Consider the following 60,948-nt stretch of genomic DNA (forward strand, 5'->3'; position numbering starts at 1 on the left):
GTTCCTTTCTCTTCACAAATAGCTCAAGAACACAAGGGTCACTCACTGAGGGTTGGGTGAGCACAAATGACGGCCATAAGGCCCTTTAAATAGGCCTCAAACCCGGAGATTTAGGGTTTCATTACACAGCGCAGACTCGCCGAGTCCATATCCTGGACTCGCCGAGTCCAGGCGCGCACCAATGATCAATTCCGCGTCTCTACTCGGCGAGTCTGAGCTCCAACTCGCCGAGTCCCTCTCACAATATGACAAAATTAGATTTACAAGATACCTGGTAAAATCCGGATGTTACAACTCTCCCCCACTAGAACTAGACTTCACCCTCGAAGTCTCGCTCTAAAATAGCTCCGGATGCTGCTCCCGCATCATACCCTCCGGCTCCCAGGTCATTTCTGATCCCTTCCGATGTTCCCACTGTACCAATACCAGAGTTACCTCCTTGTTCCTCAAAATCTTGATCTTCTGATCCCTAATAGCCACTGGTCTCTCAGCATAATTCAGGCTTGCATCTACCTGAATATCCTCTAATGGAACCACTGCCGACTCGTCGGCTATACATTTCCTCAACTGCGATACATGAAAAGTGTTGTGAATCTGCCCCAACTCTGCTGGTAACTCCAGCCGATAGGCTACCCGGCCTACCCTTTCGATCACACGAAACGGACCTATAAACCGGGGCCCCAATTTGCCCCTCTTCCTGAACCGGATCACTCCTTTCCAAGGAGAAACCTTCAGGAGAACAAAGTCACCGACCTGAAATTCCAGCTCGGACCGGCGTCTATCCGCGTAACTCTTTTGTCGGCTTTGAGCGGTCAATAACCTCTGTCTGACCAGCTGTATCTGCTCTGTCGTCTGATTCACGATCTCTGTACTGCCCATTACCCTTTGCCCAACCTCTCCCCAACATATGGGAGTCCGACACCTCCTACCATACAACAGCTCAAAGGGCGGCATACCGATGCTCGAATGATGGCTGTTATTGTAGGAAAACTCCGCCAAAGGCAAATACGTATCCCAACTACCCCCAAAGTCCAATACACATGCCCGAAGCATGTCCTCAAGTGTCTGAATCGTCCGCTCACTCTGGCCGTCGGTCTGGGGGTGGTATGCGGTACTAAAATGCAGCTTAGTACCCAACTCCTCATGAAATTTCTTCCAGAAGCGGGAAGTGAAACGCACATCGCGGTCTGAAACGATCGAGATCGGCACCCCATGCCGAGATACAACCTCCCTCACATAAATCTTCGCCAACTTCTCTGCCGAAGAACTCTCACTGATGGCAAGAAAGTGAGCGCTCTTCGTCAACCTATCCACAATCACCCAAATTGCATCGACTCCTCTGGCAGTCCTCGGCAATTTGGTGATGAAATCCATAGTGATCTGTTCCCACTTCCATTCGGGAACCTCCAATGGCTGCAACTTGCCATGCGGTATCTGGTGTTCAGCCTTTACCCTTCGACAGGTCAAACACCTCTCGACAAACCATGCGACATCCCTCTTCATACAAGGCCACCAATACTCCTTCCTTAGGTCCAAATACATCTTTGTAGCCCCGAGATGGATCGAAAATTTCGATCTATGAGCCTCCTCCATCAATGTAGTACGTGTACCGCCTACAAACGGTACCCAGATCCGGCCCTGATAAGTCATAAGGCCTCGACTATCCAATACGAACTCCGAAACCAACCCAACGACCCGCTCTCTCTTCTGCATCTCCGGACGCACAGCCTCGGCCTGTGCCCCACGAATGGCGTCCAGAACTGGAGCTATCACAGTCAGTCACAAACATACATTTCGCAGTGGAGCACTCTCCGCCCTGCGACTCAATGCGTCGGCTACCACATTAGCCTTGCCCGGGTGGTACAAAATCTCGCAATCATAATCCTTGACCACATCTAACCACCTTCTTTGCCGCATGTTTAGGTTAGGCTGATCCATCAGGTACTTCAAGCTCTTATGGTCCGTGTAAATCGTACAACGAACCCCATACAAGTAGTGCCGCCAAATCTTGAGGGCGAACACCACTACCCCCAACTCCAGATCATGTGTGGGGTACCTCGTCTCGTGAGGCTTCAACTGCCTCGATGCATATGCTATCACATGTCCCTTCTGCATCAGTACCGCTCCCAGTCCTAAAATCGATGCATCACAGAATACCACAAAACCCTCCATCCCTTCCGGAAGAGCTAATACCGGAGCTTCACACAACCTCTGGCGAAGCGTCTCAAAGGAGGTCTGCTGCTCGGGACCCCATAGAAATGTAACACCCTTCCGGGTCAATCTGGTGAGTGGAACCGTAATCTTGGAGAAATCCTTAATAAACCTCCGATAATACCCTGCCAACCCAAGGAAACTCCGGATCTCAGAAGGTGACCTTGGCACCTCCCACCTCATCACTGCGTCAACCTTGGCCGGATCGACCAATATCCCTTTCTGGTTAACGAGATGTCCCAGAAATTGGACCTCCCGCAACCAAAAATCGCACTTGGAAAACTTTGCATAAAGTTTCTCCAATCTCAAAACTCCAAGAACCTCCCTCAAATGCTCCTCGTGCTGCTCTCTAGATCTCGAATATACCAGAATATCATCAATGAACACAATCACCGACCGATCCAACATCGGCCGACATATCCTGTTCATGAGGTCCATGAACACAGCCGGGGCATTGGTGAGCCCAAAAGGCATCACCACAAACTCATAATTCCCATAACGCGTCCTGAATGCTGTCTTCTGGACGTCCTCGTCCCGTACTCTCACCTGATGATAGCCCGACATCAAATCAATCTTGGAGAACCAAGATGCTCCCTGTAACTGATCGAATAAATCGTCGATCCTCGGCAACGGGTAACGGTTCTTGACCGTCAACTTGTTCAGTTCCCAATAATCAATACACATGCGATGCGAGCCATCTTTCTTCTTCACAAACAGGATGGGTGCTCCCCACGGCGAGCTACTCGGCCGAATAAATCCCTTCCCCAGCAACTCCTGAAGTTACGAGGATAACTCTTGCATTTCTGGAGGCGCAAGGCGATACGGCACCTTAGCGATAGGCGCGGCTCCCGGGACCAAATCGATACCAAACTCCACTTGCCTCACGGGAGGCACACCTGATAATTCTTCGGGAAAGACATCTGGAAACTCACGCACCACCGGAACTTCATCCACCGAACTCGGTCTCTCGGAGATCACTCGCGTATCCATCACATACGCCACAAAACCCTTACAGCCCTGCTGTAAACACTGCCTCGCCCTAGCAGCCGAACAAAAGGCTGATCCAGAACGTGTACCCTCGCCGTAAACCGAAAGAACTCCCCCACTAGGATCTCGTATAGTCACCAGCTGACGCTCGCAATCGATAACCGCGCCGAATTGGCTCAACCAGTCCATGCCCACTATAACACAGACATCACCCATCGCAATAGGAATCAGGTCGATCGGGAACTCAACCCCAAAAATCTCCAATACACATCCCCGGAGGACCTCTGTGGCACAAATCACTCTGTCGGTGGCTATGGAAACCCGCAGGGGCCGACTCAGTGCCCCACGACTAACACTGATATGCTGACTAAATGTCAAAGATACAAAAGATTGACTCGCACCCGAGTCAAATAACACTAAAGCAGGTACAGAATTCACAAGGAAGGTACCTATGCATAGCATAATATAAGCATAATATCTCGACACCATAAATAAATAATAAAAAGAAAGCGTACCAGCCACAACGTCGGGTGCAGCGCGGACCTCTTCCGCAGTCAGCTGAAAGGCTCTCCCCCGAGCCCTCGGTGCCTCGGCCTTCACGGGCCGACTCTCTGTAGCAGTAGCTCTGATGGCGGCGGGAGCAGAACCCTGAGATGCTCCGCGCAGCAGCGGACACTCTGTCTTCCGGTGTCCGGTCTGGTTACAGTGGAAGCACACTGTAAACCCCTTGGGGCAGTCCTTGGCCATATGCCCCTCCTTCCCACATTTGTAGCAAGACCCCGCTCGACAGACTCCATCGTGACCCTTGCCGCACTTTCCACAAGTGCGGCCCTTCTGGCTCCCGGGTCGGGGATCAGCGGGCTTGGCCCGCTTGGCTGCCGGCTGGGACTGTGCCGGCCGCCGATCCCTCCCCAGAGACTCCGCCTCCTCCCTGGCCTGAGTCTCAAGCTCAATCTCCCTCTTCCGAGCATTTGCCTGAAGCTCGGCAAATGTCCGATACGAGGAGTTCGCAGCGAACTCCCGAATATCCCGTCTCAGAATGCTCAGGTAACGGCTCATACGTGCCTGCTCGGTGGACACGTGCTCAGGGCAGAACATCGCCCTCTCATGAAACATCCTCGTAATAGCTGTGACTGACTCGGTACCCTGCTTGAGGGTCAGAAACTCCTGTGTCAGACGTTCCCTCTCCACCTGAGGAACGTACTCATCTCGGAACATGGTAGTGAACCTCTCCCAGGTCACTGCCGAAAGCTCAGTCGGTGTGAAGTGTGCCGTCACAAACTTCCACCAGTCCTGCGCTCCCAAGCGAAGCTGGTTCAGCGCGAACCGAACCTTCAAATGCTCAGGGGACGAGCAAGTGAAGAAGCATCCCTCCATATCAGATATCCACCTCATAGCTGCCACCGGATCCTGCGTACCATCAAACTCTGGTGGCTTGGTGTTGCTGAACTCCCTAAACAATGTCGCATCACCTCCCTGGGGTCTTGCCGCAGCAATCGCTGCGGTAGCCGCTGCAACCGCAGCCTCAGAAAGAGCGGCATAGCGCTCGTCAAATGTCTCAATCAACGCGGTCTTAATGGACCTGAACATCTCTGGTAACTCAACTCTGATGACCGCAGCCACCTCCTCATGAATGATCTGTCGAATCTCCTCATCGCTAGTTCCGGCATCCTCCGGCATGTGACGTGTCCTCACCATGATCAACCTCTGAAATACAACATGCGATAATTAGAATTTACTCGAACACTCTTACATTCGACAATCCACCCCTCCTTAATTCTTGGTATCCCAAGATTCTTATTTGGACTGCGTACCGCACCGGTGCTTTCAGTAGTACGGGCCCAATACTACTGTCCGCACCGTCTCAGTACACACCCCAAATCTTCCTCTTCGGATCCCAATCCCCAAATACTCTATTATACTTAAATCACTCTGTAACAGGTCTCACACAAAGTCCTAGCTGCTACCTAATTACTCTCAGCATCTCATAGCAGCTCACCCCTCCCTAGGCTGAGGCATCACAAAACAGGCCACTCTAGTCCTATTAGCAATACCTAGCCTACTCTAGCATGCAAATACATCACATTAATAATAATTATCACATAATATAAAGGTATTTTGGGAATTCACCGTTCGGGCGCTGGCTGATCGTACACACGTTTCTTCCTGGAAAATCTTTTACTCTTAGAAAACTTTGGTTTTATTTTGAAATATCTCTTCGATTCCTCAGTTTGAGTTCAAATACCCCCGAAGGTGTACCCGAATCCCTCAAACCAAGGCTCTGATACCAATTTGTAACACCGAAAATTTTCAAAACAAATCTTTCAATTTTTATAAAACATAATTCCATTGATATTCATTAAACAACCATTTTAATTATCCAAACAAGACAATACAAAATCCCAAGATCATGATATCAAGCTCCGAATGTGTGTGTGTACGGATCAAGCCGGCGCCTTCCCGCGGTCGTCACTAGTACCTGAAACAATAACATCAACACTGTAAGCACAAGGCTTAGTGAGTTCCCTAAAATACTACCTATAACACATATTAGCCACTCGAGGCTATAACTCTGTGGGTCCGTGCACCCAAACTCTGTGAACCCTCAGGTTCTAACTCTGTGAACCTTCCGGTTCTAACTCTGTAAACATGCACAGCATCAAACACATAGAAGTAATGCAGTACAACACATAACATACATAACATACAAATACTCTATCACATAACTCTGGTTACCTACTCAAGGTAAAGTATAGTGAGAAGACTCACCTCGCGTGTCTCGGTAAATCGTAAACCTGAAATCGCTAATCACTCGACCTGTCGAGCTATCGTCCCCCTATAACACAATACACCTCTAATTAACACTTTCCCAAATAGGGTTGACCACACTATAACAAGTCAATCTAGGTCAACGTTGGTCAACGGTCAACTTTGACCGGACTCGGCGAGTACCCAGGCGACTCGGCGAGTCTGGGCGTGTACACCAATTTCCCTGGAATCCTCCCTTGACACGTCGAGCATTCCCTCAACTTGACGAGTTCCACCTGACACGAGTTGTGGGGCCACCACGACTCAACTCGCCGAGTCTCAAGAACAACTCGGCGAGTCCAGTTAGACTCAGTCCACCTGTCCATTCTGACTCCCCCTTGACTCACTGAGTCCACTTTTCCCAACTCGGCGAGGCCACTCATAGTGTGGTCGGGCAACATTCATGCTACTCGCCGAGTCTGTTCTTCGGACTCGGCGAGTCCATGCCATGCACTGACTCAATCTTGCTCTAAAGGTCAGATCCAGTTCATTAATCCATAGATCCAGTCCCTCCAAGCTCATTTAGCACGTAAAGTTACAATCTTGATGCACATACAACCTCTATATGACCATATATGATGTTTATGACTCAAATACTACAACACAAGGTCAAAGACTCTATTGCCACTCATAAAGCTTGATGAGTGAGGCTCTCTGGACCTCTATGGATCCAGATCCATGGCCTCAACTCAAAGAGGGAACCAATGGGCATCAAATCATCCCATAAATGACCACCACAAGCCCTAAATTGCATCATGCTTCACTAAACAGAAAATGGTCCGAGATAATACCTCTAGAGTGATGATCTAAGCTCCAAATCCACGAAATAGCAACCTCCTTTGCTTCCTCTTGCCTAGGGTCTCCTTCTTCTTGCTAAATAACACACACACAAGATCAAGAATGGCTCCTTTCTCTTCACAAATAGCTCAAGAACACAAGGGTCACTCACTGAGGGTTGGGTGAGCACAAATGACGGCCATAAGGCCCTTTAAATAGGCCTCAAACCCGAAGATTTAGGGTTTCATTACACAGCGCAGACTCGCCGAGTCCAGGCGCGCACCAATGATCAATTCCGCGTCTCTACTCGGCGAGTCTGAGCTCCAACTCGCCGAGTCCCTCTCACAATATGACAAAATTAGATTTACAAGATACCTGGTAAAATCCGGATGTTACACTCCACCAGGTCCTTTTCACTACCGCTGATCACTGCTACTCTTATCCTAGGATTTCCCTAGGAAACCTCTGACTCCACCCAACCCAGTCCTCAGCTGCTGAAGGTCTCTTTGTGATGCCAATTAGCTATTACCTGAATACAATCACATACGACGAGGCTCGGATAATCCTTCGAGTAAGGGACTTATCCCTACAACGGTTAGGACTCAAACAAGAGCTATACAATAGGGTCAAATCCAACACTATGAGATTATTCAACCCTGATCACATGTGACTTAACATATTCACCTAACAGCTAAATCTCATCACTCCAAGTCCACAGAGCACAAAGCAAACATCATTTGGACAAAAAGGAAACAATCTTAAGCAACTCTATCCTCGTAGAGAAGAACTGAACTAGCATACAATGATAAACTCGTAATATCAGCCATAACCTAAACAGGCTATCCTACTGTTGTCTACTCAATTCTAGCATGGAACTTTTCATACACTAAAGCACATATAGCAGGCACATAAGGCATCACTCCTAGATCCTTAGTCCTATTCTAGCATGTTGTTCTACTGAAACTGATAAGCATATATAAGCTTGTATGGGTACTTTGGGGAATACTTACTTGAGCATGGTCGGTCGCGCACATCACACACTTTGTTCTTCCTTAAAACCCTTTACTTAGCCTTTTAGAAAACATTTTCTTTTTCCAAAATCCTTAAATCCCTCGATTTGAGTTCAAACACCCCCGAAGGTGTGTCTGAATCCCTCAAACCAGGGCTCTGATACCAACTTGTAACGTCCCAAAAATACAAGCCAAAAATTTCATTTTTGAAAACATATAATTAGCAAAACATTAGTAGTAAAACATACACCGATCATATCATTCATAAAAGTGTGCGTGTCTAGAATTCAGTTTAAAAAAAGAACATAACAACGTCAGAGGACAATCCCCATGAAATCTCATAGTGCGGAATACAAGGCGTGTGTGTGATGTGCCAGCTCTTTCCCCTTCGAAGAAGAGGTACCTGAAACCAAAACTGAAAACTGTAAGCACGAAGCTTAGTGAGTTCCCACACTATACCGCATACCATAAAATCACATAACATACATATACTGTTGGGCATATCTGGGTGGTTGACCTACCCCTTCGGTCCTTGCGAGCGAATACTACCGGGCATATCTGGGTGCCCGACCTACCCCTTCGGCCCTTACGACCGAATACTGCCGGTCATATCTGGGTGCCCGACCTACCCTTCGGTCCTTGCGACTAAATACTGGGGACTATTTCACCCCCTACTACTACCACCTAACACATATCACATAGCATCATATCATAATAGCACATAACCATAACACAGGTAGTAGCAACCCTAGATGAATATCACGGAGACAACCATCTATCATACAACTCCTACTGGTGGGCCGACATTGTGGTCGTAGACCCACCGCTACTGGAAGGTAACTCACCTCGTAGTTGCTGCTCTGCGTGGGAACTGTTTGACTACTGCTGCTGCTCCGGAAATCCTCCGGCTGCAATTCCCACCAAAGACTTAGTCACATACTACTAACCGACCTCATGGTAAACTGACCATTTACCCTTAACAAAACCATGAGTCAAAGTCAAAGTCAACTTCCAGTTGACCCGACTCGTCGAGTTGGCTTGCCAACTCGCCGAGTCCCTATCCCTTTCTCTGACCACTATCTTGTCTCTACTCGTCGAGTTTGGCAATGACTCGACAAGTTTTCCTTTTAAGGTGATGACCCAACGTTTTTCATCCTACTCACCGAGTTGTATGAACAACTCGTCGAGTTCATCTTCATCTAAAGAACACTCTATGCTGAGACTCGCCGAGTTGTATGAACAACTCGTCAAGTCCGTTCTTGAGGCAAGAAGATTGCCTTGAACTCGCCGAGTCATGGCATTGACTCGCCGAGTTACTACATGAGTGAGTCTGGCTTCCAACCCACTGAGTCACACCCTATGACTCACTACTCAAACCCGCAAACACGCAAAGGGGGAAAACTCGAGGACTCGCGACTCGACTCGCCGAGTCTGCCACATGCAAATACTATACACGCGATTCTGCTTGAATCTAACCCATGCCATTCATAGATCTGGGTTTCTAGGGCCTGGTTTACACGTAAAGTTTCCAAATTTACGTGTAAATAAACACCCATGAGGGTTTTAGGGCTCAAAATGCACCAAAATAGTAGATCTAGGGCTTTCATGCACTATGGCTCCATAAAGGCAATAGATCCAAGCTCCTGGAGCTCAATCATGCCTAGATCTAGAGGCTAACAACTTATTACAACCCACAATGCACAAACAAGCATGGGGAATGGCTCAAGAAGGACTTTCATGTGGCTAATAGAGACTACAAGCATGAAGACAGAGGGGAAACGAGTTACACCTCAAGGAAAACGCTGAGATGACACAAAGATGCCTGGCCTCCTTCTCCTCTTCTTGATCTACTCTTCTTTCTCCTCAAAATCTTCAAGAACACACCAAAACACTTCAATCTCACAAGGAATAAGGGTATAAACGATGTTGGGAGCTCTGAGGGTGAAGGGGGCAAGCTTAGGGGCGGATAAGAGGGTTTAAATAGGGTGCAAACCCTTGAAACTTAGGGTTTCATCAAACAGCAGGGACTCGCCGAGTCCAGAATATGGACTCGCCGAGTCACCAACATAAACGCGTTCTGGACCCCGTCCGTACTCGGCGAGTCAGACCTACAACTCGCCGAGTCCAAGGCTAAAAATGACAAATACTTCGATAAATTTTACGTACCAGGAACCAGGTGCTACAGCAACGGAAGTTCATTGCATCATGATAGCCACTATGAACCAAGAATTCCAAAAGTGCTATGAGGACATGTATCCGTATGAAATGCAACAAGACTTGATAGAGAGGTACCACCAAAGCGCGAGGCAAGAGCGCTACGAGATCATCACTAACATGATCACCGCTAAGATGGGAAATGGAGAATCGTTGACCGTGCACTTGCAAAAGATGCAACGATATGTTGATCATATTCGCAAGTTAAATGTTAACTTTGGGGAGGATTTGGCTATCGACATTGTTCTTCATTCCTTGCCCTCATGCTACAACCAATTTAGGATGACCTACCACGTGAACAAAGAAGAGGTCACCCTAAGCAAACTCCAAGGACTCCTAAGGACTGCTGAGAGCAACCTAAAGGACAAGTCTGTTGCACCAACTCCTGCACCAACCGTTGCTCCTGTCTTGGCCATAGGGCACGGAAGGGGCAAGAAGAGGAAGGATCCATCCAAGAACCACCGCAAGGGAAAGTCCCAAGATGGTTCCTCTTCTAGTGCGACCAAAGTTGATCCCACTAAGCCCAACCCTAACCCGAAGGAGGCAAAGTGCAATCATTGCCACAAGATAGGGCATTAGAAGAGAAGTTGCCCGGAATATTTGCAAGCCATCAAGGATGGAAAGATCAAGCCATCTTTTGCAGGTATATACACAATTAAATCTAGTAATTCATCTCACACTATTTCTTGGGTTCTTGACACAGGATGTGGTTACCACATTTGTTTTGACTTGCAGGGGCTAAGAAGAAATATAGATGTGGAGCAAGGAAGAATAAATCTAATCATGGGAAACAAAAGAATGTCGCCTGTCACCAAGATTGGAGTGTATTCTTTAGTGCTTAGTAATGGATTAGGTCTAGATTTAAATAATTGTTGCTACTCGCCAGATATGACAAGAAACATCCTTTCATTCCATGGTTTGTTTAGACAAGGATTAGATATTCGTTTAATAATATGAATGGTTCTATTTATGATTATCTAAATGGTATTTTATACTTTGAAGCTATGCCTTGTAATGGAATTTATGAAACTGTTATGGTTGTAGATAACCTAGGAAATGATGTGTTGTGTATATATTCTTCCAATAGTATGGATAAAACATCTTTGTGGCATTGTCGTCTTGGACATGTCAATAAGAAGCGCATAGCCCAACTCCAAAAGGATGGAGTGTTGGAGTCATTCGACCTTAGGGAAGATGACACATGCGAATCTTGTTTACTTGGAAAGATGACCAAGTCACCCTTCACTGGAACATGTGAGAGGGGTGAGGGTTTAATGGATCTCATACATACAGATGTATGTGGACCCTTTAGATCCACCACAAAGGATGGAAACCGCTTCTACGTGACTTTAACCGATGATTATAGTAGATATGGTTATATTTACTTAATCAAGCACAAGTCGGAAACGTTTGAAAAGTTCAAAGAGTTCAAGAATGAAGTGGATAATCAATTGGGCAGGAAAATCAAGATGCTTCGATCCGATCGAGGAGGAGAGTACCTAAGTCTTGAATTCCACGACTATCTCAAGGAATGTGGAATAGTTTCACAATTGACGCCACCTAGGACACCGCAGTTGAATGGTGTGGCAGAAAGGCGCAATCGAACCCTGTTGGACATGGTCCGTTCTATTATGAGTTGTGCTTCACTACCTATCTCATTTTGGGGGTATGCCTTAGAGACTGTTGCCCATATCCTTAACCGAGTCCCTACAAAGAAGGTTGCCAAAACACCTCACGAGATGTGGACAGGGAAAGCTCCCTCGTTGGCACATATCAAGGTTTGGGGTTGTGAAGTTTTCGTAAGACGAGAAACTCATGACAAGCTCGAACCTCGTAGTGAGCGATGTATTTTCATCGGCTACCCGCATAAATCCTTTGGATATCTCTTTTATAGACCGAGTGACAATGTTGTCTTCATTGCGAGGAGAGGGGTTTTCCGAGAGAGGGAGAGAGAGAGAGAGAGAGAGAGAGAGAACTCATAAGCCAAGGAGATAGTGGGAGGCAAATCGATCTTGAAGAGATTCAAGAGTCGAGCGATGAAGGAACCTCTACCGTTGGCGCTCAACCAGAGGAGGAAGCTCCGGTTGAACCGATTGACCAATCCTTACCTCTTAGACGTTCCGAAAGAGTTAGAGTTCAACCCCAGTTATATGGTTTTCATATTACTACCGAAGGGGACACGTATACTAGTGATAGTACACTAATGAATCTAGATGAACCTAATTGCTATAAGGAAGCCATGGCAGGCCCGGAGTCTGTAAAATAGAAAGAGGCAATGGACAGCGAGATTCAGTCCATGTATGACAACCAAGTTTGGAATTTGGTTGACAATGTGCCCGGACATAAGACAGTTGGGTGCAAATGGATCTTCAAGAAGAAGACCAACATGGATGGAAACGTGCACACGTACAAGGCGCGATTGGTTGCGAAGGGCTTTACTCAAACTCCTGGAGTTGACTATGATGAGACCTTCTCACCAGTTGCGAAGATAAAATCTATTAGGGTGATGCTAGCCATTGCTGCATTTCATGCTTATGAGATATGGAAAAATGGATGTCAAAACCGCTTTCCTTAACGGGAAGTTGGCTGAGGATGTTTACATGGCTCGGCCAGAGGGTTTTGTTGATCCGAAGCATCCAAATAGAGTGTGAAAGCTTGAGAAGTCCATTTATGGACTTAAGCAAGCATCTCGCAGATGGAATCTTTGCTTTGATGAGAAAGTCAAAGAGTTTGGATTTGTACGAAGCGAAGATGAATCATGTGTATATGTCAAAGCCAGTGGGAGCATAGTTAGCTTTCTCGTTTTGTATGTCGATGACATACTGCTCATAGGAAACGACATCCCGACTCTGCAGGAGGTAAAGTCCTGGCTCTAGAAGTGCTTCGCTATGAAGGACCTCGGAGAGGCTTCCTATATTTTGGGAATAAGGATAGTGAGAGAAAGAAGTAAGAGACTAATAGGACTTAGTCATAATACTTACTTAGATAAGGTACTAAAACGTTTTAGTATGGAAAACTCGAAGAAGGGAGAACTAACGATACAGAGTAATACCAAGTTGAGTAAGACTCAAAGTCTGAGTACCGAAGCTGAGATAGCCGAGATAAGCCGAGTACCTTACGCTTCTGCAGTTGGCTCGATCATGTATGCTATGACTTGTACTCGACCCGATGTGGCCTTCGCTTTGAGCATGGTTAGTAGATATCAAGGGAATCCTAATAGAGCGCATTGGATTGCAGTCAAGAACATCCTCAAGTACCTTCGGAGAACCAATGAATGGTTTCTAGTCCTCGGAGGGAGTGGTGACTTGAGGGTGCGAGGGTATAGTGACGCTAGTTTCCAGACCGACAGGGACAACTACCGTTCGCAGTCGAGATGGGTCTTTACCCTTAATAAAGGAGCAGTAACTTGGAAAAGTTCCAAGTAGGAAAAAGTAGTTGATTCAACGTGCAAATCATAGTACATTGCAGCGAGCGAAGCATCAAAGGAAGCAATATGGTTGAAGAACTTCATTGGTGATCTTGGAGTTGTGTCTGACATAAAGGAGCCCATGGCGATTTTCTGTGATAATGAAGGAGCGGTTGCCTTGACCAAGGAACCGAGGGATCATGGTAGATCTCGGCATATCGAAAGAAAATATCACTTTATTAGGCATCAAGTAGAAGAAGGACATCTCGTGGTTAAGAGGATATCATCAGAAGATAACCCAACAGATCTGCTTACGAAGGGACTGAGCAGGGTTAAGCACTTGCAGCATGCTAGGAGTATTGGGCTGAAGGATGATATTAATTTAGATTAGATAGTATTAGAAACATGTAATAGATAAATGTAATTGACATTTGATGATTAAATAAAGGAGTATTATTTATAAGTATTGTTAATGTCTTATGTTAATGGTTTAGCTATTGTTTCACTTTGCATGTTTTGACTTCCAGAATAATTGAGTTTATTAAGAATAATCGAATTATTCAAAATTGTCCACAATCGTTCATATGTTGGAAGTAGGTATGAATGAAGATTGTCATGAATTGGTGTGTAGATTGTCTAAATGGTATTAGACATAGCAAAGGTTTGCTGCAACATTCATGAGTGCTTATGAAAAGGTTTTGAGCATTAGAATAAACCCGCGCTTGCTGGAATCACTTTGGAGTGATCTCAAGACGATAATATCATATGGTCTTAAAACCTAGATATATGGTTTATTATTTATTAATTGGTTGTACATTGATAATGCGAAACCACATCAGTAAATTGATGTCATAAAACGCATTGTTGTGTATAGTTGGTTAGTCGATAAGTAAATGCATATAAGTCAAAGTTTATCTGTTACTTTTATTCTAAGAGGGTAAAAGCGATATCACGGCTGCTCGATGATTTGATTTGACTTATGTTTCAGGCCCGGTCAGGACTGAATTGATGTGTTCAATTAAGTTCTATGTCAAATAAATCTGAGATCGAGAAAATAGTTGCTAGACAATGAGTATGACAATGTCTCATGAAATCGTCTACACGATATCAAAACAGAGGACTGTATGATCCCTTATCTAAAGGACAGGTTACTGATAAGATCAGAGTTGACAGCGTCTTTGAGAGCTATGATTTCTAATCGGATTCTGTTTGCATTTATAGTTACTAGACTTATCCAAATGGGAGACTGTTGGATTAGTGTCTAAGATTGTAACTATATTTGGTAAGTACTTGACCTGGTTGTGCATGGTCCTTTTGGGTTGCCTTCACCATAGCAACTTGATAGGGTGATTTAGAGAGAAGAGATATTATTATTAATGTATTATAGGAATAATATGTTAAAAGAATAATAATATTATTTGATTAATATAAGTCATAAATTAATTAGGAATTAATTTGGTGACTTAAAGAGATTAATTGAATAAAGGGGTATAAACTATCAAATGTATGAAAGTTGTATTTGAGCTGATAACCCTTATGGATATATGGTTGGACAATTTTAAGGATATGGATCACCTAGAAATCGTCCAAGGCCTTATCTAGGAAGGGATTTGGATTGTTTTGAGGCTAAGTTATCCAATTAGGGTTTAAGGGTGAAACCCTAGGAGCTCACGGTATAAATAGACCCATAGGGTTGAGGAAATCAACCACCTTGTGATTGGAGAAACCCTAGAGCCGATTTTCCTCTTCCCCATCTCTCTCAAATCATCTTCTTGCTAGTTTGTGTTTGTAAGCCATTAGAGGAGTGACATTTGTGACTCTAAGCTCCAAGAAGAAGAAGGTTTTCAAGCAAGTAACTCAAGGTATCATTCTAGATCTATTTTCATATGTTTTGATTATTAGTTTACATTAGATCTAGCCATGAAAGTCTTGGATATGTTGCATGTTCAATTAGTGAAACCTAGATCCAAGCTATAGGGTTGTATGTGCAAATAGGTAAAGTTCTTATGTCCAAAACCCATCAAATACATCATTTCCTAAGTTGTGTACAACCAAAAAAGATTCATATATTCCATTACAAGGAAATACATTGAAATAAAAAACACCATTCAAATAAACATTAATAGAACCATTACTATTATCAAATGAATATCTGAAACCTTGTCTATATAACCCATGAAAAGAAATGATGTTCTTTGCCATATCTGGCGAATAGCAACAATTATTTAAATCTAATCCTAACCCATTACTCAACACTAAAGAATAAACTCTAACTCTAGTCACAGGCGACGATCTTTTACTTCCAGTTTATTTTTCCCATGCTCCACCTCCCTACTTCTTCTTAGGCCCTGAAAATCAGAACAAATGTGGAAACCACATACTGTATCAAGAACCCATGAAGCAGAAAGTGATGAGTTGTTAGATTTAATAGAATACATACCTGCGAAGGTGGGCTTTATCTTCCCATCCTTCATGTCCTGTAGATATTTAGGGCAGCTTCGTTTCCAGTGGCCCTTCTCGTGGCAATAAAAACACTCTGCTTCCTTAGGGTCAGAGGAGGGTTTAGCAGAACCTACTTTGGTCCCACTAGAGGATGAACCATCACGGGACTTTCCCTTTTGGTGGCTCTTTGAATGAGCCTTCCTCTTCTTTCCCTTTCCTTGACCAATTGCCAACACAGAGTTAGCCCCAGCAGGGGCTGATGCAACAGATTTGTCCTTGAGGTTGCTCTCAGCAATCCTCAGCAGTCCTTGAAGCTTACTCAAGGAGACCACTTCCTTATTCATGTGGTAGGTCATTCTGAACTAGTTGTAGCAGGAAGGCAAGGAGTGGAGGATGATGTCAATAGCCAAATCCTTATCAAACTTAACATTAAGTTTGAGAAGACGATCAACATACCTCTGCATTTTCTGCAAATGAGAGGTTAGGGATTCTCCACTCCCCATCTTAGCGGTGATCATATTAGTAATGATCTCATAGCGCACTTACCTCGCGCTTTGGTGATACCTGTCCAGCAAATCTTGATGCATTTCATATGGATACATGTCCTCATAGGACTTTTGGAGTTTGAGGTTCATGGTGGCCAGCATGATGCAATGAAATTTCATAGCATCACGCTCGTGGGCCTCAAAAGCGGTGAACTCTTCAGGAGTAGCAACATCTGGGTTGATCTTTTCAAGTTTCTCATCGAGGACATATTCTTTGTCCTCATAGCGAGTGATCATACAAATGTATCTCATCCACTCGTTGAAATTCGACCCATCAAATGTCACCTTTTGACATAGGTTCATTAGCGAGAAAGACCCAAAAGCGTTGTTGTTGTTGTTAGAAGACATCTGGAAAAAAAAGAACAAAGTTTGATTAGAAATGAATCCCCAATTAAACACCCAAATGAAAAATTAGGGCTAGGATCCAACAACATTATTCACAACTTAGAAAAGTGTAGGGTTTCAAAGCACTCCATAGATGATGACAATGGGCCCCTTTGATGAATTCTAGGTCAAAAGCCCAAGACTTGTCTTTTCCCTATAAATAGTCATGTATTATTCACAATTAGGGTTAAGAGAGTGAGGCAAAATGTAGCCGCCACGTGAGGTTTCTTATGTAGTGTTAGATTCTTTAATCTATCATGAAAGTGTAATTTATTCCTCATGTTTTGAATAAATCGAGTAATCATTCAACATATCTTCTTTATTTGTGTTTGTTCTTATTTTCCGCATCTTTTTCATCAAATCACAATTAGGGTTTTAATCCCAACAAGTGGTATCAGAGCGAGTCTTTGAAGATCTATTGATTTTTGAAGTATCAGTTCTTGATTTGATGATTTTCTGCACAAGTTATTGAAGATTGGTGGTGTTTTGGCGTTTTGAAATCAAAATTTTGTTCATGTTACTGTTCATGAAGATTTAAGGTTTTATTCTACTGTTCATCATGGTATTTCCGATCCAAGTCTCTGTCAAATCATTATTTTTGTTGGATTAATATGATTCAAGCCCAATTATCAAGACCAAATTCATTATGTTCCTGTTCATGGTATTTTTGAGCCCAAATCATTATTCCCGATTGATTTATCTATTTCTTTTTGTTCTAGTGCTCGATTTTCTTTAATTTCTTGAAATTGGCTATCATATCCGGATCGTATTTTCTTTCAAATCTATTGAGCTCAGTCGATTTCAAGATCCCGTTTCCATCGAGAATATTAGTTCCAGTTGGAATCTCGTTCTCAGATTCAAATCGAAATCACGTTTTATTTTTTTATCTTATCAATCGACTTTCTAATTCAAATTCATATGATCGATTTGATTTCATATTCAACTATTCTTGATTTTTTTGTTTGTTCTGAATCGATTTATTATTTCAATTCATTGCATATTGATGTGATGATTCGTGTTATACATGATTGAATCATTTTGGAGATACTATGAAAGTCAATGATTGTCGATTTGGAGATTTGTGATTATTGATTTCTGGAAATTTGAAAGTCAATGGATGATGAAGATGGGATGAACTGTATTGGATCTCGTTTTGGTAGTCTATGCAAAAAGTCAAAATCAAATTGCGGTGCTTCACGTTCTTTTGGTTCGTAATAAAATGGGTCAAACCAAAAAAGTCAAATTTTTGAGGTTCATGAACAAATTGCTTTGAAGACCTGTTCGCAATCCTCAAGTGGGTCTCGTAATCGGGACTTAAATCTTCAATCAGAATTGGAACCGTGATTGGAATAGAAAGAATTGATCAGAATTATTTGGCATTCTGAACAAGAACAGAATCCAGAATTAAAAATCAGGTATCAGAATCGAAATGGTTGTGTGCTTATTCGCAATTAAAAGTCAAAGGCACTTTCAGAAAAGTCAAACTTGTTGTGAACCTCTCTTACCTGGAATGTTCGGCTCGCACTCGTTATTGCTCAACAATGAACCTGGAACGAACTTGGATTCGTTTGTTAGCACTTGGAACGAATGCCTTGGAAAGAAAGAGGGGAAAGCGAACTTGTAGTTCAGATTGGCTAATGTTTATCTCTTTGTTCGCATCGTGATGCTTGATTTCACTTTTATATCAATGGCTTTGGAACGTACCTGGAACGAGCTTGAGTTCGGTTGGTAGCTCTTGGAACGAAAGAATGGAGATTCGCCTTGGGGTAATGCTGATGAATTAGGACCGAACCTGGAACAACGAACTTGGGTTCGCTTGTTAATGGTTGGAGCGAACGGATGAAGGACCGAAAGCGAAAGGAGTTTCGCCTGATGAAGCTTAAAATGGAAATGGAAACGAATGGTTGGGTTCGCTTCAGGTGAATAGTTCACGATCTTGGAACGAACTTAGATTCGGTCGCATCAGGGTGCTCGGAAGTCGTAACGAAAGGCATTGATTGAAATATTGTTTGTGGGTTCGTATGCGAAACGTCACCAGACTTCTAGTAGCTTTGTTCATTCATTCAGTTAAATAATTGGGGATGAGGATAAACATGTTACATTATTAGTCCCTGAAACTTCAGCGAATTGACTCTTTTGGTCCATATACTTTTCATGCCTTGGCAGTTTTGGACCATTTCCAGATTTTGTTACAAATAAAGGGGTTTATTGGTGCATGATTACAATTTCAGCCCCTAAGTTTCTAGAAAGTGACAATTTCAACCCATTTTTCAAAAAAGTTTACAATTTCAAGGGCTGGTGAACAGTTTTGAATTCTTTAACGCTCATTTTTTTTCGTGAACAGAAAAATAAAGATTCCATCAAGTCTTGGCGGTTCGGAAAGTCGTTTTTCGTGATAACATCAAATTTTCACGATTTTTTCGGATTTTATACTTCATTGTGTATATCTTTTTGTCGCGGGGGAGCTTAGTAAATTTTTATCCATTCAAGATCATTCTCATGACCATTTGAAGGCTTTATAATCATGTTTTTGATTATAAATCGGGGGAGAATTTGGTATGGCCATTCGAAATTGGATTTGTGACTTTTCAAAGTTGAAGATTTTTTATAAAGCTTATGGTAGAATTATGAAGGTAACTTTTACAGCGGAAGTTCTTCATCGAGCTCTACTAAAGCTTTTACAGAGAAGTATCCTTTACAGAGGAAGTTCTTTATCGAGCTCTGCTAAGGACTTGTTATATCTCCGACTTCTTGTATTTTCTCGATCAAGTGGCGTTACGAATCATAAAGTTTGGGTTGTTACATGATATTTTTTGATGGCTTATATCATTAGCTTGTTTGAAGATCATTGTGACTTGGAGGGGGAGCTCTTCAAAGACAAGAAGTGATTCGGTTTCTTTGTTCTGAATTGGGTTTTTATGGCGGGTTTGGATTTCATGAAGATTCTTTGGGATTACATTCGAAAATGAAGTTTAAAGACATTACTTCAGTGCCTGATTTATATATCCTAGAGCCCGTGTTTGAAGACTATTGAAGAATCAAGATTCGTGGATTGCTTCATATATTCCTCGTTGCAGATCTTTTTATTTGCTAGATGCTTGTTTTGGAAGTTAAAGCATTGTCATCCATTCCATACTTTGAGGGGGAGATTGTAGGGTTTCAAAGCACTCCATGGATGATGGCAATGGGCCCCTTTGACGAATTCTAGGTCAAAAGCCCAAGACTTGTCTTTTCCCTATAAATAGTCATGTATTATTCACAATTAGGGTTAAGAGAGTGAGGCAAAATGTAGCTGCCACGTGAGGTTTCTTATGTAGTGTTAGATTCTTTAATCTATCATGAAAGTGTAATTTATTCCTCATGTTTTGAATAAATCGAGTAATCATTCGACATATCATCTTTATTTGTGTTTGTTCTTATTTTCCGCATCTTGTTCATCAAATCACAATTAGGGTTTTAATCCCAACAAAAAGGGATGTTGTAATCCAAATGCAAATAATTTGAAGGTAAGTGAATGACGATTCACTAATTTCCACCATGAAAAACGAAAGTAAATTAAGTTTTAAATGTATTTGAAAACTCCTAGATTCTTTTGAGATTCGTTGAACTTTTCAATGGCATGTTTAAATCGCTATATGCCCTTCAAGTTTGTGACTGGGATACCGAGGATCACAAACAAGGTGTGAATAACCATGTGAATCAACATGGTGCACTCAATGTCTCTATCACCTAATCAATGTGCCGGTAAACCACACACGCTCCATTGATCTATGAAAAACACTGAGCCACCCTTCACTACCAATGTCAATCCCAAATTAGTGCGCCGGTTAGCCAAACACGCTCCACTAACGTTTGACAATGATACAAAGTGTAAATCCATGGAGTAGCATCATTTTCACATTTTACACTAAAGTAACTAAGATTGGGAATTTGTAAAAACATTGTAGTTACTTTGTATCATTCATTATACTCTTAACGAGGAGAGGATTTCCTAGGGATGTCAAAAACCCCCGTGGGTCACCGCTCCCGTGGGACCCTGATCCCGTACGGGACTAAATTTTTTTTAAAAAAATGGGAGCGGGAGTAGGGGCAGAAGTAATTCTCGCTTATTTTCGGGACTGGGGTCGGGAGTTGGTATTTTCGTTTCGTACTCCCGCGGGGGCTCCGGTTGTACATTTATGTAAAAAATATATATTTAATATAAAATACATATAAAAAATAAATTTTCTAATTTTAGGTGTAGGTTAGTTTCACTTTCCTGTTTCCAATTAATAGATATTGAAGAGGTAGTGAATTGATCATATATTTTTGGATATGTAAGTATTTTATATTTGTAATATTGGATTTGTCATATTTTATATTTTTAAGATTGTTAGAATTGTCGTTTTGTAATGTTGAATTCGTAATGTTGGATTTTTTATTTTTTAGTTTCTAAAAGATTATGTTTTAAAATTTTAAAGTTATTAAAAATAAGCTTTTTAGCCTAAACTAAAGTAGTTGTTTAGCAAAAAAAACGAATTTTAAGCCTATAAATCGGGGGAAAAGGGGCGGGACCAGGGGCGATGGAGGCAGACGGGGGCGGGATCGGGGGCTATGTAAACAGGGGAGCCGGGGTGGGACCGGGAGCGAGGGCAACAACTGATTTCAGGGGCGGGAGCAGGGGCAGCTATTTCTGCTCCCGTTTGGTCCCGTTGACATCCCTAGGATTGCCTTATCCTACCCGTTCGGCTAACGACCCTCCACCAATCAAGGAAGCAGTGGATAAGAGTGGATACCCATTAAACGGCCATTTTATAAGTCATAACTTTATACCCCCCCCTTATAAATCGGCTTCGTGAATGAGGCCTACTAACGGTAAGACTAGCACTTTAAGTTACACACACACACACACACACACACACATATATATATATATATATATATATATTAATCTTGTAATAATAAAATAGTATATGGTTGAATTTTAAACTTGTAAAATTCTAAGGGTTTGAAATTTAAATTATTCAAAATTAAATTTTTAATCATAAAAATTAAATTTCAAAACTTGAGGAAAAATTTTGAACTTTTCAAAATACAAAGGATCAAATAACAAATAATATAAATTAAACAATTAATTTTATAATTATCTATATTTGACCTAATCCAATCTTAGTCACAAGATAATTACCAAATAATTTAAATAATCCATGTTTATCATATAAAGAAACTATTATTCAAAAGATTTGAAATTATCTTTTGTTTTGGTAAGGATAATTATTTAAATACAATAAAATTTGAATTTTATTATTAAAAAAATGATTTCGGCATTTATCCTATAGCAAAACAGCAAGAAATCTCGAGATATCCTTTGTCTAACTCCCGGACTCGCCGAGTCACTACCTGGACTCGCCGAGTTGGGCAAACTCGCCGAGTCCAAATACTGACTCGCCGAGTCGGGTCGGGCAGAGGCCAAAAAGACGATTTTCAGCAAAAACTCAACAATTACATCACATACAACAGAAACCAATCAAGGCTCTGATACTACTGATGGTTTTAATGCAAAAGAACATCCTATGTGCTCATGTAAAACCCTAAAGCTTGGATCTAGGCTTCTCTATTGTACATGTAATTCATCCAAGACTTGTAACCCTAGATCTAGCATGTATAATTCGAAATTAACACTATAAGAACATATCTAAGTGATTACCTCTTTCAATTGGCTTGAAATCCTTTGATTCTTCTTGATCTTGAGCTTAGAGTTACAAGTGTAACTCCTCTAATGGCTTACAAACACCACACAAGCAAGAAGGCAATTATGAGAGAGGAGGAAGGATGCTAAAATCGGCTCTAGGGTTTCTCTTGGAGTCAAAGTGCCGAAAATTGCAAGAAAGGGCATTTATTTATACTATAGGCTGCTAGGGTTTCAGTCTAAACCCTAATGGACAGCTTAGTCACCAAGCAGCCTATTGAACCTTATGGAATAGGGCTTATGGACGAAAATATGATGGGTCCCCATCATAATTTCGTTCCCCCTTAGTCCATTAGGTTTCCCAGCCCAAAACTAAACTATCACACATTTGACAGTTTAAGCCCCTTTATCCAATTAATCTCTTTTAGTCACCAAATTAATTCCTAATTAATTTATGACCAATATTAATTAAATAATATGATTTCTCCTTTAATATATTATTCTTATAATATATTAATAAATCATAATATTTTCTCTCTCTCTCCTAAATAACCTTGTCAAGTTGCTTTGGTGAAGGCAACCCAAAAGGACCATGCACAACCAGGTCAAGTACATACCAAATATAGTTACGGGCTTAAACACTAATCCAACAAAGAAACTTTCACTTATTTAAATATCAAATATACAAGGCTGGTTTACTATCTAATGCTCTGCCTAGGTTGCAAAGAAGGATTAATGAAATGGTTTCTTTTGATGGTACATTTGCTGTTTGAAATAGAATTTTTATATAAAACACAAAGTAGATTAGATGAATGAATGTTGGTACATTTATTGTATGAAATACATTTTTTTATATAATGTATTTGAGGTTGTGTTATGAGATATAAATTATCATTTAATTTGAAATTTAGTAAATCTATTATATATATATATATATATATATATATATAATATCTTTTTAAACATTTAAAATTATGACACACAATGTGTTGTAAATGCGCATCATAAGGTTACGACATGCAAATGCATGTCATCTTCCTTTATGACAGTGGCTTTCTTGATACGCATTGCATGTCATCTATGCGTGTCGTAAATTGGTTTTGTAAGGTTACAACACACAAATACATATCGTCTTCCTTTATGAAAAGGACTTCCTTGACACATATGTGCATGTCATATTTGACTTTTATGACACGCACTAGGTGTCTTTAAATATAGTTTTTCTAGTGTTATAAGTTGCATATATTAGCATAAAATGTATGATGTGATCGTATTATTATAGTCATATATTTTTGTAGTAGTTGATTTTGTACGAATAACGTTCACAACCTTTCTTAGTGAGGATGATTAGTGAGGATGATAGGAAAAAAATCCATAAAATGAGGTGATGTTATGATACTTCATAAAAATAAATTTGTTCAATTTATGATTGTATGTAAAAAGCAAAAGTTACACACCTTTATTATTTAACAATTATTTTGTCAAACATTATCCACTATATTTATGACAATCAACATCAATAATCAATAAACAAAAATAAACAAATATGTGACCCACATGGTAATTATATTATAATAATTATATATTAAATAGAATTGGGTTATTCAAACTTTATACATTTTAGATTTTTGTCATATAGTTAGATTTTTGTCATATATCTATTGTCACATTTAGGCTTTATAATTTTATAATATATCCTTTGAGGATTTTTTTTTTACAGAAACATTCTTTATGTTTAAAATTGCTATATATAATTATCACCGAATTTACAGAAAAGGTTATTGTGTAAACTTTTTTTACAAAAACTAACCATATGTCTAAAAAATTAAAAAATTAATCTGTATTTAACAGAAAATTTACAGATTACTCTCTGCACACCTCACGGTATATTATCATGTTTCGTATATGATTTTTGTATATTTACATATTTATCCTCTATACTTTAATTGTTATGTAATTCCGATCATCTGATGATAACGTACTGGTTAGGGATGTCAACGGGATCAAACGGGAGCGGGAATAGCTGCCCCGGTTTCTGCCCCCGAAATCAATTGTTGCCCCCGCTCTTGGTCCCGCCCCCGGCTCCCCCGTTTACATAGCCCCCAGTCCCGCCCCCGGTTACCTCCATCACCCCCGGTCCCGCCCCCGTTCCCCCACTTAAAATTCGTTTTTTTTGCTAAACAACTACTTTGTGTTAGGCTAAAAAGCTTATTTTTAATAACTTTAAAAGTTTAAAACACAATCTTTTAGAAACTAAAAAATTAAGAATCCAACATTACGAATTCAACATTACAAAACGACAATTTCATAAATCTTAAAAATATAAAATATGACAAATCCAATATTACAAATATAAAATACTTACATATCCAAAATATATGATCAATTCACTACCTCTTCAATATCTATTAATTGGAAACGAGAAAGTGAAATCTAACTTACACTTAAAATTAGAAAATCTATTTTGTATATGTATTTTATATTAAATATATATTTTTTTAAATAAATGTACAACCGGGACCCCGCGGGAATACGGGACGGAAATACCAACTCCCGACCCTGGTCCCGAAAATAAGCGGGGTTTAATTTTACCTCCGATTTTTTAAAAAATTTAGTCTCGTACGGAAGCGGGGTCCCATGAAAGTTTTTGACATCCCTAGTACTGGTTAGTAAGTAAGCCCACTTTGTGATGGGTGCCAAAAGCTATAAAAAATAAAAATATCATTGTCTCTTGATGTTAACAACTTAACATGGCAATATGGCATGTATTAAGTGTGAAGAAAATGAATTAACTTAGGGCACGTCATGTTAGAGGGCTCCATACATATGGTCGATCAGTGATCCACCAATCCAATTTGTGTTTCTTTCTGTTATTTATTTATTTATATAATTCTTATAATACAATATATAAAATGTCGACGTAAAATCCAAACTCAAGGTATTTCCTTTACTTTAAATAATCTAATTTAGTTGAACAAGTTTGCTAGACAGATAATTCGTTTGGTCTTAAGATATCTTTGAAAAAGTTTTCATTTTTCATTTTTGTTTTTGGCATTTAGATATTCGGCACATTATAATTAGTTTAAAAAATAGTTTATTTTTCGAATTTTTTTAATTATCATGTTACGAACCAAAAATTAATTTATTAGTTACCTTTTTAAAAAGTTATTTATACTAGTTTTTCATGTGCTTTTTAAAAATATTTTAAAAATAATTGTTATATGCCCCCGAAGGGTACCTAAAGGTGTCTTATCGAGTTGTCGCATCATTTACTCCTTTTAGAATTTTAGATTTTCTGAACATTGAAAACTCTAAGCGATAATTTATATTAAGATAGTGAGTTGTACAAAGTAAGCATAATGTAAACCCTAATATACGAAAGGTTAATTGGGTTGACCGGTTTGACTTGTTGACTTTATTTGACTTTGACTTTACCAGAAATTTACGGTTGTCACATATCCTCCTAAAGCATTTGCTTCCGCATAATCCTCATCTTTAAGTTGTGGGCACATATCGGTTGGATTCCCCACGTGAGTGCAAATACCACATGGGCGGGGTGTGGGCTCCACACCTTTGTCTTTGGCTAGCATCATAACCACTTTTGTAAGCTCGGACAATTGAGCTTCAATTTGAGGAGTTTGGACCTCTTTTACACCTCGAGGTGCATCTGTGTACCATTCTTCATCATGGCTTGAATGTTTAGAATCTTTAGCCAAGTTCTTGATTAGGTTGCGGATTTCGGTTGGAGTATTATCGGGTAAAGATCTGCCACTTGAAGTATTAAGAAGCCTTCTTTCCATTGGAGTCACGCCTTGAATGAAGTATTGGAGGAGTTGGTACTCGGTAATTCCATGCTTAGGACAACAGGCACATAGTTTCTTGAATCTCTCCCAATATGCATTGAAAGCTTCTCGTTTATGTTGCTTGATTCCAATGATTTCCCTCCGTAGGGCTGAAGCTTTCATCTCGGGAAAGTATTTATCCAAAAAGAGGCGGGCAAGATCTACCCAAGTAGTAACCATCCCCGGTGGGAGGTCATAGAGCCAATCTTTAGCTGCATCTTGCACTGCGAAGGGGAATGCCCTAAGCTTGATTTGATCATCTATGACATTGTGTGGTTTCATGCCCACACACACAACATGGAATTCTGTCAGAAACTTGTGGGATCTTCAGTTTCCAAACCTTTAAAGGTAGGTAGTAGGTGGATGAGTCTGAATTTAAGTTCAAGATTTAAGGCTACCGGATATGTGATGCAAAGAGGTTGTTGAGTAACCTTTTGCCTCGACCATTGACAGAGAGTTTGATCGGGTGATGGGTTTGGAGGTGGATTCCCTCCATGGTTATCTCCTATGGTGTGAGTAGTGGTTGAAGTTTTTGTGGGTGTAGTGTTTGGGATATTATACGTAGGTGAAGATGGTGGAGTGGTATTTTTGGGTGAGGATGGTTGAGATGAGAGTGATAGGCTTTCTGTTTTGGATGCAGACACACTTGAGAGACGTATGTCCTCCCAATAAATAAATGGGTAAAAATAACTCCTTAAACACTACTACTTTGTAATAAAAATGTAATACAAGGTAAGTAGGATTGATCCTCAGAGACACGAGATAAGTGCTTATACCCTTTTTGCGTAAGGTACAAATGAGATCACAAAGGGAGGGGGGAGGTGTTAGATACAATGATTCAAATAAAGGACTAAAGTAATAAATAACAATTGATTAAGTAAAATAAATTCAAGATTTGTAAGTACTCCAACTCTATGCAAGAGTAATTAGCAATGTGATTCAAAATATGAAATGATATTTGTTTAATTCCATCTAAGTTGGTATTAGAAATGCTAATAAGCTCTAGAAATTCACATTCACCATTGTAATTAATTAAAATAAGCTCTTTAACTAATTCTAATCTAACTAACCTAATCTAAACAAGTTCTTAGAATAGGTGGAAAGATTGCATTATGCTTTGTGTGAATTTTACCAACAACATTCAATACTTCTCATAAGCTTGGAAGCGTTAGAATGTGTGAATTTGATTTGTACTAGAATCATTGCAAATAATATGATTTAATACTTGTTACTTGTTCTATTTTACAAAACAATTACGAATTTTGTATAATAGATACCGTTAGTGATTTAACCCTAACTCAATTGGTCAAAAAGAACTAGAATTCAAATCAAACCTTCAATTAAAACAAAATCAAATTCACTAGATAGCATTTAAAACAAACACCAAGTCAAATGATTGAATTCACACACACAATTGTCAATACATGAAGTTGGAGAGTTAAGTTTCTAGCCACTCCTGACTAGAACAAACACAAACCTAGAATTTGAAGTTAAAGTCTTACAAATTAAAATCCAAGTGAAATCCAAATGTTTTCAAGCAACAATTGTCTTCAAAATGCTCCCAAAATCGCCTCCTAGAACTCAACAAATCGACCCCCTTCTTCCAGAACCGTTTGCATAATTTTAGAAAGGAGAAACTTATTTAAACTGACGACCTCGTTTACACGGTCCGTGTAAACTAACACTAACAATTTACACGGCCGTGTAAACACAAAAAGTATATTGCTCAATTTGGCCAGGTCTTCGAAGTACACTGCTCATGAGTATGCATTTACACGGCCCGTGTAAACACAAGGCTTGCATTTACATGGCCGTGTAAATCTCTGTAAAGCTAAAATCTTCATTTTCTTGATATCTTCCTCCTCGATGCTCCACAAGTCCCGAAACTTCATCCATATCTATTATTCATCACCTCAACTAAGATCCTACTTCCAAAAGTCCCTGAAATATCAGAAAAGCGGATGAATGGAATTGCATCATGAAAAATCCCGAAAAATATGCAACATGCATGAGTTTAAACCTAAATGCAATGCACTTTTATGGAGTAAGACTACAAAATGGATGCATTAAATGCATCTAACAATGAGTAATATGACATTAAGTTCATTAACTTCATTTTCTTTAAAGGAAAATAAAATAAGTTTACATGTTTAAAATGTTTGTGTTTCAAAAATAATAATGTATCGTGTTTTTTATAATAATAAATAAATTTAAATAAAAAATAACGATAAATATTGAAAATAATACCACATAAAAATTAATAGATAAAACGATGTTCGTATATTAAATATTTTTAGAAAAAAATAGAAAACGAAAATATTCAATCATGTATTATAGTTTAAATAAAATTTAAATAACAAAATCTGTTTATATTGTAAATAAAATATATTTGTAATATTTAATAAATAATAAAAAGGTAAAAAAACTAACATATAAAAAATTAAGAAAAAAAAACTTAAAAATCAAATGGTCGTTAGGTAAAGTTTCACACATGGTCTTTAGGTGAAATTTTACAAATGATCATTAGACGGTTCAATAAATGGTTCTTAAGTGAAGTTTTACAAAATATCTTAATTGACATTTATCCATAATTTCATGCACAAAAAATGTTTCATAAAAACTCTTTTGAGGACAAAATCAAAACAATAAGCATCGTTTATGAAGTTTTGTGTATATTTTATTACTAGATTAAATCTCGCGAATCACAAGTTAAAAAAAATTATTTATAAATTTAAATGTAAATGAAAAATAAAAGATGGAATAATTTAAAAATTGCATGATATACGTCTTTGTGTATAAGTTTGTAATGATTTGTTCAATTGAATATATAAACTTTTGTGGATATCCGATATATGTTTCGTATGTGTAGAGATTTGTTAAGCTTATAAATTTATACAATGCATTAAACATATAATTGCCTATATGTAAAAATAAAATCTTTAAGAAACAAACCAACATTTATAAAGAATGACTTTGACCCTTGTTAATTGTCATTATTACAAAACGTACGACTAATAAAAATATCTTCATAGAAACTAATATACTTTTGAAACTAAATTAATATAACGCATTAAACTAATAGCTATACACAAAAAGTTTCTCATCAATATATATATATATATATATATATATATATATATATATATATATATATATATATATATATATATATATATATATATCATAATCGATCTTAATGTATTTACTTACCAAAAAAAAGTTACTTTTATGTTTACGAATCAATAACCTAACAATCACAATCGTAGCTTTTAATAAGAACTTCTTTATATTGGGACATGTTCGGTTACGAATCAATAACCTAACGATCACAATCGTAGTTTTCAATAAGAACTCATTTATATTAGGATATGTTCGGTTGTTATTTTATTTGTAGATTAGCCAAATACCTCAACTACTTTGTGGAAAATAGCTAAAAAAACCCAAATTACAAAATTAGCCCTTAAAATCACAGATAGATTAAGCCCATCTGCAATTTTGTATTTTCACATGCGAACGTACAAGTGCCTAAAGCACATATGTGCTTTAGGAACTTGTACGTTTGCAGATGGAACAATCCATCTGTGATTTTGTACATTCCATTTACGATTTCGTAGCTATTTTGTATAAAAATATTTTTTTCCCTATCTTTTTTAGAGAAACTCTCTCTTATATATAAGTTGATAATTCTATTCTATTTTGTGCAACTGTTGGTTGGACTTAGACTTTACTTGATGCATGTTTAATTAGATTGTACATTTTATTTCTATTATGGACAATACCACTTAAAGTGAATGCAACTCACTTTCTTTTTTTCTTCAAATTACAATTAAAAGCTAATAAATTATTATTAGCTATGGTATTTATAACATTTTCAACCAACAAAAAATAATAGAACTAGATTAAAAATTAGTAAAAAACGAGTGAGGTCGATCGACAAGCTATAACTCATCTGGGATGGGACTGAAAACAATATTTTGTGGCAATGATTGTTGCTCATCACAACTATTTGGATGCTTGCAATTACAAACAAACTTATATTTTTCTTTTTCTACACGATAAAGATAAAAATAAAAACAATAATATATCTTTTAACTAATTTTCCAAAGTAATAACAACAAAAATGATAATTTTTTGCACTAGTTTATATATAATAAAATTGTTTCGTAGTCAAACCCTATTAATTTCGTAATTAAAAAAAACAAAAAAAATTACTAAAACGCAGATGAATAGAGAGGAAATCACAGATGGACGTACAAAAAAAAAAAAAAAAAAAAAAAAAAAAAAAAAAAAAAACCTGCAAACTTACAAGTGGTTAAAACACGTCTATGTTTTAGCCATTTGTACATTCGCAGATAGATTATACCCATCTACGATTTTAAAGGCTAAAAATACAATTTTGGTTTTTATTTTTTTATTATTATTATTATTATTATTATTATTTTTTGCTATTTTGCAAAAATTAATTAACGCATTTGGCTAAATTTGTAATTTTATTTTTTATTTTTATAAGCACATAAAAGTTGAAAACAAAATATAATTTTTATAAGTTTTTAATTATAAATTTATAATATATATACATAACCATAAGTTTAAAACATATGGTATTAATTTTTTCACTAAATAATAATTTGTTGGAGCTTTGTAGATGAGTCACAACAAAGGTGCCCAAATAAAGAAGGAACTTAATTAAATTTAAAACTCTAAAACAACCGTTTTAATTACTTTTTTAAACCAATTAAACATACAAAAATATCACCAATTTTAATATTTATTTATTTTTTCAAAATTTATGCTGCAGATAATAAAACAAAAATCCAATAACGTTCTTCTAATCGATTTCAAATTCTTTTTCCCTTTTAAATTCTCTACTTTCCTCTCTCTTTCAGGTTGAGAATCACTTGTTCTTCTCTATCACACACACCGACTTCATAGGAGAGATTTGCCGACTTTTATCCATTCAATACATACACACGCATCTCCACGATCTCTCTTTTTCTTCTTGAAGAAACCCCCAGTAAAAATCGCAGTTCGATCCCCCTCTTTTCGCCTCTTCTCAACCGCCATTTTTGCCCCTTACAAGTTATATCTTCACTATCTCTATTCAATCGATTCTAGTTTTCCCTGAAGAAAAAACCCCACATCGAGATTTATATTCCGAAACAAACATCACCCATAAGATCTGATTTGTGTTCAATCGAGATTCGAGGACTCCCGGCTGTTTTCTCACTCGCTTTGAAAATCAAATAATGTCAGGGGTGAGAACTGCCGTTTGGGTATTGTTCACGGGCCTGATTTTTATTAGGGCTGAAGTTGAAGGTCTGGGTGTGAACTGGGGGACGATGGCGACGCATAAGATGGATCCGAAAACGGTGGTTCAGATGATGAAAGACAACGGGATTACTAAAGTGAAGCTGTTTGACGCCGAGCAATCGACGATGAGTGCTCTCGCCGGCTCCGGCATCGAAGTTATGATTGCTATTCCGAACGATCAGCTCCTCGCCATGAACGATTACAGCCGAGCTAAGAAATTCGTGCAGCGTAACGTCACGCGTTACAACTTCAACGGCGGTGTGAATATCAAGTAAGTTCCTATTCAATTCCATGTTGTACTTCATGCTTTACTTGTTGTACTCTGCATTATATGATGTTCTTTCTTTGAGCTTATAAAAACGTAAAATCTTGTTTTTCCAATACTAAAATTACTAAATCTAGATCAATGAAGCTGTTTCAGCTTGTAAGTTATGCATATGAAGCTGTACATTGTATCCGTTGTAGAAAAACCCGTGCTTTGGATAGTTGTACTCTGTTTTGGTTTTTGTATAATCCTAAACCGCGTGACCTTTACAGTAGTGAACGTGTGCTTTTTAGATGCTATACAGTATGCATTATTTGTTGTACTGCATGCATCGGGAGTTGTACGTTGTAGGCCATTGAGATATTTTATGTGTGAAACATGTGGTTGTTTTTTGTTGTCGAAGTAATTTCCAAAAATTATGGATCTTTACTTGTACTATAATTTTATTATTTTCATATATTTAATTTTATTAAAATTTATTTGCAATAATTCAGAAATCATAAATTCAAATTATTTAAATAAGTTTGATAGGGTTTTAGGGTTTGACAAAATGTTTTCTTCATCGTTAATGGCAGATACGTCGCCGTCGGCAACGAGCCATTTTTGACGGCATACAACGGTTCGAATCTGAAAACAACGTTCCCGGCGTTGCAGAATATCCAAAACGCCCTGAACGAAGCCGGCCATGGCGACACCGTAAAAGCCACCGTACCCTCAAACGCCGATGTCTACGGTTCTCCGACCGACAACCCGGTCCCTTCCGCCGGTAGGTTCCGACCAGACATCAACGACCAAATGGTCCAACTCGTCCAATTTCTAGCCAAAAACAACGCTCCTTTCACCGTCAACATCTACCCTTTCCTCAGCCTCTACGGCAACGACGATTTTCCGGTGGACTATGCGTTCTTCGACGGCGCAAGCCAGCCAATCGTCGACAACGGGATTCAGTACACCAACGTGTTTGACGCGAACTACGACACCTTAGTTTCCGCTTTAAAAGCAGCAGGCTTTGGTGACATGCCGATCATCGTCGGAGAAGTAGGGTGGCCCACCGACGGCGACAAAAACGCGAACATAAACATGGCGTATCGTTTCTACAACGGTCTTCTCCCCCGTCTCGCCTCCAACAAAGGTACTCCACTCCGTCCCGGCGGAATTGAAGTTTACCTTTTTGGGCTCATCGACGAGGACGCTAAAAGCATAGCTCCGGGAAGCTTCGAACGTCACTGGGGGATTTTCCGGTACGACGGACAACCGAAGTTCGCCATGGACATCTCCGGCAGAGGTCAGAACTCGTTTCTAGTTCCGGCGCAAAACGTGAGGTATCAAGAGAAACGATGGTGTCAATTCAACCCAGATGCTAAGGATTTGAGCAAATTGGGGGAAAATATCAATTACGCTTGTACTTTTGCTGATTGTACTCCACTTGGGTATGGATCATCGTGTAATGGGTTGGATGCAAATGCGAATGCGTCGTATGCATTTAATGCGTATTTTCAGGTGCAAAATCAAGATGAAATGGCGTGTAATTTTCAAGGTTTGGCTATGGTGACGACGCTTAATATATCAACAGAGACTTGCAGGTTTAATATTCAGATAGTGGGGACTTATTCTGATGCTTCTCGATCTTCTGTTTATCTTTTTGTTTACTCGATTGTTTTTGTTTTATTGTTGTTGTAGTTTTGATTTTTGATGTAGATACATAAATTATTGTCATTTTGAGAGTGTGATTTTACGAATTGATGATACATTTATGGATTCTTATAGTTTTTAGTTTTTACATCTATTATAGTGTTTGATTGTGTCATCATGTTGTATTTTGATGATTCAAGTAATAATATGTTTCGAAGAGACGTATAGAAACTTTTCAAATATTGATATTGACATCGTCTTCTCATTAAGAGCAAACTTTCCTAAAATAGGTTTTTATGGGGCTATTTTTGAAGGCATAATTTCTGGATCTTTGTCCCAAATTTTGAGGGCAAGTGTTGGTGATGAAGGGAAGTAGAAGTTTTTATATGAAGAGTCACTTGACAAGTTACATACATAACTCGAGGACACTTTTTGGCCCTTCATTCAATGACCTATTTTGCTAATTTCTATTGTTATTGTTTCAATCCCAAATTCTAGATACGTATGTTTCTTATACTCTTGTAGAGTCTTGCTAGCTAAAAATATTGTTTTGTGTGGAGAAGGAATGGAAAGATTTTGGAATATGGTGAATGTTTTGTTTGTAGGTGCAATTGTGTTGAGCCTTTTTGCTTCAAATGTTGAAGGGTTGGGTGTGAATTGGGGTACAAAAGCTTACCACCAATTACCACCCGAAAAAGTGGTTCAAATGTTGAAAGATAATGAAATTGAGAAGGTGAAGTTGTTCGATGCCGATGAAAACGTACTAAACACCTTCGCGGAAACAAATATTGAGGTTATGGTGGCTGTCAAGAATTCTGAACTCGAGGAATTGACCAATAAGACCAAAGCCAAGCATTGGGTCAAGGACAATGTTGTCAAACACATCGATCATAATGTCAAAATAACGTATGCTTTTATTTCTTGAACATGTTTACTATTCGGTATATGAAAATATATTATCTTGAATCCGTGTTTATAAGATCAAATCCTAGGTTTTTATGTTCCAGGATAGAGGACCATAAGATATATGTGGGTTCGTGTATGAGCCCTTATGGAGAATTATAGACTCCAACATACATAGACATTTATAGAATCGTACCACATCAATGTTGGATACACTAACAAAGACAAGAGTTTTGTCCCTCGAATGAATATCTTGATTTCAAGCATTGTAAAAATAATAATTTATTGTTTATAATAATGTAGGATGGTAGCGGTTGGTAACGAACCATTCCGAGAGGATTATGAGAATATGTATATCAACTCAACACTTCTGGCCCTAGAGAATATTCAAAGAGCTCTTGATAAGTTGAGCTTAGGAGACAGGATCAAGGCCTCAGTTCCATTCAATGAGGATATTTATATGACCCCACCATGGAAGCCATTTCCATCTGCAGGGATTTTTCGTCCTGAAATTTCCGATCAAGTTGAAGATATAGCCGATTTCCTAGCTAAGCATAATGCTCCATTTATTGTCAATATTTACCCATTTACGAGTGTTGCCTTGTCAGATGACAGTTATCCAAGCGATTTTGCTTTTTTTGACGGTAACGTTGGTATCACAGATGATAACATCGACTACACTAATGTGTTCGATGCGAGTTATGACACTTGTGTGTCAGCTCTAAAACAAGCCGGTCATGAGAACATGACTATTATAGTTGGGGAGATAGGTTGGCCCACAGATGGAAACATATTGGCCAACAAAACCCTGGCTTCAAGATTTTATAAAGGGCTTTTACCACGATTAGCTGCTAAAGAAGGGACGCCTTTGCGTCCTGGGCACATTGAAGTGTACCTTTTCGAACTGCTTGACGAAGATGCAAAAAGCATACTTCCAGGGAACTTCGAGCGACATTGGGGTATCTTTGACTATGCAGGTCAACCGAAGTTCAATATGAGCTTAAATGGAAAAGACGAAAACAAAACGTTGATAGGAGTCAAAGACGTCGAATATCAATCTAAAAAGTGGTGTGTTTTGAAGGCACAAAAGTCTTTGGACAAACACAAACTCCATGAGAGTTTGTTGTATGCTTGTGACAATGCTGATTGTAGTGCCTTCGCTGAAGGTGGATCTTGTAGTGGTCTTAGTAGTCCTGATAAAACATCTTACGCCTTGAATGCTTATTTTCAAGCATCAAACCAATCAAAAGATAGTTGTGATTTTGGAGGTTTGGCTACAGAAGTTGAGATTGATCCTTCTAAAGGTTATTGCAAGTTCAATATTCAGATTGTGCCTTATGATCCTAAAGATTCATGGACAAGATTCAAATCATGGTTCTCATCGTCACACATCACCCGTGCACCACCGGTTGCTTTCACAAGTTTGGCCCTTTTGGCTATGGTTTCCTTGTTTTTCTTTTAGAGTTTGAACGATTTATTTATTGATTTATTACACGAGCAAAATAAACAAGATAATAATTGTAATGTTTTTCGGCTTGATTAATCTTTAGGTCCTTATATTTATTATTTCATAAAATAATGTAGACAAGTTTAATCGATGTCTATGTAATTTTGTTTTGTTTTGGATAAAATAATGTAGACAAGTTTAATCAATGTCTATGTAATTTTGTTTCTTTAGGGATGATTTTATTATGGTGTATGATTTATTTCCGAGAGATTGTATGTACGTGTCCATTTTTTTCATATTTGTTTGCATTTGAAATCATATTAATAAATCATATTAGTTAATATTAAATCGGTTACAAGTTAAACTAAAACACAACTCATCCTTAAACACTAGACCTATCTCTGTTCATTCTATATGGTGGCATTTGGATTGTTGGGTTATTTTTGTAGGATTTAAAAATTATCAATAAATTTGGAAATTGAAAGATTTAAAATATCTAATGTGCTGAATATCAACTATAATAAATGAAAATTCATTTTGCCACATATCAATCTCTCATGAGTTTTGACACGTTTTTTTGTGATATTATTTGTGATATTATTGAAATAAATAATATTCACATGTCAATTCTTAGTTTTTCAAATTTTAAAATTAAAAAGCCACATAATATTTATATATGTAAAATATTAAATATCATAAATATGATATTAAATTGTAATTAATACATTTCTTTATTTTTTATTTTAAAATATATTTTTTATTTACACTGTAATATTTAATTTCTTTTTTAATCAACTCATTTAATACACGAGTTTTACACCTAGTACCACATAAATCAATCACTTCTAAATTCTATTAAGATCCCTTTTCGTCTTTACTACTTTGATTCAATATGCAAATTTAAAATGTAATTTACTAACTAATAATCATCCTAATTTGGAAAGTTAACGAAGGTTAAATGATAACTATGTTAAACCCTAAATCTTCGGGAAGCTAGTGTAGTTTTATATTGGTACATACCATTGAATTCAATGAGTGGTGTAGTTCCGATTTTGCTTCAGAATAGGCCAAATAATATACAAAAAATGAATGAGTTGCAAAATTCTCCAAACAATAACAAAAGGTAATTATGTATACATATATACTTTTAACTAACTTGTTCATTTTAAGTTTCACACGAAGTTATCTTACATTATTAAAATAATCTAAAATGGAGTCTGATCGATATAAACAACAATGTATTATGTTCTATAAATTTCAAGTTTTGAATGGAATAGATCATATCACAACCCTATTTCATTTTATTTAACAAAAATATATATTATACATAATCTATATTATATATGGAATCTTAATTTTGTGTGGGTGACCCACTCTTATATTGGATACATCCCTCATTATTCAATTAAAAAAAAAAGTGAAAATGTAGTCGATCGTTAGTAAGCCATGAGAAATAAACTCAGCACAATCTTTGATCCATTGTTGTCAAAGAAACCATAAAAAATATATATATAAATAAATAAAAACCGATGCCACCATTATAGTAGTTAAATAAATGCACCATAACAGAAACCACCAAACTATTGCCTAAAACACAAATTCATGTGTTGGTGATACCATATCTATCGACAATGATATCCAGTGAAAACCATTGTATCACCAAACACATGTATAAAACCGTAGGAAAAAAAGTGGTTTGTTAATATGCCAAAATAATGTCACAGTAACAATTATTGAATGGTTTATGGTTGATCTTTTGAAACGTGTCGTCTAGTTTTTTTTTTTCATCAACTGGTCGTCTTGAAATTTCTTTAAAACCAATATTGAGAATGTGTTATTTTTACAAACATTATAAAAATGGTAATAGAAAACTTAAATATCTTATAGTTTTTGTTCGAAAACATATGTACTATCTACTATAAATCGGGTTATTCACTACAAAAGACATCATATATTATATATTGTATAATATTGTTGTCATGTGTCTAAAAGTGTTAAATATAAAGGAAATTCATTAAACTAACCATTATAAATAAGTTATTTAAAGAAAAATAATATTTTTTATTTTCAGTTTTTGAAAAATGATTATTTCTTCTGAATATCTCATTTTGGATTATTCTTCAAATTTTGGATTTTTTTTTTCTTTTTTGCTATTTTTTTAAAGAAAATGTATATATTAATGTTTGAAATGTTTGTTTTGAAATATATAATATTATTGTTTTTTCATTAAAAATGTTTGATTTTATGTCCTAACATCATGTATAGTTTTCATTATTATGCTTGTTTTAATTTTTGTTAGATTTTAGTAAAAACAAACTTTTTTCTTAAAAATTCTGGAATTTTTCATCGGATTTTGGCATTGTTCTTGAAATTTCTATGTTTTTTTATTTGAACTCCGAAATATTAATCTAGTATCTAAAATATATCTTTGAAATGTACTTTTTTATCAAAAAAAATATTTTGATCGGTCTAGAATACCCCATTTCGGAATTGATGCTTATTTTGCCAAAAAAATAAAAATATTTTCTTTCAAAATACACATTGTGGTTAGTTTAATGAATTTCCTTAAACATAAATCATGATTCTCGTCTAAAAAGTTTGTTGAGGGACCAGCAAAAAATTTAAACACTGCGACTAAAACTTCAGGGTTGTTTGTTTTTTGTCTGCAGGTCTGCGTAATCATTTTTGTCTGCGCCTCGCAGACATAACCCCTTACAGACTTTTTCTTTTTGGAAGTGCACAGACCTAAAAACGTATGCGCGAAGTCTTCTTGGCACAGACATGGCCCAATGTCTTTTAACATCTTCACAACTCAAAAAAAAAAAACATTGAATACGTTCTTTTCTCATAACGCCTCCATATCTCCTCACCATCCATCATTCCACCACCGATCGTTCTCCCCCTTCCGACCGACCACCATAATCACTGTCCACCATACACACCAGAATATCGACGATGCTTGCCTCCTCCTCTGTCCACTATCGGCTTCATCCATAAGTACGAGAATCTGTTCTTCCCTAAAATCAGATGTCAGGTTCTTTCAACATCTAATCTGATTGAATAATAATCACGTGATTTTGGGCATGTGGAATCCTTCTAATTTTGTTTTTTGCTCATCTGAATTGCTTGGTTTGGGTGTATGAAATCCTTCTAATAATCAGGTTCATATAGAGGTGGTGATTTAATATTGCACACCAAGTGTTTGATAAAAGTCCTCAAAGAAATCAAAAGTTTTATTGTATCAAGAACAGGGGCTGCTGCATCTTTAACACATCCTAGTGTTTGCAAAAACCCCAAGCAATGTATATATAAGTGTATAAAGAACAGAATACCACTTTTGAAATTATTTGTAGATTATTTATTTCAACTAAAGTTCTTTGTGAAAGCAAAAATAAGAACCCCCTTTTGAATCAAGTTGTGGTGTTTGTGTCAGGTTACATGTCAATGACAATGATAACAAATGAGTTCAAAACACATAAAATGATTATCAAGATTGCCCAATGCTCAAGCAAGAAACTAGACTTTATTAATGATGATCAAATGACCTATTGTGCTAAATGTTGTAGTTGCATCTCAGAGAAGAAGATCAAGAGGATGGATTTTTAAAAATCTTTCATTGTAAAAATATTGATATTATATCATTTTGTTTGTTGTAGTTTTTTGTTATTATATATTATAAATATTGTTTATATGTGATTTGTTTGTTGTAGCATTTTCTTATCTATTATGATGAAATAATTATTAGATGTTGTAAAACTCAAATAAAATGTTGTAAAATTAGTATATTTAAATTCAGTTTATTTTTCAGTAGTCTGCAGACGTTAAACAAGAAAAAAAAAAAAAAATTATTACAGATTGTAGACGTTTAATCCACCTCTTGGGATTTGCAGTACAGACATCGTTCGCAAACTATTTTCAGAAAACAAACAACAGCCTTCATGATTTCACCTTAAATGCTTAACAACTCCTTAAAGTTTTAAGTATATACAAAATTCACCCAATTGAAACGACAACGTCTCATTTGTTTCCCCTAATTTTTCTTTTTTGCCTCCCTCCTCGCGAAATCACTCCTAATTTCAAACTCTGTAAACCCTAGCGAAAAATTACGCGCGCTCAGATCTTGAAACTATGGCGATCGCAAGGACTGGAGTTTTCGTCGACGATTACTTGGAGTGTAAGCTTTCTTTTTCTATGATTTATTTATTGAATTCAAATTGTAAACTTTTGTTCTGATTTCGCTAGTTTTTTATGCTGAATTTTGTAATAGACGCAAGCACATTGCCAGCAGAGTTACAGAGGCTTCTCAACACCATAAGAGAACTCGATGAACGTTCTCAATGTACATTTCTGTCTTCTGATCCAATGATACACACTAACACAACGCTAATTATGCACCATATACATGTGTTTGTGAGACGATAGGAAATGAGGACACTAGCAATGATACACACTAGCAATTGACATAACATCGATTTGAAAACTTAATCTTATGCAAAAATTCAAGAAAACATAGATCAATTGATATTTGTGATGCTGATGTGGTCATAGTCTGTGTATTTTAACATGGTTCTCAATTTCAAAAACAATCTGAAAAGCCTACCTTCTTTGAAAAAGCAAAGGATTAGCAAATAGCAATTGTGAATGTAGTTAATCAAGGGTGTCTTATCTGTGTTATAGCCATGATTAATCAAACAAGACAACAGACAAAGAACTGCTTGGACATGGCTTCTCAAAACACCCACAAAAGCCTTCATGAAGACACTGACATGGCTTTTGAGAAGATGAAGAAAGAAATTGAAGCAAATCAAGATAATGCTTTAAGCCTATGTACTGAAAAGGTTCTTCTTGCAAGACAAGCTTACGATCTTGTAAGTTTCACTTTCTTCTCTTTCCTTCTTCCATTCAACATCTCACATTTCAACATTTCTATATCAAAAATTGTTCTTTTCAACATTCAGATAGACAGTCATGTCAAACGTCTTGATGAAGATCTACACAACTTTGCTGAGGATTTAAAACAAGGTGTGATTGTGATCAAATCAAATCTACTTTCAGTTAAAGAAAATTGCAATGTTTGAGTTGACTGTTTGACTTTGATTGTTTGTAGAGGGAAAATTACCAGCAGATGAACCAGCAATACTTCCTCCATTACCTTTAGTTCCTAAAATTGAGAAGAGAAAATTACCATATATTGTTCCTCAATCTAAGAAGCTTGATTATAGAGATAGGGAATGGGATCATAGAGATAGAGATTTTGAGCTGATGCCTCCGCCAGGTGGCTTCAAAAGGGATTATTCCACTGCCACTGCAACTGCCACCTCATTGGATATTGATCAACCAATTGATCCAAATGAACCCACATACTGTGTCTGTCATCAGGTAAAAAAAAAATTACATAAACCATTTTATCTTATATTAAATAGTGAAACTATGTTGTGTTTTTCTGTGTTTTGCTTTGCTTTTTCTTTTTTTTACTTTATCAAGTAAAAATGATTTCAATAGCATGATCTTTCCTTTTTTTTTTCTTCTTCAGGTTTCCTTTGGTGATATGATTGCATGTGATAATGAAAATGTAAGTTAATATTACTTTCTTCTTTATATGATTGCATTCATCAATTAACATATTATTATTAAATAAGTAATCCCATATGGGTAAAGAATGTCTGTTTGGAATTTGGATAAACTGAATGAGACTAAAGGACCATTTTACCCTTACATTCCAAAAAGACAAATTTTATGAATCATGATATTCATCAATTTAAATATGAGTGGAGTTGGGAGGAAAAAAGAAGAAAGAAAAATAGGTAATGGGTTTGTCACATCATATTATTGTTTTTTTTTTTTTTTTTTTTTTTTATTTATTTTTTTTTTTTATCTTTATTCATTTTTTATTGAATAAAAATAAATAGAAAATAAAGATTTTTTTTTTTTTTGGGTTTTTACAGTGTCAAGGTGGAGAGTGGTTTCATTACTCGTGTGTTGGGTTGACTCCTGAGACGAGGTTCAAGGGGAAGTGGTATTGTCCAACTTGCAGACAACTTCCGCTGTAAATAAGTGGTTTTTAAAAAAAGAAGAAGATTGTTTGGAAGGAAATTCTAGTTTTGGAACCCTTGAGGTTTATATATTTATGTTTGATTTTGAATTATGTTATTTGTATTATCAATAAATCTTGTTATTGGATTTTTGTTACAAATGCAAAACTATTTTTCGTGCAAAATTTACATAAAGAGAAATTAAATATCCTCCTACCTTTTAATCTTACCAATCCTTCTACCCATTTAAATGATGAAATGTGTTTTATTAGTATCCTAAAATATCATTAAATCTCATTAAATGTTACACATGTCACACAATTTTATTGGGTAGGAGGATATATAGAAACAAAAAGTAGAAGAATATTTAATTTCTCTTACATAAAATCACTACACTTCACAAAAAAAGGAAATGATGGTTTGTTATAGAAACTTCAAACCAAGGTAGTGTTTCATGAGTTGTTTCGTTTTGCAAGATATAGTATTTTGGAAAAGTTATTTGAAGTAATTTTTGGATTAGTAGTTTGTGGTTTTAAATTTTAAAAAAAAATAATCTTACTTCCAAAGAAAGTATGTTCTTTAATCGAGATTAAAACATTAAAAACTAAAAATTACAAATTAAAAGTTTTTAAAAACTTGTTGCCAAACACACTTATAAAATATAACTGAGGTAGGTGAGTTGCCTAATTAGTAACTAGTAAAGGAAATTAGATTAATTAAATGTATTTAGAATTTTAGTATTATCTATAACATTTAGAATTTCAGTATTATTAATTATCTATAAGGTTCGAGTATGTGGTGCATGACAAGTTATGCCACCACATCATTTTTTTAATAGTCATCTCATTATCACGTCACTTTTATCACAAGAGATACATGACATGTCATTTTTAGGAGCGAGCCAATTTAGTAATATATATATATATATATATATATATATATATATATATATATATATATATATATATATATATATATATATATATATATATATATATATATATATATATATATCACACAAACACAAACATGTCATTTTTAGCCAAAAAGTTGCCATGCCACCATGAGGGGTGATGTATGCATGACATATTATGCAAATGTCGACCATAATGACATGTCATTCCTTCATGTCTAAACGCCACCTATATCAATTTATTAAGAAAAGTTAAAAACTTAAACAAACTCACCAACTTAATCATTCAATAGTAGAACACAATTTAAAAAAATTCTTTTTATTTTCTTCTAATGAATATACATAATTATTATATTTATAAAAAAAATCAGCGAACGAGTTTGTGTACCGACTAAAAGTTGGTATTAATTGTGGAACCGTGGCAACACATGATTGGTGGTGTGGAATTTGTTAAAATGATTTTATATGGTTATTAATTACAGTTTATATTCATAAAGAAAATAAAAGAAAAATACACTAAAATTCATTATTTTTTCTTTATATATTGATATGTTTTTTAATTATTTTATATTGTTTCATAATAACAAAAAGTTAGATTTAATATAAATGTTAGTGAAATGATTATTAATTGATTTTATTGAATTGTGTATATATATTAAGGACTGAACAACTGTTTTTTAAAACTACATAAACAGTTTATTATAAAAAGTTTAAAAAAATTACATTAAAAAACCCACATTACAAATTAAAAATATATCAAAATTAAAACATAAAATGTTAGTCTTTATAGGTAAATGTGTTTTTGTTTAAATTTAAAAAATTAATAATTTCTCACAGGTCAAAATATTGACCATTTTCTTCTAGCCAATGAAATCGTTTGTAATCATCCGTGAATAGCTTCAATCTACAAGACACCTACATCTTTAGACTATGGGAAGTGGTCACCACCAACCCACCGAAAAAAAGTTGCGATCACTGTGCCACGCCAACTTCACCACTAACTCACTAAAAATTGAAAATTGTTACCACTCCACAATATTCTTTTTTATTTTTTTATCATTATATTAAACAAAAAACATAATTTATAACATAAATAAAATTTTGAAAACACAAATAAAACCACATTTCATTAATTAAAAACATAGAAACTTAAAACCTAAACGACTAAAATAAACATAAAACATTACACTACTTAAAAAACATAAAAAAAAAAAAAAAAAAAAAAAAAAAAAAAAAAAAAACCATAGAGAAATACTACTCGTTGTCGTTGTCATCACCGGCTTCATCCACTTCATCGTCACTGTCCTCATCCACCTCGTCGTCATCGGTCTCATCCTCTTCATCTTCATTGTCATTTTGCCCTTGGAATTGTCTTTCTCATATATTTGCGGTCAAATCGTGACATAGATTGTGATGTGTTTCACGATTTTGTATTTTCAAAACCTTAGAGAAGTATGTCGGGTTGCCAACTTGTATTACTGCAGGTGGATTAAGTATATCATTCCCGATATATAAACAAATAGCCATACCCTCTTCTTCTATTATCATTTTATGCAAAATAACACAAACAGTCAACATTGTCGTCAGTTTTGTCATATCCTATGTTCATATCGAATATTTGATTATGTGTCACTTTTGTTTTAGGACTCCAAATACTCGTTCCACATCCTTCTTTGCAGATTCTTGTGCTAACTTGGATAATTTTCATTTTTCATCAGCCGGAAATGAATATGACTTGACCATTGTAGCATACTTTGGATATATCTCAGCACATGAGTAATACTCATACTTATATTCATTTCCATTCAAAATATTATTAAATAACAGAGATGCTTGGAGCTCATTTAGGTCATTGTTTGACCCCGACATACCAAAGAATGCATGCCAAAACCATAGGTCTTGTGAAACGACCACCTCTAATATAATAGTCGGGACCCCATGACCACCTCGCGTGAATTGACCACGCCACGCATTTGGACAATTTGCCCACTCTCAATGTGTACAATCGATACTACCAAGCATCTCTGGAAAACCATGTTTAGCGTGATGCGCGACATACAACTGATCGATATCATTTTTAGTTGGATGTCGCACATATATATCACGGTAAAGTTCTATAACATACTCACAGAAAAGATATGTACAATCTCGACTCGTCTTCTCACACATTTTCAAATATTCATTTGATGCGTTTGTGGCTATGTTATATCCCAATTATCAAAGAGCAGTCGTACATTTTTTTTTATTGTAGTATAACACGTTTATCTCTAGCATCTCATCTTAATTGGAAAAACTGATAATTACGTTCCAAATCTTTAGCTATACGTAAGAATAAATTTCTACTAATACGAAAACGTTCTTCAAATTTTGATAGATCATATAAACTATCAGGGGCAAAATAATCACGTACCAAAAGTTCATTTGTCGGCTCTCGATCCCGGTTGATCCATTTTCTATGCTTCTTCTCACCATGTAAACTTTCGCCTCTCTCACGAACCATGTCTTGTGCCGCAAAAATAGTGTATGCATTACCAACTCGTCATCATAATCATCATCAGATGAAAAAGAAATTGAACCGAAAAAATTATCATTTTTTTTTAAAGTTTGTGATTGTTTTGAATGTGTGTGTGTGTGTTTTGTTGTAAAAAAATGTGTAAAATATATGTATATATAGAGAATGTTAATTAATAATTGAATGATTTTTTTTTAATTTTTAACGATCCAAATAACCCCCCCCCCCCCCCCCCTAAAAAAAAAAAAAAAAAAAAAAAGTCAAAATCGAGATAATCAATCGTTGTGTCCATCTTCATCTGTCTTTGCACTCACGCCACAGCCAGAGCACCAGTCCTAAGGGCAGTGTTCACGCGTCTTAGGGGCTCAACATCAACCTCTCACACTTCTTTAGGTTATCCATTCCTGATAGCCATACGAGGTCATGTTCATACATGGAATGATTTGGACATGTGGGAGTTGCCTAATTGGTGGCTGGTAAAAGAAATCTTATTAATTAAATGTATTTAGAATTTTAGTACTATTAGTTTGTAAGTATTAATTTCGGTTCAATTGTTGTAGGGAGTGGTGCATGACATGTCATGCTGCCACATCAATTTTTTGACAGTCATCTCATTGTCACGTCATTTTTGCCACAAGAGATGCATGACATGTCATTTTTAGGAGTGAGTCAATTTGATAAAAAGGAAAACAAAAAATAAACTCTCTCTCTCCCCCCCTCTCCAAAAGCTTGCCATGCCACCATGAGGGGTGGTGTGTGCATGGCATGGCATGCAAATGCCGAACATAAAGCCATTCCTTCATGCCTAAACGTGACCTATGTGAATTTATTAAGAAAAATAAAAAAACTTAAATACACCCAGCAACTTAATAATTATATATCTTCTAAAAACCAAAGTCGGTGGGTATTACTTTTTGTTTCTCTCGCTTGCACTTTTACTTATCTTTCATTTAACCCCTTTACGTATAAGTCGGTTCCTTAAACAATTCTATTGGATCACTTTATCTTCTGTCTTAATATCCATTTCTTATTTCTATCACATTCTTCCAGACTTGGCATATCTACTGCAAGTGTCGTTCCTCTGCCGCCTTCCTCACAAATACACCAGTTGGCCAGGTAAAAAAAATTGTTTTTTCCTTTAATGTGTTTTACGCTTATGTACATCGTCTTTACTTGTCTTCGGTACTCAGCCTTCTCTTCCTGAGCTTTTTCTAGTTTCACAATTACTCGCTTCCAATTTTTTATCAAATTCCGAATTACTACTGCATGTTGTACAACTTTTATTATTCTCTAATGTTGTTTGAATTTCAGCCTTCCTGATTACGTTTAGGAAGTAAAGTTTCAGTACATTTGAAAATTAGGGTTACCTGCTTCTCTATTTCGTATTCCTTTAACAATGAATTTCCATAAAGGTTACTATCCAAAGCTATATTCTAAGATATTTTTACCAGCTACTCATTTGTAGTATAAGGTTAAAAAAGAAAAGTGTAAGAGCAAAATAAATGTAAATTTTAAAGTGGTGTTGCAACGACCAAACACAAGGTTACCTTTACCAGCCAATGTCTTTTTCTCATAAGCAGACAATTGCCACCTTTAATCACCCCAAACATTTACCACAAATGGTTTATATGCTTTAGTGTGTAAATCACTTAAAAAAATTTAATTATATCAAATGAAGATTCATCATATTAATCTACAAAGATTAGTCTACAGTAATTAAATCATATTACAACAGTTGAAATATGTACTTTTAGTCTTCTTTCTTAATATCATATTTAAGAATAACATATCATTAAACCAAAAAGGTAATGGTTTACTTTTCCACTTTTTCCTTTTTCTCGGGAAAAGGTTATGAGAATTGAGGCGCATCAATGGACCAATGCTAATAATCCTAATTTATTAACAAATAAACGAATATGTTAAGTTATATATTGCAAAGACTAAATAGTTTCAGAAGGTTAGGTCTAGTTCTATTTCGCAGCTCTTGTTTGATTCAAACCGTTATAGGGTAGGATCTCTCATTCGAAGAATTATCTAGTCTAAGTGATATGTAATATTATTCACGAGCTAGTTAGGGAAAGAAAACATGGACTCCTTATGCAGGTGATGGCGGAGTGTGGGATGGTGATTTCCCTAGGGAAAGCCTAGTATGAGAGTAACACGTGAAGTATTAGTAGTAGAAGGGACTTGGTGAAGTTGAGGCAGTTCTTGAGGAAAGTACGGATAGATATGGAAGGTAGTATGGGCCCGTACTACTGAAAGCAGAGGATCCGTACTCGAGTCAAGGAAGGCTGAGATGAATCCAGGGAACTTGTAGTGTATGAGATCCCTCATGTTATGATTATTATTCTGATTTTTGTTATGATGTGTTTTTCAAAATGGCAATTTTACGCAACAAACCAGTCGGTAGTTCAGGTGCTGGTGAGGGATCAGGCTCAGGCTCGGGAGCCGTGCAACTAGATGACCAGACTAGGGAGTTTATCTCCTCTGAGATCACATGCAGTATCCTGGACCAGACTCCTGTGATCTTTGGCACAATCAAGGAGGGCATTCTTGAGCTTTTGGATGAGAGGTTGAGTGCTTTCCGCACTGAGGTGGCGGCCATGATGGGGTCGCACACACTGACTTTCAGGGAGTTCCGAGCTTGTGGAGCTCCTAACTCATGGGGCTCGGGACCCCATTCCGAGCACCATATGGTTGGTGGATGTCACCAATGCATTCCGCACTAGCAGATGTTCCGAGGGGGACAAGGTTCGACTTTCATCCTATCTTCTGAAGGATAGGGCACGTGACTGGTGGAAGGAGGTCGGACATGCCATTGGTGTTGATGCAATTGTTGACGTGATGACTTGGAGTGACTTCACCATCAGGTTTAGGGCCGATTTTGCACCTGTGATAGAGGTACAACAGCTGACCAGGGATTTCCAGGAAATCCAGCAGACGACTGAGATAATCGCGATGTTCAGGGAAAGGGCCCTTCTCGTTCCACAGTATGTAGCGGAAGAGGATATAAGAAAGGCCTGATACCACGAGATGTTGTTGAGTGATATCCACCAGTTTATAAACTGCTCTAGCTACAAGATACTGGAGGACATGATTGCTAGGGCTTGAGAGAGGGAGTTGGATTTAGAGATGGAGAGAGGAAGAGGAAACCCGAGGGTGTTCAATCAGGGAGCTCGGGTAAGAAGCCCAAGGTATCAAACCACAGACCTAGGAGCTAGCAGAAGTTCAGCCATTGTGGTAAATGCATTAAGTTGCTCGAGGGGACGTGCAAGGCAGGGAGTTCAGGCTGCTACAAGTACGGCCGAACTGGGCATATGATCAAGGATTGTACAACTACTACCACCACCACAACATCATCAAACTTGATTTGTTTTTAGTACAATCAGGGGGGGCACAAAGTGGTCCTAGTGCCTGAGTCTAGCAGATGCAGAGCAGGTGATAGCACCCGCCCCTGCAACATTGAGGATTATGGACTGCTGTCAGGGTCGGGGTGAGATACCTGTAGCGAAGAAAAAGGCCTTTCAGTTGACAACCGAAGAGGTACGAGCAGCTCCCGACGTGGTGACGGGTATGTATCTTCTCTTATCTCTTATTTGATATTTATTATTACTTATGTTTATATGTTTTGTTATAGGATCGTTCTTAGTGAACTGCATATCAACTTTGGCATTGTTTGATTCGGGTGCCACCCGATCTTTTGTGTGGTTCGCGCTCCGCAAGCGATTTGTAGGAGCTCCGGGGGAGCTGGATTGTCCACTTGATGTGGAGATAGCGGATGACATGACCGTCAGGGTTGCTAGGGTTCAACGAGGATGTACTCTACAATTATTCAATCAACAATTTCCAATAGACCTAGTTCCTATTTTTAGGATGTTTCTTAACTGATCCCACAAATCTGACATAGCTGCATAAAATTCCTGAACACTGAGATTGTTCTTTTGGAGGGCTTGAATATCAAACTCTAACTCATACTTCTTTGCAAAGTTATACTGAGTATATAGGCTAGCCAAGTGATCCCAAACCTCCTTTGTCGTGCCATACTTCGCCAACTGAGTACCAATAGATTGGATGACATAATTGTTAATCCAAGTAATGATCTTGGAGTTATCAGTCTCCCATGAATCCAATAAAGCTGCATAAGTATTGGCCTTCTCGTATGTTGGTTTCTTTTTATCACCTGTAACAATCCCTCACATAGTCTTGCACCGCAATAAATTTTTTCATAACATAACTCTAATAGGTATAGTTTTTGCCATCAAGCTAAATACTAATGGACTGAAGAGAATCATCTCTTAGGGCCATATTTCAATATCAGTCAAACAGTAAATACGATTAGTAGCAAAAACAATCAAGACCTCGAAATCAACAAAGCTAGACGAAATGAAACCCTCAAAACCGACAAAACAAACAAATCAAACCAAACCGAGTACAGAAACGAGCAAGAAACCATACCCAAAATTGCAAACAGTGCACGCGAAAAGTGCCGATGAACAGTGTAATGAATATTGCCGATGAACAGTAACGTCAGTGAACAACGTCGCTAGTGAATAGTAATATCAATAAACAGTAACGCAAACAGTGTCGCTGGTGAACAATACTCACTGATGAACAGTAACCACCTATGAACAATGTCGCTGGTGAACAGTACTGTGACATCCCCATTTTCACAGCCAAAAAAAGATCGATTTTGTTTATGCTTTATAAAAATCAGAGTTCTTCTTTTAATAAAAATGTTGCGGAATTTGTTCCCAGAAAAACACGATAAATACATGATTAAAACATTTTCGAAGAAACGTATTTTATTCATTTAAAATGTTTGGGATGTCATCGTCAATACAGGAACATAAGCATAAACAGAACTTACATTTATTTACACTAGTAATCTACATCTCTTTAATCTCTCAGTGTAATGTGACTTCATATCAACACCTGTGCTATAAATAAACTGAGTGGGTCAGGTTGGGAAACCTGGTGAGTACATAGGGATTTCAACCCACAATAATATAATTATTATGTTTAAACAATCAAGCAATTAAACCCAATTACCCATCCCCATTATCTTTTTTACTCTTAAGAATCTACCCTAAGAATCAACTTTTCTCATTCATTCATTCCTAAGGATTATCCTAAGGAATCTGCACAAAGTCCATCATTGCCACGGTTTACACAACGGCACTAAGTCTGCATAGTCGCCAGGGTTTAGGCATTAAGTTTGCATGATCACCAAGGTTTAGGCATCAAGTCTGCATGATCACCAGGGTTTAGGCATCAAGTATGCATGATCACCAGGGTTTAGAGTATACCGGGTGAACACGTCGTTCACAACACCTACAGGTTGCGAGCCTGCTAGTGTTCCACTGGACTGTTTAGAATAGTCCATGGTTGTCATCCATACTCTGCTGAATGACGGGGCCATCATTTGGGAAAAAGGATTCTCACATCATCCACCTCTCATCCTCACCTCACGGTCTATTTCACCTCTCAACTCATCATCCAACTCATACTCCATCTATTACATCTACCCATGTCTTACCCCAACATTATCGTAGATATAAAATACATATACAGTTTAAATCATTTAAAACATGTATAAAATCGTTCATCCAGCATAGACAACAAGTATTCAGATAATATGCACACATAGCACGTAATTTATATAAAATACTTCATATCTATGTGTAAGATGAAAGTAACTATGCACTCACTTAAAAATGTGGTGATTCCGAACTCAGACAACGCTTCACTTCTTGAAAAAAATAATTTCATTCGACGAAACCTAGTATTATTACCACTAGAGTTTAGTCTATTATTCACCGAGACTAATTAATAGTCTAGCTATTATTACTATTATATAACCGTTAAATAATACTTATATAACGCATAATAATAGCCTAGTTTCTTATTATATATTCTTAATAACGTTAATATAATTAAATAAAAACTATATTAAAAATAGCGTAGGCGTAGCTCACTTACAGCGGGTTTTACAGAAAACCAGGCTTTGCTTGGAGTAGCATTCCCATGCGGAAAAGCTCTTCTTCTCGGAGCCTTCAAGCACTCAGGGGCTTCCGCCTTGTGCTAGGGAGGTTCCCTAGGCTTTTCGGGGGGTTTCGGGGCTAGAAAGAGGTTCTAGAGAGAGAGTAAAGAGAAGAAAGAATGAGAAAGGTGTGAAGAAAATGAGGGTGAGAGAGGTTCTATTTATAGGGTGAAAATGGCTGAACTTGGTGCCACATGTCACCATCTAGTGGCAAGACTTGGGGAGAAAGCAATGGCCAAGATTGTGCCACATCACCCATTTTCGCACAACACACTTCCGACTTCTAAAATCCGTAACTTTCACATACGACCTCCGTTTTTTACGTTCTTTATATCCACGCGCAGGTAAAAATAATATCTACAACTTTCATTTTGACTCCGTCAGCTAATTCTCGACCGATCTTAAATTTAACAGTACGAGGCGTTTAGACTGTTAAATGACCGCAAAGAATTCGTAACTCCTTCATACGGACTCCGTTTTCGTCTGTCTTTTTACTGTTGAGTTTCTATTAATGAGATCTTCAACTCTCATTTAGGTCGCATAAGCCAAAAACCGCTCGAACTAAAATTCGAGTTTCGGGCTATACACTGCTAAGCCGAATCTTAGAAAAATCATAACTTCTTCATACGAAGTCAGATTTGGGCGTTCTTTTTATGGATTTTCTCGGTTTAATATATTCTACGACTTTCGTTTAGATCACTAAGGCTAAATCTCGCTCTATCGTAAATTCACTTTTTACGCTTCCCGGTGTCGTGCCGGTTTCGTCGCGAAACTTCAACGGGTCATAACTTCTTCGTTATAACTCGGATTTCGGCGTTCTTTATATGTACGGAAACCTTGTGACATATACTACAACTTGGTTCAAATTATTTATTCTAAATAACATTTTGTTGAAAAGTCATTTTCGACCCCTATTATCTCTAAATTGACTAGCTCGGATCTACGGGCGTTACAAGTACTCGCCGATGAACAGTAACCGTGAACAGCACCGTCGATGAACAATATCCGTGAACATTGCCGATGAAGAGTAACTCGCTCCCAAAAACGAAAAGTACAAATAATCAACCGAGCTCTGATATCATGTAAACTAATAAGTGAAAGACATATAACGGTTAGAGTTTCATATCATTATCAAAGAAAAGTACAAATACAATGAAAGGAAAATACATAATATATATACTAGCTAATTAGGGTTTTCTAGTGAAAATGTTCAATCATAAAACTCAATACAAAATAAAGCCCAAAATCTTCTTAGGCTAACAACCTCTCCATTTTCCTATTTGATATTGCGAAAAATTAAGGGTGTACCATAACCATTATAAGTGGTTAATGCATTTTGGCTATCATTGGGTATTGCTTATGGTTAACGATTTTTGTCGGTTAATGATTAATATTGGTTAACCATAGTGGTCGAAAATGAAATAAAAATAAGAAATATTTTACAATAAAAAGTGAAAAACGTAAAGTACATTGTTAGAAAAAATGAACGATTTAGTGTTTTTAACTATCTTAATATGATAGAAGATTAGATATCTCATTTAATTCCAAATAATAACCCTTTAAAATTTTATTCAAAATATAATTACATAATATATATTTAATATTATATAATATTAAAAACATTTATTAATATTATTGGTTCGATTTTGGATGAAAACCAAAACCCAATCATATGTATTTGGTTGATCAAAAATAAAAACCAAACCACTTTTTTTTCAATAGTGATTTGGTTAAAATGGTTCGAATATTTCAGTTAATTTGGTTATTATTTAGTTTTTCGGTTAATATGTTTATCCTTGCGAAAAATAAAACCAAACGATTATAAAATCGTTATGTTTACTTTTCTATATTGCTCATTATTTAACCGAACGGTAAGTATGTTGCAGTGGTTTCAAATTGATTTTTTTTTTTTTGAAGAAACATCACCATCTATATCTATACAGAATAGGGATGTCAACGAGGATAAACAGGACGATGAGTGCATCTCCCGCCCCCGCCCTCGAAATTTTCCCATTCCCCCACCCCCGAATCCCCTTTATTACCCCCGCTTCCGCCCCTGATTGATTTTGTGCTATTTTATTGGGTTAAAAGAAATTGTTATTTATGCTAAAAGAAACTATTTTTTAGGTAACAAGTAATTACTTATAGCAAAATTTTGTATGTTAAAAATAAAAAAGTTATGGCATTTAAAAAAATTATACTAACAACTTAAAAACATGTTTTTTGATGAATTTTGGAAGTTCAAAAATCATGTTATTGTTTATTATATTTATATAATTAATATATGTAAATATATGTGTAACTTATTAACGGGGTCCCCATGGAGATTTCGGGATGTGATTGCCTACCCTGCCCCTGCCCCCGAAATTAAAACGAGGGTTAACCGTTCCCCCGTCCCCAATTTTTCTTAAAAAATTCCCCCAAACAGGATAGGGCCCCACGGAAACGGGGTCCCATATAACTTTTTGACATATTACAGAACAATAAATAAGTAGAATGTGCATTTGTAGTCATTTATTTATTATTTCTTGATTCAGTTTTTTTGAATGGCATGGAGCGGGAAATGAAAATCTACCAAAAGGCCAATAGTCAAATAAAGGGACCCAGCTAAAGTACAAAATACTGAAATGGCAAGATTGCCCTTGTCCATTAATATCCTTCACTTTCTAATTATTTTCCTTCAAGTACACCATACAGACATACAAGTCTTTAAAATACAGTTTTCACTACAATACTTTATGCCATTATACTAATTGATCAAAACTTATTACCCTATCGTAAATTATGGATGGTGAAATTATGTATATATTTGCATACATCCATCTTGATTGCTTTCCATTTAAAATAGTCATTATATTCAAAAATATTATTGAAGCAAAATATCAGAATATGACATGCTAACTGAAAAACCAAAAAACTATCATTTGTAAAACAATGCATGCAAAATCATGTATGACTTCAGTTTGAATTACTAATAGATTGATTGATTTATGTAATATCTTATCTCTAATAAATAAAATAAATTTTACAGCTAAAGAAGCCAAAATTGTCCAAAATGTTGTTTTACTACATACAACAATTTTATTTATTTTTATTTATTTTTATTTGGCTTAATAATTAATCATATTAAAGATATTAATTATATATAGAAAATTAAATGTAGATAAAAAAAATATCTTAGGTCAATATATAGTGAGTTTTTTATTGTCAAAATATATAACCCAATAAGGCTATAACAGAGATTTTCTTTTAAAGAACACGACATATTAACTTTTAAGTCCTTTAACCAAGAAGCCGCAATTTTATTTTTTATTTTCAGAAAAATCACTTATGTCTAAAAATTTTAAGAAAACCCAATCATATATAAAAATCATTTCAGCATACGTCATTTTTTTTAAGAAAAAGCATTTTTTTTTGGAATATAACCTAATTTATGACCGGATCAGAGTTTGTTAACCACTAGGAGTAATATAGTTCGACTTTAACTAAAACCAAAACCAAAATAAAAAAATTGTTTTCGACATTGGAATATAAAACCATCGGTTTTCTCAATTCTGATTATTATTATTATTATTTTCATTTTTTGTTATTAATCACTACTTTCATGTTTTCTTCGATCACAATACATCCAACGTATCTCATAAAGATTATATAAGAACTTTCCTTGAAAATGTTATTTTGTATACAACTAAAAAAATATGGTTTGGTATTTTCCAAAGTAAAAAAAAAATAAAAATAAAAATAAAAAAGAAAACAAGGAATGAAACCAGAAAAAAGAAAAAAAAAACAAAATAAAAACGAGAAATGAAAAGAAAAAGCCTGGTGATTTGGTATTTTTTCGAAGTAAAAACTCTGAAAATTTTAGTTAAAAATTACGTTTATATTGAAAAAAATCTTTAAAATATTAATGTTTTCTAATAAGTGTTTAAAATATAAATAGTTTTGTCTAAAAAATAGTGTTGTGTTCGGGTTGACAGGTAATAAAAGTTCAACCTGAACACGATTTTTATAAATATTTGTGTCGTCTTACTCAACCCTAACATGTAACTCTTAATTATATGAGTTTGTAAGATAGGGGAAAAAATCTAAATATTACATATTTACTTATCAGTCATTATTCTCTCCTTTATTTAATAAATAAGTAAATATTTATTTTTTTTATCTAATAAAATAAATGAGTTTATATATCAATCTTTGAAATTATTTGCAAACACAAACACAAACACAAACATATATAATAAACGGGTTAGAAAAACTTAACCAAAACTCGTTTAACATAAATTGTCATCCCTATTTTTTTAAAATGAAAAAAGTTATACGTTTTAAGATAATTGTTTGAAAATATAGTGATTGTTTGTTTTTTTGTTTATAATAATGATCATCAGGGGTAGAATCGTCAGAGACAAACAGATGAAAGGGTAGCGGTGGAATTAACCAAAAAGATTTGAAATTAAATGGAAACCCTAAAAAACAAATATTCATCAAGAAATGGGGGGAATACTCGATCAAATTAAAACACACCTATCTTACTACACTCCAGCGATATATCCGGTGCTCCAAAATCCAATCCAATCTCACTACTTCAATAGTAACACATCTTGATTTCTCGAATCCTTTCATTCAAAGAATCGATTTCCTTCTTCAACCTCTCGATCTTCTAACAAACGACAGCTCAGATGTTCTTTCTCATTCAAATTAGTCAACGATTTCAAGAAAGATTAAGGTAAAAGTAGCTGCGAAGAGATTATTCGTCACCAAGGTATTGATTTTTTTTCTTTTCTTTTCAAATTGAAGTTGAATCCGAACAACCATCGTTGCTAAATTCGAATTTTCTTAGCTTATTTGGAATTTAGATCTTGATGTTCGAGAGTATTTCCGACTACGATCTATCTGAGTTCTATGGTTTAGTTTAATCTGTGATTCATAAGCATTTCTAGATCTATCTCCTTCAATTGTTCATCTTGTTGATAATTTTTTTACCAGATGGGAAGAAGCTTGAGCCCAGTTCTACGCCGCGAGTTGGAAAATCTCGATAAAGATGCAGCAAGTAGAAAATCCGCCATGAAAGCTTTGAAATCATACGTAAAGGATCTTGATTCAAAAGCAATCCCAATTTTTCTCGCTCAAGTCTCTGAAACCAAAGAAACCGGAACCACATCAGGTGAATACACAATCTCACTTTACGAAGTTCTTGCTCGCGTTCATGGCACCAAAATTGTTCCACAAATCGACAATATCATGTCCACCATTATCAAGACTTTAACTTCAACAGCAAGCTCATTCGCCCTTCATCAAGCTTGCGCGAAAGTGGTCCCCGCAATCGCACGATACGGAATGGACCCCACCACGAACGATAACAAGAAGCGAGAAATCATTCGATCACTTTTCAAACCGCTTTCGGATTCTTTGTTATCGAGTCACGAGAATTTATCTTCGGGTTCTGCCCTTTGTCTGAAAGCTCTTGTGGATTCGGATAATTGGCGATTTTCCACTAGCGAAATGGTGAATGAGGTTTGTCAAAGGGTGGCTGCAGCTCTTGAGAAGGGCAAAATTGTAAATTCACATATGGGGTTGGTTATGGCGTTAGCGAAACATAACGGGTTGATTGTTGAAGCGTATGCAAGGTTGTTGATTCAGTCCGGGATTGGGATTTTGAATATGGGAGTCAAGGAGGGGAATTCACAAAAACGATTATCGGCTATTCAAATGGTGAATTTTTTGATGAGGAGTTTGGATTATAAATGTGTAATGTCGGAATTACCCTTTGTGATTGAGGAAATGGAGAAGAGGCAAAACGATCAAATGGCGTATGTTAAAGGTGCGGCCTTTGAAGCGATACAAACCGCGAAAAGAATCTTGATTCAAAAAGGATCAAAACAAAACCAATCGCCACCTCAATCACAAATTATGGATTCTTTTGGTGATTATAATTCTATATCGTATTCACCATTTTCGATTAGTTTTGCATCTTGTGATGTTGATTCTGATAGAAGTGTTAATAGAAAGCTATGGAGTAATGTGGATGTTTCTTTAAAAGATGGGTTGTTTTCGAGTGGAATGAGTACTCCGAGGAGCGTTATTGAAAATTCTGAAAATAGCGAGTTATCCGAGACACAAGGAGATTATGAAGATGGATTTTCAGGATTTATGCAAAGAAAGCCCACTCCAAGGTCTCCTCAGGTAAATTTAGACATTTTTATAACTATTTACTATTTTTTAGTGTTGTTTTCAATAATTAGAATGGGAGGGCATTTATGTCTTTTACAACAAGTTTTTGTTTCACTTTTTAGTATGGGGCAAAAAATATGATTTTTATTCAACGAACATCAGTCCAAGTCTAATACATGTCGGGGGATATACATTTTCTTCTAGATAAACTGGTGTATCTAACAGTTGTGGGTTTTGTTCCAGAGAACGAGATCATATGTTAATGTTGACAACATGGACCTTTTCACGACTCCTAGGAAACTACTGATGTCACTTCAGCATCCAGATGACGACTGCTCAGGGAACCAAAGTAGAAGATTCCGGAGCCCATCACCGAGCAAATTCAATCAGAGCCACACATCGAATTTTGATCAAAATGAAAGTTTCATGGATGAAAATGAACAGATTTATGGTACCTTAGAATCTGTGTCTTCAACTGAAGACATAGACATCCCACCAAATGGGGATAATCATTTGCAGCCGTCTCAAGTAATTCTTCAGGAAGCAAAAAAGAAATCTCAAATACCATCAACCTTTGTAATTTCTTCCGGACTAGTGATTCTACTTATTGCTGTCATTTGTTTCTTCTGGAAACAAGATCAAGATAAAGGGTACAACCTCGTACCTACCTGATTTCTAGTGATTCTGTATTGTTTTTTTGGTAGTGTGTACCATACTTGGTACAAAAACTGTTGTTTACATAAGTTTGTTGTTGCCTGATGAAATTTTTATATGTTTTATGGTCTAAGGGTTTGTTTCGTTTTGACTTAATGGGTTAAGCACTTAATCTAGACAACTATAAATAGATGTTTCTTTGTTACTCAATCTTGATACAACAACTTAATGAGTTGAGTAAATAACCTAGCTTTATGTGTAAATGACATATTTCCCCTTCCTTTTTCCTCCCAACCACTCAAATTAAAATTGATGATGAATACAGCTAAATTTATGCATATTGTGATACTTGTTTGTTTGGAATGAGGTCATTCAAATAATTTATTCTATCTAAAAAAAAGAAAACAAAAAAGACCATAAAATGTATATCACTTTAACCAAACAAACATCATTATTGATACAACTATTCACCACCGTGTTTGACAGAGTAGCCGAAAAACAAACTTTTAAGTAATAGTGTTTGGTAAAACTAAGTGATAAACAAGATGACAAATTTAAAATGACATAAAAGTACATTTAGATATATAACTAAAACGTGCATATCAGGGAATGTTTGGAAAACTTGTGGAAAAAGCCTCATGACCTTATCAATATGCTATCTCAAGTAGTTTTATCATAAAAGTCTAAGTTACATCTTACAAAACTATATATAAAAAAAACTCATTCCTTATTTGGAAGTTTGACTTCCCTAAGGATTTTAGCAGCATCTTCTGGGAAAACCGGGTTTATATAACACCCTGTTCCCATTTCAAAACCACCAATTGTAGATAACTGTGGGACTATTTGTATATACCAATGAGTGTAAGGTAACTCAGAGGAAACAATGTGAAGAGGTGAAGTATGAATCATAAGATTATATGGTGGGTCATTCAACTGTAAGGATAACTTTTCAAGTGTAAGTTTCAGTATTCCTCCAAGATCAAACGCCTGCAACATTATTCTACCATCAGTATTCAGAAATGAACTCTGAGGAAGATACTAAGATAGGAAATTAGGAATCAATATACAATGACTGAACTCTGAAATAGTAGTACCTTATCTTCATCAAGTTGGTGGTAGTGAGAGGAATGATAGCGTGGAACAATCCATGTCTCGAATGGGAAAGTGGAGGCAAATGGAGAAATTGAAGTGAAATGTGTTGATTCATAGATTAGAAGTTTGTGTGTGTTAATGCTGCAAAGACTACACTTTCCTGTTTGGTTATGGTGTTCTTTCATGGTGTTGAGACGATTGGAGGCAATGGTTGGGATAACTGGAAGAGCTAGGATTTGACTGTGGGAATGACTCATTGAAGCTCCAGCTGAGGCTCCATGGTTTTTGAACACCTACAGATTAACGTATGAGAAATTTCATTAAATTACATTCGTGTATTGATTTTGGGATCAAATGAGTAACAATATGTTTATAAACTGTAAGTTAGATTGTGCTTACGTTAAGAAAATATAAATTAAATGAACAATCAGAAAAGATAAGATGAAAATAAGTAGATGAAGGTTGTAATAAGTTTTGTATTACTCGATTCCTGATCTTCAATTTCGAAATTCTAGAATATGATCCATTCTACTCAACTTGCAAAAACGTTAGGAGAGTTTACAGAATCATGTGAGTTTGTAAGATTATTGAATTTTAGAGTTCAGGTTTCCATATTGTGAAACAGAAAGGGATCGAAGAATACCTGAATATAACTGATTGATTCGACAGCGCAAAGCTGTTCTATCCTCTTCTTATAAGAAAGCAAAACAACTGCAATTCCTGCTGGTGACAAATCCTGCAAGTGAACCGAGTGAACCGGCGACTCAATTACGACGTCATGGAATCCGAACCCACCCAAACTAGCTTCACCGGTGCTGCCGTTGGCCTGACTGTGTTCCTCGTTGTCTACTTGAAGTTGTCTGCTGAGAGCCGGATACAAGTTTTCGATCACTCGGACCTTCCAATCGGAAGTAGAATCTTCAGGAAACCGGAAGATTTCCGGTGCGCATTGGTGCTCGTTTCCGGCACAAAATGGACACTGCGGCTGGCCGTTGGAGGTCGGGTTTGAGTCGGATTTGGATTGAGATTTAGATTTGAAGTCTGACGGACGGCGAGATCGAGCCGGTGATAGAATCACCAACCGGTTGTTGACTGCGTCTTTCCTGATTTCTGGATTCCGATTCTCCGTCGCCATTTTCGGCCGTCCACCGGTGTGCGTATTCCCGTGCGTGCAGCGCTATGTAAAACTGTGACTCCACGATCTTCTGGTGGTTTTCATTTGAGGGAATCACAAAAATCGTCCCTTGTGATATTGTCAAAATACAGTTTCAGTCCCTCTATAAAAACACATGGTTAGTAATCACAGGGGAATAGAATGAACTATTTCGACGGAATAAAAACAATTTTATAAAGAATGAACTGGAGTGTTTTTTAGGCTAAGGAGGGGTAACACGCGTGGGTTCCTAGAGGCCGGTGAATTAGCTATAGAGTGGTGTTGGAGACAAACGACAAACGAAGACAGAAGATTTGATTGACTAACCTTTTTTGACTTTTAATAAAAAAGTCTTTATTTTCATTAGTTACATGAATAAAGGAGAATGTTTGTGGAGTGGTGATCATTTCCAAACACCAGTGGTTTGGTAGTGGAGATGACATGACGTATAGGTGATATCATTTTTTTAAGGTGGTGATTATACCCTTTACCGTTTCAGAATGTGATTTCATTTTCATTCCACGAATCAATAA

General features: G+C 36.8%; 5 protein-coding genes across 5 annotated transcripts; 4 read left to right on the forward strand and 1 right to left on the reverse strand.

The window, feature by feature from the left end:
* The first annotated feature begins 31,187 nt into the window (after window positions 1–31,187).
* On the forward strand, window positions 31,188–33,649 carry LOC145035973 (glucan endo-1,3-beta-glucosidase 8-like). Its single transcript, XM_078984470.1, has 2 exons — window positions 31,188–31,875; window positions 32,445–33,649. The coding sequence occupies exons 1-2, from the start codon at window positions 31,541–31,543 to the stop codon at window positions 33,547–33,549; spliced, it is 1,440 nt and encodes a 479-aa protein (XP_078840596.1). The 5' UTR covers window positions 31,188–31,540; the 3' UTR covers window positions 33,550–33,649.
* A 268-nt stretch (window positions 33,650–33,917) lies between these two features.
* LOC145035965 (glucan endo-1,3-beta-glucosidase 8-like) lies at window positions 33,918–35,954 on the forward strand. Its single transcript, XM_078984461.1, has 2 exons — window positions 33,918–34,407; window positions 34,708–35,954. The coding sequence occupies exons 1-2, from the start codon at window positions 34,067–34,069 to the stop codon at window positions 35,864–35,866; spliced, it is 1,500 nt and encodes a 499-aa protein (XP_078840587.1). The 5' UTR covers window positions 33,918–34,066; the 3' UTR covers window positions 35,867–35,954.
* A 3,895-nt stretch (window positions 35,955–39,849) lies between these two features.
* Window positions 39,850–42,035, forward strand: ING2 (PHD finger protein-like protein). Its single transcript, XM_078984477.1, has 7 exons — window positions 39,850–40,025; window positions 40,119–40,190; window positions 40,529–40,719; window positions 40,810–40,873; window positions 40,959–41,230; window positions 41,385–41,423; window positions 41,797–42,035. The coding sequence occupies exons 1-7, from the start codon at window positions 39,980–39,982 to the stop codon at window positions 41,899–41,901; spliced, it is 789 nt and encodes a 262-aa protein (XP_078840603.1). The 5' UTR covers window positions 39,850–39,979; the 3' UTR covers window positions 41,902–42,035.
* A 13,797-nt stretch (window positions 42,036–55,832) lies between these two features.
* Window positions 55,833–58,326, forward strand: LOC145035987 (protein SINE1-like). The gene is made up of 3 exons (XM_078984479.1): window positions 55,833–56,107; window positions 56,332–57,528; window positions 57,760–58,326. Exons 2-3 carry the CDS (start codon window positions 56,332–56,334, stop codon window positions 58,186–58,188), a joined length of 1,626 nt encoding a protein of 541 aa, XP_078840605.1. The 5' UTR covers window positions 55,833–56,107; the 3' UTR covers window positions 58,189–58,326.
* A 404-nt stretch (window positions 58,327–58,730) lies between these two features.
* On the reverse strand, window positions 58,731–60,568 carry LOC145035994 (putative galactose-1-phosphate uridyltransferase). The gene is made up of 3 exons (XM_078984487.1): window positions 59,906–60,568; window positions 59,265–59,555; window positions 58,731–59,157 (listed from the first exon to the last, which is right to left on the reverse strand). Exons 1-3 carry the CDS (start codon window positions 60,395–60,397, stop codon window positions 58,891–58,893), a joined length of 1,050 nt encoding a protein of 349 aa, XP_078840613.1. The 5' UTR covers window positions 60,398–60,568; the 3' UTR covers window positions 58,731–58,890.
* Between the last annotated feature and the right edge of the window lie 380 nt (window positions 60,569–60,948).

This window comes from Lactuca saligna, chromosome 1 (assembly GCF_052625555.1).
Source record: "Lactuca saligna cultivar CGN05327 chromosome 1, ASM5262555v1, whole genome shotgun sequence".
Lineage (NCBI taxonomy): Eukaryota > Viridiplantae > Streptophyta > Magnoliopsida > Asterales > Asteraceae > Lactuca > Lactuca saligna.

Coding starts and splice junctions, on each gene's coding strand:
- ING2 (XM_078984477.1), top strand. CDS start 39,980: ATGGCGATCGCAAGGACTGGAGTTTTCGTCGACGATTACTTGGAGT. Junction 40,720..40,809: donor CAAGACAAGCTTACGATCTT/GTAAGTTTCACT, acceptor TTCAACATTCAG/ATAGACAGTCATGTCAAACG. Junction 41,424..41,796: donor TTGCATGTGATAATGAAAAT/GTAAGTTAATAT, acceptor GGGTTTTTACAG/TGTCAAGGTGGAGAGTGGTT.
- LOC145035987 (XM_078984479.1), top strand. CDS start 56,332: ATGGGAAGAAGCTTGAGCCCAGTTCTACGCCGCGAGTTGGAAAATCTC. Junction 57,529..57,759: donor CCACTCCAAGGTCTCCTCAG/GTAAATTTAGAC, acceptor GTTTTGTTCCAG/AGAACGAGATCATATGTTAA.
- LOC145035994 (XM_078984487.1), bottom strand. CDS start 60,397: ATGGCGACGGAGAATCGGAATCCAGAAATCAGGAAAGACGCAGTCAAC. Junction 59,556..59,905: donor AATCAATCAGTTATATTCAG/GTATTCTTCGAT, acceptor GTTAATCTGTAG/GTGTTCAAAAACCATGGAGC. Junction 59,158..59,264: donor ACCAACTTGATGAAGATAAG/GTACTACTATTT, acceptor ATAATGTTGCAG/GCGTTTGATCTTGGAGGAAT.
- LOC145035973 (XM_078984470.1), top strand. CDS start 31,541: ATGTCAGGGGTGAGAACTGCCGTTTGGGTATTGTTCACGGGCCTGATT. Junction 31,876..32,444: donor AACGGCGGTGTGAATATCAA/GTAAGTTCCTAT, acceptor CGTTAATGGCAG/ATACGTCGCCGTCGGCAACG.
- LOC145035965 (XM_078984461.1), top strand. CDS start 34,067: ATGGAAAGATTTTGGAATATGGTGAATGTTTTGTTTGTAGGTGCAATT. Junction 34,408..34,707: donor GATCATAATGTCAAAATAAC/GTATGCTTTTAT, acceptor ATAATAATGTAG/GATGGTAGCGGTTGGTAACG.